The 70599-nt window shown below is 48.4% G+C and overlaps 3 protein-coding genes, 10 non-coding genes and 1 pseudogene across 13 annotated transcripts in view; all 14 read right to left on the bottom strand.

Moving 5' to 3' along the window:
- Positions 1 to 8825: 8825 nt before the first annotated feature.
- Positions 8826 to 8897, bottom strand: TRNAD-GUC (transfer RNA aspartic acid (anticodon GUC)). Its single transcript has one exon. It is a non-coding gene; the product is annotated as a tRNA-Asp (tRNA).
- A 3723-nt stretch (positions 8898 to 12620) lies between these two features.
- LOC146180001 (uncharacterized) lies at positions 12621 to 13811 on the bottom strand (annotated as a pseudogene).
- Positions 13812 to 13930: 119 nt separating this feature from the next.
- TRNAD-GUC (transfer RNA aspartic acid (anticodon GUC)) lies at positions 13931 to 14002 on the bottom strand. The gene has a single exon. It is a non-coding gene; the product is annotated as a tRNA-Asp (tRNA).
- Positions 14003 to 14069: 67 nt separating this feature from the next.
- Positions 14070 to 14141, bottom strand: TRNAD-GUC (transfer RNA aspartic acid (anticodon GUC)). The gene has a single exon. It is a non-coding gene; the product is annotated as a tRNA-Asp (tRNA).
- A 246-nt stretch (positions 14142 to 14387) lies between these two features.
- On the bottom strand, positions 14388 to 15339 carry LOC146179998 (uncharacterized). The gene has a single exon (XM_084579921.1). The coding sequence runs from the start codon at positions 15337 to 15339 to the stop codon at positions 14392 to 14394; it is 948 nt and encodes a 315-aa protein (XP_084436047.1). The 3' UTR covers positions 14388 to 14391.
- A 7024-nt stretch (positions 15340 to 22363) lies between these two features.
- TRNAD-AUC (transfer RNA aspartic acid (anticodon AUC)) lies at positions 22364 to 22435 on the bottom strand. Its single transcript has one exon. It is a non-coding gene; the product is annotated as a tRNA-Asp (tRNA).
- Positions 22436 to 22502: 67 nt separating this feature from the next.
- TRNAD-GUC (transfer RNA aspartic acid (anticodon GUC)) lies at positions 22503 to 22574 on the bottom strand. Its single transcript has one exon. It is a non-coding gene; the product is annotated as a tRNA-Asp (tRNA).
- Positions 22575 to 39058: 16484 nt separating this feature from the next.
- Positions 39059 to 39130, bottom strand: TRNAD-AUC (transfer RNA aspartic acid (anticodon AUC)). Its single transcript has one exon. It is a non-coding gene; the product is annotated as a tRNA-Asp (tRNA).
- A 67-nt stretch (positions 39131 to 39197) lies between these two features.
- TRNAD-GUC (transfer RNA aspartic acid (anticodon GUC)) lies at positions 39198 to 39269 on the bottom strand. The gene has a single exon. It is a non-coding gene; the product is annotated as a tRNA-Asp (tRNA).
- A 12805-nt stretch (positions 39270 to 52074) lies between these two features.
- On the bottom strand, positions 52075 to 52146 carry TRNAD-GUC (transfer RNA aspartic acid (anticodon GUC)). Its single transcript has one exon. It is a non-coding gene; the product is annotated as a tRNA-Asp (tRNA).
- Positions 52147 to 55484: 3338 nt separating this feature from the next.
- Positions 55485 to 57024, bottom strand: LOC146179992 (uncharacterized). The gene has a single exon (XM_084579365.1). It carries the CDS (start codon positions 57022 to 57024, stop codon positions 55834 to 55836), a length of 1191 nt encoding a protein of 396 aa, XP_084435491.1. The 3' UTR covers positions 55485 to 55833.
- An 8937-nt stretch (positions 57025 to 65961) lies between these two features.
- LOC146179989 (uncharacterized) overlaps positions 65962 to 70599 on the bottom strand; it is a 6651-nt gene continuing 2013 nt past the window's right edge. Inside the window, exons 2-3 of the mRNA XM_084580307.1 lie at positions 66793 to 67704; positions 65962 to 65979 (exon numbers count right to left, since the gene is read on the bottom strand). Coding sequence (XP_084436433.1) covers positions 65962 to 65979; positions 66793 to 67704 — 930 coding nt within the window. The remainder of the gene's footprint in view (positions 65980 to 66792; positions 67705 to 70599) is intronic.
- TRNAD-GUC (transfer RNA aspartic acid (anticodon GUC)) lies at positions 68333 to 68404 on the bottom strand. Its single transcript has one exon. It is a non-coding gene; the product is annotated as a tRNA-Asp (tRNA).
- TRNAD-GUC (transfer RNA aspartic acid (anticodon GUC)) lies at positions 68885 to 68956 on the bottom strand. Its single transcript has one exon. It is a non-coding gene; the product is annotated as a tRNA-Asp (tRNA).

The following is a 70599-nucleotide window of genomic DNA, read 5'->3' as shown; positions in this document are numbered from 1 at the left end:
AACCATCAATTCATTGTTTTGTAGGATGCTTAAACACAATGTTTCAATATAAATGCCGAACAAAAGAGGGCTGAGGGGGCAACCTTGGCGCACCGAACGTCGTACGTTGATGGGGGCCCCCAGTGACTTATTGACAATTAATCTCGTAGTGCAGTTACGGTACGCCAAGGCCACTCCCTCTCGAATAACAGAGCCGACATTAACATGGTCTAATATACTGAACAGAATAGTAAGCGCCACACAATCAAAAGCTTTCTCCAAGTCCAACTGCAGTAAAGCAACACACGCATGAGTTGCATCGCAGCATTCGAGCGCACTTCTCGCTTTGTGAATGTTCTGAAAGATGGATCGCCCTTTGATACCGCACGTTTGGTGAGGGCCCACTAGTTCGCATATAACCGTTTGTAGTCTGCCAGCAAGCACCTTCATATAAATCTTGTAATCAACGTTTGTCAGAGCAATGGGCCTGTAAGACGACAACTGCCTAAGCTTATCTGGTTGGTCAGTTTTCGGAATAAGTACTGTGTGCGACGATCCGAAAGACGCAGGCAGTGCCTTCAGCTCATACGCTTCATTAAATAAGGCACACAACAAAGGAGATAGCTGTTGCTTGAACGCTTTATAAAAAGCCGCACTCAGGCCATCAGGCCCGGGTGATTTCCCAGGGGTTAAATTTTCTATTGCCTGCTGCACTTCTTTTTCGCTTATTGGCCGCTCCAGTCTTTCTTTTTGTTCGTCATCAATTTTTGGCATCGCGTCAAGAAAGGGTTCTTTAAAACGGTCCAAATTAACCTCTCGGGACGAAAATAGCTCTTTATAATACTCCCGGAAAGCCTTCGCGATTCCTTCGTTATCGGTTTCTGTGCGTCCTGCCCAATCTACCTCTGCCACGTGATTTCGCCTTGCATTTGCTTTTTCTATTCCCAACGATCTTTTTTTCGGCGTCTCATCCATGGCCAATTTTTCCGCTCTCGCACGTACCAGTGCTCCGCGATAACGGTCTTCGTCATTCAGTTGAAGTCTTTGTTTTATTTTTCTAACGTCGTCCATGTATAACCCTGGCGTGTTACACTCCAGGGCTAACAATTTATCTAGCAAAGATCTTAAATGCATTTCATTTTGTTTTTCTTGAAACCGTATGCAGCTGGCCTTTTCTATAGCTTTGATTTTAATTTGTTGCTTACACAGTTCCCATTCTTGACCCAGTTCGTGGGTGTCCTCCCGACAAATATTACCAATTTCTTCTTCTACTTGTCTGGTGAACTGCTCGTCATTCAGCAGTTTATTATTTAACTTCCACAATTCCCAATTAAAACCGCTACTTCCCTTTCTTGGTCCAATTGTACACTGAACCATGCAGTGATCTGAGTACGTTACCGCCAAAACATGACAATCCTGGCATTTTGGAGCCAGTTCTGCGGCCACATAAATTCTGTCAAGGCGGGCGTGGCTAGCACCCTGAAAATGCGTATACTGAACCCGTCGCTCGCTCGTGAGACACTCTGCAACGTCTTCCAGTGCAAACTCGTCAATCAAGTGCGAAAGTACCTCTGTGCTACGATCCCTAAATGTACGAAGGCTAGTTTTGTCACCGGACCTCAGTACACAATTGAAATCTCCCAGTAAGACAAGTTGTTTATCCGTGTTTAAATACTCTTCAACAAAATCAAACAAAGCAGCACTCTCATCAACTATCGTAGGTGCATATATACAAACAGCCCGCCACTCAGCCGAGCAAAAACTAAAATCAAGGACCACGCCCCGACCCGACGGAAAAGAAGCATGCGACTGCACTACAAGACCCGGCAACTTCTTCACAAACAGGACGCATCCAGCAGAAGTACCGACTGCATGGCTGACAACTGCGTAAAACCGCGACGTGAAACGTTGCACCATGCTCTCGGTCTCTTGTTCACCCTCGACTTTTGTCTCTTGAACTCCAAGTATATCGATGTCATTTTCATTTAAAAGGCGCAGGACTTGGCTCTGCTTCCTTTTCGCTGCTAGACCTCTCACGTTAAGGGTCGCAATCTTTAGTGACAGTTCATAAGCCATTTTCTTAGAGTGAAAAGAGGCCAAGAGCATGGTGCTTACCTCTCACGTCTAGCATGGCGCTAGACGCTTTCGTTGGCGCCAGAGCCATGAGGTTGGACTGGCAGACCTTGTGACAGGGGCGGCTTTTCGGCAGCTCTCCTGTCCGCCGAGACATTCGGTCTTGGTTTGAAGGTCGCCCTCCTCCCTATTGGCGTTTTTATCGGTGGCTCGTCGCTGCTAGCTGCCTCTGCCTGGCTTGTCTCACTTGTGCTCTCGTCGTGGGCACGCTTCGCAGGGCCTTGGACGTTGGTCGCTCGGCCGCTGCTCTTTTCAAGGGTTTCCTGTCGGCCCGCAGACTCCGGAAGTTCAGTTTTTGAGCTCTCGGCATCGCTCACACTTTCTTCCTCTGACGGTCCGTTGTTCGGTAGCGTGACTTCCTTGTCTGGCCTACTGAGTATCTCGTCACCGCCCCCCGGGGGCACTAACATGCCTGTCGTTGCTGTTAGCTTTTCAGCTTCTCCGACCCCCTTTGCGGCCTCTTCTGTCTCTGCGACATCCATTTGGTGCTCCGTCATGTCCGCCCTCGCTGTCGGTGCAGTGGCCACTGCATACGTTCGTACGCAATCTTCCTCGGAGTGGCCAAAACGCTTACATGTCGAACACTGCGGAATTTTACATTCCCGGCGCACATGACCGGTCCCGCGGCAGCGCAGGCACTGCATTGGCCGCCCAGGCACCACAACAAGGGCCAACTCCCCTGCTACTCTTATCTGGTGAGGCAGGTCTTCTATCCTCATCCCGGGCTTCAACTTCAGGAGTACGGCTCTCGTTGTGGAGCCCTTTTCGTGCACGCCCTGGACTCGCCACCGCTCACGGGTCACTTCGGTCACCTCACCGAAAGCCGCAAAAGCAGTTCGGATGTCCTCATCCGCCACGCCATGCAACATCCAGTGGAGCCGTAGCTTCACCTGTTGGTCCTCCGGGTCAATGACGATGCACCGTCGACCTTTCACTTGGAGCTCCTTGAAGGCTGCCAGCCGCTTGGTTGCTTCAGTGCTGCTCAAAGTCACCGCCCAGACATGGTTTATTTGGTAAGCCCCCAAGGCACCACGTCTGGGAGCGTACCAGTCATGGCCAGGGCGTCCCGGAAATCTTCAACCCTGAAGGGTCGCACTCGTACGTCTCCGTGCAAAAAAACTGTGTTGAAAACAACACGTCCGGTGGGCAGATGCGGCAAAATGAGCTGATATTCCTTATCATCGATTGCGTTAAGCCTGTTACCGCGGCCGGGATACTGGCCACTATACTAACGAGGAGGCGCAGGGAAGGGCTAAGTGCTGTTCTGATATGGCGCATAATGGAAGAACGAAACAAAAACTAAGATCCCCGTCGAGGAATAGAACCCCGGTCTCCCGCGTGAGAGGCGGGGATACTGGCCACTATACTAACGAGGAGGCGCAGGGAAGGGCTAAGTGCTGTTCTGATATGGCGCATAATGGAAGAAAGAAACAAAAACTAAGCTCCCCGTCGAGGAATCGAACCCTGGTCTCCCGCGTGACAGGCGGGGATACTGGCCACTATACTAACGAGGAGGCAAAGGGAAGGGCTAAGTGCTGTTCTGATATGGCGCATAATGGAAGAAAGAAACAAAAACTAAGCTCCCCGTCGAGGAATAGAACCCCGGTCTCCCGCGTGACAGGCGGGGATACTGGCCACTATTTTTTTTTCCTTATTGCCGGTCCTCGGCTTTCACAAAACAAAGACAAAAATACAATAATATGTACACAGTTATACAAGAAGCGAAATCCCCAAGAGAGGACCAGGCTTTGTCACATTAAAATTCTCTGAGTGTTGTCAAAGGCTCTAGCCTTGAGAGCCACTCAGGGACAGGATTCCGTATCTTCTGTATTTCTACAAACTTGCAGATGCTCTCTCGAAAATATATACGCGCTGGACGCGCGACGGGGTCACCCGGCCATACGAGAGCGCCATATACTGTGGAGGCCCACCAGCATGACTAAATCGAACGGGATCCCACCCTCATTTTTTGTTAGCAAGTACTAATTCCGTGTAAATGCAACGGGAGCTGTTTCTTCATGGTCCTCTGTAGCACGTCCAAAAATAAACCCCTTCCCAACAGTGCAAAAAAACATGGTCTATGGTCTCCGGTTGCTTGCAGATTAAGCAGTTTGGTCCCCACGGTAGAAACATCTCTTTTTCTTCCAAAAAAGATTTGACGGGTAAAGTTCCAGTGTGCACTTTAAAGAAAAAACTCTTGACTTCCGGCGATACATTCATTTTTTTAACCCTTTGCAACACATTACCGCCGGGGCCTCCACAGTACAAGGCCCTGTATAACGGCACCGGAAAGATAACATCGCACACATCTCTGTACACCGTTTTCCTTGTTACGCTGCTCAAATATTGCTTTGAAAACCGAGTAGTTAAGAATCTGACGCTGGTTACTATCTCTCGGAAATAACCAAAAATGCCTCCTGTCATGCATTTTGTTGCAACTACATACTCTGGCAAGGCTCGCCCTAGCCTTACTTGGCACACTGTGCGCAGGAAAGGATCTTCAACATCACGGAAAAACAAAAATCTGTTTACCAGTTGCCTCACAAATAAGTGTCCCAGCCCTAGGCCTCCGTCTTTGACCCGTCTGAACAAGTTTGTCCGCATGCACCTTTCCCAGCTAGAGGCCCATACAAAAACCGCAAAAATTCGATGTACCTTTTGTATGTTAATTCGCGAGCAGTGGAGCACTTGCATCACATACCACAGTTTTCTAATAAAAAACAGGTTACACACAGTGGCTCTTGCAAACACGGATAAATGAGTACCTTTCCACTTTTCTGCTTTTTCTTGTGTCTCTTGTGCCTGCCCCTTCCAATACTGTTCAGTATCTCTGTAAAATTCCAACGGGACTCCAAGGTACTTTACAGGGGTTGTACACCAGGTCACATTAGCGAAAGTGTGAGGAGTATCCGGCCATTCTCCGTGCCAGAACCCCACGCACTTTCCCCAGTTCACCTTGCTTCCCGTGATCAAACTAAATCTTTTAACACCATCTACCGCACTGCTAATGCTATCCTTTGTGACACAGAAAATTGCTACATCATCTGCATATGCTAGGACTTTCACTTCCGCTTCATGCAGCCGAAAACCGTGAACAGCATTATTCTGTATTATGTGCAAGCACAAAGTTTCAACATACATACAAAACAAGAGTGGACAGAGGGGGCAACCCTGACGCACCGAACGTTCCACGTTAATGGGGGCCCCCAACAATTTATTAACAATTAACTTTGTAGTGCCGTGTCGGTACGCCATGGCCACACCCTCAGTAATAATAGAACCTACATTGATATGATCTAAGATAGAAAACAAAATCACATGAGCAAACACAGTCAAACGCTTTTTCAAGATCAAGCTGGAGAATTGCCACAGGTACCCCAGTGACGTCGCTACACTCCAGCACACACCTTGCCTTATGAATATTGTAAGCAATAGACCTGTTCTTTATGCCGCAAGTTTGATGAGGGCCAACAATTTCTTTAATAACGCTCTGAAGCCTCGCCGCCAACACTTTCATAAATATTTTATAATCGACGTTCGTTAGTGAGATCGGCCTATATGCAGTAACCTGTCTGAGTTTTATAGGATCATCTGTTTTAGGGATGAAGACGGTATGGGCTGACCCGTAAGACGGGGGCAACTCCTTACGATCATAGGAATCATTAAACAGCAAAGTCAAAAGTGGGGTTAATTCCGTTTTCAACGCTTTGTAAAAAGCTGCACTTAACCCATCTGGGCCAGGACACTTTCCCGGGTTCATTTTCTTTATTGCTCGTTCAACTTCTTTTTCACTAATTCGCCTCTCCAAGCTTTCCTTTCGGGATTCATCGAGCCTAGGCATAGCGCCGAGAAACTCGCCTTTAAATCTGTGCACGTCAACTTCATATTGTGCGAACAACGCCTGATAGTAATCAAAGAAAGCATGATGGATGCGATCGCTATCGGTCACTACCCCACCCGCTCCTTCGATCTCCTGAATTTCGTTGCGTCGAGCATGCGCTTTTTCCATTCCTAAAGCCCGCTTAGTGGGCGTCTCCCCTGCAACCAATTCTTCCGCTCTCGCCCTCACTATCGCCCCTCGATATCGGTCTTCCTCGATAAGTTCAAGCTTTTGCTTTGTTTTCTTAATATCTTCCTCACCTATGCCGGGCGTTTTACATTCCTGCGCCAACAATTTTTCAAGTATATCTCTCAGCTGTTTTTCCTGTAATCTTTCCTGGTGCTTTAGCAAAGTAGACCGCTCAATGGCCTTCATCTTAAATTCTTCTTTGGCTATAGTACCCACTGGAGCCCGATTTCGTTTCGACACTCATTTACTATTTTGGTAATTTTTTCCGTCGCATACTCAGTGAAAATTTGGTCTTTTAGCAGTTTACAATTTAATTTCCACAGCTCCCATGAAAATCCACTGGCTCGCTTCCTTTTCCCTAGAGTGCATATCACTGCACAGGGATCTGAAAAGGCCACTGGTAAAACTCGGTATTTTTGACACTTTGGTATTAAGTCCAGTGACATGTAAATCCTGTCGAGGCGAGCATGACTAATACCTTGAAAGTGGGTGTATTGCACACTACGTTCACCGTCTAAACACTCCGCCACATCATCTAATGCATATTCATCTATCAGTCGTGACAATAAGTCTGTACTTCTGTCCCTGAAGGCTCGGGTGCTGCTTTTATCGCGAGCCGCCAGAACACAATTGAAATCGTCCATGAGCACTATCTGTTTCTCACTAGTGCAGTAATATTTCAGGCTCTCAAAAAAGGAACACCTATCCTCCAATTCATTAGGTGCATAAACACAGATAACCCGCCATTCTATATTCTCAATACCGAAATCACAAATCACGTATCGCCCTGTCTCTCCGGAAGCATAAGTCTGCACGTTAAGTCCAGGCAACTTTTTTACAAGAAGGACGCACCCGGCAGAAGTTTCGACTGCATGGCTCACAACAGCATAATAATTCGACGTGAAGCGCTGCACCATGCTCCCGGTCTCTTCCTCTCCATCGACTTTGGTCTCTTGAACGGCTAGCACATCGATGTCTCTGTCCGTTATAAGGCGCAACACCTGGCTCTGCTTTTTCTTCGTTGCTAACCCTCTAACATTAAGCGACCCGAATGTCAGAGCAGGGGTTGGATCTATTTTAAAATAGAGTGAAGAGACCGAGAGCATTTGCGCTCACCTTTCGCGTCTAGCACCCGGCTAGACTCCTTTATTTCCGCCGCAGCCCTCCGGTGCGGCTGCATGGTCTTGCAGCGGCGGTGGCTTATCGCTGGCCCGCTTGTCCCCCAGAAAGTTCGGCTTCGGTCTGAGAGAGGACCGCCGGGACTGGACCGTTTTCGTAGGCGGCTCCTCAACGCTTGACGCTTTTGTTTTGTCCTCTCCATCACTAGTCTGGGCGTGAGGCCGTTTGGCCGAGACATTGCCCGCACGAACATTGCACTGTTGCTGTTGCTCCTCGCTGCTCGTCGTGGCCATCATCACGGGTTCCGTAGCTGCCAAAAAGCTATCTTCCTTCTCCTCAGTATCAGCCAAGTCCGCTGTCGAATCTTTTTCTTCAGGTTGCCTCTCTGCCTCACTTGACACGTTTGTGTTTCTGCTAGAAGTCCCAGAAGAAACAGTCGCCGCTTCCTGCTTGCCTACTTCCTCGACTCCTTTCGCCGCTTCCTCCGCCTCTGATACGTCCATCTGGTGTTCAGCTATCTCCTCCCTCGATGCGAGCCCCGTGGCCACCGCATATGTACGGACACACTCACTGTCGACGTGGCCGTAACGCCTGCATTTCGAACACCGGGACACCTTGCATTCACGTCTAACGTGACCGCTACCACGGCAGCGCAGGCACTGCATAGGCCGCCCAGGCACCACAACGAGGGCCAACTCACCGGCGACTCGCAGCTGGTGAGGTAGGTCATCGGTCTTAATACCGGGTTTCAGTTTCAGGAGAACTGTTCTCGTTGTTGACCCCTTCTCTTTGACGCCCTGGACGCGCCACCGCTCCCGGGTCACCTCGGTTACGTTACCGAAAGCAGCAAAGGCCGTCCGGATGTCGTTTTCGGCCACACCGTGCAACATCCAGTGCAGCCGCAGCTTCACCTGTTGGTCCTCTGGGTCGATGATGATGCAGCGACGTCCCTTTACTTCTACTTGTTTCAACGCCGCCAGCTTCTTCGTTGCTTCAGCGCTGCTGAGCGTGACAGCCCAAACGTGGTTAATCTGGTACGCCCCCAACGCCACAACATCGGGGAGCGCACCAACGTTGGCGAGGGCATCGCGAAAATCTTCCACATTGTACGGCCTATTGCGCACGTCGCCGTGCAAAAACACGGTGTTTAAAACAACACGTCCTGTAGGCAGCGTCGGCAAAATCAACTCAGTCCTTATCATCCGTTTCAAGATTCCTGTTTCCGCGGGCGGCAAGGGCCGCTGTCGCCGCTCCGCTGGAGCTCATGATTCTGCGACCGTCCCGCTCGGTGGATACTGGCCACTATACTAACGAGGAGGCGCAGGGGAAACGGCAGCGCCGATCTGAAATGGCGCAGAATGCAAAAAAGAAATAAAAACTAAGCTCCCCGCCGGGGAATCGAACCCCGGTCTCCCGCGTGACAGGCGGGGATACTGGCCACTATACTAACGAGGAGGCGCAGGGAAAACGGCAGCGCTGATCTGAAATGGCGCAGAATGCAAAAAAAAAAGAAACAAAAACTAAGCTCCCCGTCGGGGAATCGAACCCCGGTCTCCCGCGTGACAGGCGGGGATACTGGCCACTATACTAACGAGGAGGCGCAGGGAAAACGGCAGCGCTGATCTGAAATGGCGCAGAATGCAAAAAAGAGAAAAACTAAGCTCCCCGTCGGGGAATCGAACCCCGGTCTTCCGCGTGACAGGCGGGGATACTGGCTTTTTTTTTTCTTTATTGCCATGAATTTTTTTTTTTATTACCGACTTGGCAACTACAAAGAACGATGAAAAGTCGCATGGAATTAAAAACACAAGTCACTTTCTTACAGGTTTCTTGTGATAAAATGGATTAGGTGACATGAGCTTGTCCAAGACTGGCAGCCAATCCGGGGGTTCAGATTGCCCTCCGAAAACATCACGCGTGTATATTACACTTTCAACAAAGTATTGATGGGCTGGGTGTACGACAACATGCTCATGGCGAACATCCATCCGCGTTCTCCATATGCTGTGCATACACAAGACCATCAATAAATCACTGGGCACTTCTCCTGGCTGGGCGCATGGAAGGTAGCGTATGCCAAACGGCGTTATTGGTAAGTCCTTTTTAATAGTGCGCTGTAGCACGTCCCACAAAAAAACCGCATCGTGACAATCAAGGAAAATATGCTCTATGGTTTCCAGCTTTTTGCAAGTTAAACAGTCAGCAGACGAAGGCACGAAAAGGCCTTTGCTTTCCAGCCATGGCTTCACCGGAAGAGTGCCGGTATGCAATTGAAAAAAGAACGATTTAGCGGACGATCTGATGGGCATTCTTTTCACTCTTTTCAACACGTCCCGTCCCGCTCCGGATCCAAAGCATATACAGCGCGATAAAGAGGCACAGGTAAAAAGGTTTCCAATAAATCTTTATACAGCCGTTTTCGCATAACAGTACACATATACTCATTTGAAAATCTCGCCTTCACTATTTGGAAGGACGCGACAACTTCGCGAAGAAAAGCACTTAGAGCCATTGTCCCTGTAGACATAGTCGAAACTACATATTCCGGCAGTGAATCACGCAATCGCACTTGGATTACCGTTCTAAGAAAAACATCGCTTTGTTCGCGCAAAAAAAAAAGAACCTGGTTAAAATCTGCTTTAAGTATAAATGTGACAAGCCCAGTCCACCGTTATGCACCGTATGAAACAGGTTGCATCGACTGGTACGCTCCCATGTTGAAGCCCACACAAACGTGGCAAATACCCTATGCAGTTTTTGAACAGAGATTCTTGACATAGATAACACTTGCAGCATGTAAAAAATTTTTGCAACTAGGAACATATTGCAAACGGTAGCTCTTGCGAACATAGAAAAGTTATGTCCTCCCCATTTGTTTGTTTGGGTTTTCACTTGCTGAACTTCACCGGCCCAACATTCCTTGCTTTCACGGTAATGCTTTAGTGGCACACCAAGGTAATTGCCTGGTGTTATTGTCCATTGCATACTGGAGAACAGTTGAGGCGAGTATTGCCAGTTTCCGTGCCAAAATCCTAAACACTTTGCCCAACTAATTTCACTTCCACTTGCAGTGCTAAAAGCAGTGCCTTCTTTTACAACTTCTTGCACGCTCTCATGGTCAGTACAAAAAACCGCAATATCGTCCGCGTATGCCAAAACCCGAACTTCACTTTGAAAAAATCTATAACCGCGTATGTTAGGCCTTGTAAGAAATCTTAGACAGAAAGGCTCCAGATAAAGCGCAAACAAAAGGGGAGACAGAGGACAGCCCTGCCTTACTGACGACTGAACAGGTATACGATCAGTTAAATGCTTATTCACGACCAGTCTCGCTGAACAGCACTCGTAAACCATTTTCACGCCCTTTGTAATCACGGAACCAGCATTGACATACTCTAAAACAGAGAACAAAATTTCATGTACCACTTTAACAAATGCTTTGTGGAGGTCTAATTGCATCATGGCTACGTGGTCATGCATCGCGTCACAACATTCGAGTACACTCCTTGCTGCGTGTGTGTTAGTAAAAATGGTCCTTCCTTTTATACCGCATGTCTGATGTGGGCCTACAAGAGAAGTAATTACACGTTGGAGTCGTCGCCCTAATACTTTCATGTAAATTTTATAGTCAACATTCGTTAGACTTATAGGACGGTAAGACGCTACAGACTGAAGCTTAACATGGTCATCTGTTTTCGGGATTAATACAATGTGTGACATTCCAAAAGACGGAGGAGGTACGTTCTTTTCGTAGCATTCACTAATAACGCTTTCCAGTAAAACAGCCATTTCAGTTGGAAAGGCCTTGTATATGGCAGCAACAAGACCATCTGGTTAGCGGCCTCAATTTCCTAGGAAGTAATACTTGCTTCAAGTGTCTGCGCCACTTCGTCTTCTACTCTTGGCATCAGCGACAGAGTCTTTTCTGAAGCGTTCAATGTCCGGTGTTTTCAGGCTAAACAATTCGCTGTAAAATTCTACAAACGCCCGTTCAATCGTTTTTTTTTCCCAGGTAACTACGTTCTGATAGCAGATCTCTTTTATCTCTTTTGACACTGCGTACCTTTTTTCGTCACTAAGTGCCCTTTTCGTGGGCGTCTCTCCGAGCCACAATTTTTCGCTGCGTGCCCTTATCACCGCACCGCGATACTTCTCTTCGTCTATCACCTCAAGTTTGGTTTTTATCTTTTTTATATCTTGGGCGAACATGCCAGGCTTAACGCTCTCCATGCTAAGCATGTATTCAAGCGTGCTTCGAAGTTCTTTTTCTTGTTCTCTTTCTTTACGTCGAAGAGTGCATGCTCGGTCAATAGCAGCTATCTTTATATCGCACTTAAACTGCTCCCATGCTTGTATAAAATTAGAGTCATTTGCCACATATGCGTAATATATTCTTTCACTTTAGTGGTAAACTCTTCATCCAGCAGCAGCTTTTCATTAAATTTCCATAGCTCCCAATTGAGCTTTGTCGCCTTACATTTCATGCCTAGAGTAATCATTACGAGGGAGTGGTCACTAAAGCTCATGGGAAGTGTTTCATATTCCGAGCACAAGGGCACACAATCAATGGGAACATATATTCGGTCCAACCTTGCATGACAGCTACCTTGAAAGTGCGTGAACTTTGCTTGGCCTTCATGCGTCATTATACAGCCAGCATCTTCAAGCTCTGCCTCAATAACAATGTCAATAAGTAACTCTGCACTCTTGTCACGAAGGACACGGTCTGTTGTTCTATCTTCCGGTCTACAGACACAGTTGAAGTCTCCAAGCAGGAGAACACGCCTCTCATGTATTAGGAAGGATTTCGTATAGTGAAAAAACTCTTCGCGCTCAGACGTTCTGGTAGGCGCATAAACGCAGATCAATCTCCAGTCAAATCCAGAAAAACTGAAATCACATATCAAAAGCCGACCACTCTGACACGAGAACACAGACGGTACGCACTCTATGCAATTTCGAATGAAAATGACACATCCCCCGATCTTCCAACCGCATGACAAACGCAAACACTATATCTAGAACGATATGTTTCAGCCATTTTATCTGTTTGTTGTTCGCTTTCCATTTTGCTCTCTTGAACTGCTAGCACATCAACTTCATTTTCCAGCAAGTTAGTGGATAAATTGGTCGCCATCTCAAGAAATTATAAATCGCGAAACATATATCACTCACATCTCTTTGCAGAAAAACAGCATTGCGGTTGATCTGTTGCACGGAATGACCATTCTTCCTTTTTGGCGAGTCCGTCCGTCGTTCCAAGCGCTGCTCCCGATCATGGACCGGGCTTGTAACGTCTCGGCCGGAAAGGGTACCCCCGCTATGGCGGAGGCACAGGTGACACAGTTCTCCGGTCTGGGGGCACGTTTGGCCTTGGCTTGAAGGACGCCCGGCGAAGGGGGGCCGCCTTCAGTGGAGGCTGTCCGTTTTCCGCTCCTCCTTGGGTTGATTCCTCGTTAACACTGTCTTCGTGCATCCGCTTCACAGGCAAGGTAGAAGCAGCTGGCATCTCAGCTTCAGTGTCCCCCTGTTCCTTACTGTGTTGCGTAGCCGAAGCTGGGCTTGCAGCACTGGCATTGCCGTCTTCTTTCGTGGGTATCTCGGTCCCAGCAACATTCGGCAATTGAACAATCACATCTGACTCACAGTGTCCTTTAAGGGCAGGGGTCTTCTCAGAGGATTCTTCTTTCAGCTCTGCATCCTCAGTGGTTCCACTGCTAGTTTCCTCGGCGTCCACTGCGTTCATCAAGTGCTCGCCTGCCACTTCACTCGGCACGGGGCCTGCAACGTTGGGATACGTGCGCACACACTGGGACTCGTCATGGCCCTAGCGACGACACAGCCCGCAGCGCGGCACACGACACTCCCGACGTATATGTCCTTTCCCGCGGCACCGGAGGCAAAGCGGGGCTCTGCCTGGGACGTGGACGAGTGCGACGTCCTCGGCAACCCGAAGCTGATGCGGGAGGTCCTCGATGGTAACGCTCACTTTTAGCTTCAGCGTGACCGTTCGAGTCGTTGAAGCCTTGTAGAGCCACCCTTGCACTTTCCACTTGTCTCTTGATATTTCCGTAACTTTTCCATAAGCCGCCAACGCCGCTCGCACATCATCGTAATGCACGCCGTGAAGCAGCCAGAAAAGTTTCAACCTGATCCCTTGGTTACAGGGGTCAATGACCACGCATCGGTGTTCCTTAACTTCAAAAGCTTGAGCTTGCAACATCTTCGCTTTTGCCTCTTCACCTTTAAACGTTACCGCCCACACGTGATTCATTTGATATGCCCCGAGGGCAACCACTTCCGGCAGCAGTGACAGACGAGCGAGGGAGTGTCGAAAGTGCTCCACCCGGTACGGCCTGGCTTTTACATCGCCGTGCAAAAAAACAGTATGCAAAACACTCGAACCTGTAGGCAGATGCGGTAGAACCAGTTCATATTCCTTGGCAGGCCTTTCCGTGCTCCTGATATCACGGCCCAGCTGGGCCGCTGAATCCGCTCCTTGGGAGCCCATGATGATCACGTCCGTCACGCTCGGTGGCCGGAAGTGGAATCCATACTAACGAGGAGGCGCAGGGAAAACGGCAGCGCTGATCTGAAATTGCGCAGAATGCAAAAGAAACAAATACCAACCTCCCCGTCGGGGAATTGAACCCCGGTCTCCCGCGTGACAGGCGGGGATGCTGGCCACTATACTAACGAGGAGGCGCAGGGAAGACGGCAAGTGCTGTTCTGAAATGGTGCAGAAGGAAAAAAAGAAACAAAAACTACACTCCCCGTCGGGGAATCGAACCCCGGTCTCCCGCGTGACAGGCGGGGATACTGGCCACTATACTAACGAGGAGGCGCAGGTAAAAGGGCAGCGCAGATCTGAAATGGCGCAGAATGCAAAAAAGAAACAAAAACTAAGCTCCCCGTCGGGGAATCGAACCCCGGTCTCCCGCGTGACAGGCGGGGATACTGGCCACTATACTTTTTTTTCTGCTTTATTGCCGGTCCTCGGCTTTCACAAAACAAAGACAAAAAAAAAAACAAAATATGTACACAGTTATACAAGAAGCCAAATCCCCAAGACAGGACCAGGCTTTGTCACATTAAAATTCTCTGAGTGTTGTCAAAGGCTCTAGCCTTGAGAGCCACTCAGGGACAGGATTCCGTATCTTTTGTATTTCTACAAACTTGCAGATGCTCTCTCGAAAATATATACGCGCTGGACGCGCTTCGGGGTCACAGTAGTACCCGGCCATACGAGAGCGCCATATACTGTGGAGGCCCACCAGCATGACTAAATCGAACGGGATCCCACCCTCATTTTTTGTTGGCAAGTACCTAATTCCGTGTGAATGCAACGGGAGCTGTTTCTTCATGGTCCTCTGTAGCACGTCCCAAAAATAAACCCCTTCCCAACAGTGCAAAAAAACATGGTCTATGGTCTCCGGTTGCTTGCAGATTAAGCAGTTTGGTCCCCACGGTAGAAACATCTCTTTTTCTTCCAAAAAAGATTTGACGGGTAAAGTTCCAGTGTGCACTTTAAAGAAAAAACTCTTGACTTCCGGCGATACATTCATTTTTTTAACCCTTTGCAACACATTACCGCCGGGGCCTCCACAGTACAAGGCCCTGTACAACGGCACCGGAAAGATAACATCGCACACATCTCTGTACAACGTTTTCCTTGTTACGCTGCTCAAATATTCCTTTGAAAACCGAGTAGTTAAGAATCTGACGCTGGTTACTATCTCTCGGATATAACCAAAAATGCCTCCTGTCATGCATTTTGTTGCAACTACATACTCTGGCAAGGCTCGCCCTAGCCTTACTTGGCACACTGTGCGCAGGAAAGGATCTTCAACATCACGGAAAAACAAAAATCTGTTTACCAGTTGCCTCACAAATAAGTGTCCCAGCCCTAGGCCTCCGTCTTTGTCCCGTCTGAACAAGTTTGTCCGCATGCACCTTTCCCAGCTAGAGGCCCATACAAAAACCACTAAAATTCGATGTACCTTTTGTATGTTAATTCGCGAGCAGTGGAGCACTTGCATCACATACCACAGTTTACTAATAAAATACAGGTTACACACAGTGGCTCTTGCAAACACGGATAAATGAGTACCTTTCCACTTTTCTGCTTTTTCTTGTGTCTCTTGTGCCTGCCCCTTCCAATACTGTTCAGTATCTCTGTAAAATTCCAACGGGACTCCAAGGTACGTTACAGGGGTTGTACACCAGGTCACATAAGCGAAAGTGTGAGGAGTATCCGGCCATTCTCCGTGCCAGAACCCCACGCCCTTTCCCCAGTTCACCTTGCTTCCCGTGACCAAACTAAATCTTTTAACACCTTCTACCGCACTGCTAATGCTATCCTTTGTGACACAGAAAATTGCTACATCATCTGCATATGCTAGGACTTTCACTTCCGCTTCATGCAGCCGAAAACCATGAACAGCATTATTCTGTATTATGTGCAAGCACAAAGTTTCAACATACATACAAAACAAGAGCGGACTGAGGGGGCAACCCTGACGCACCGAACGTTCCACGTTAATGGGGGCCCCCAACGATTTATTAACAATTAACTTTGTAGTGCCGTGTCGGTACGCCATGGCCACACCCTCAGTAATAATAGAACCTACATTGATATGATCTAAGATAGAAAACAAAATCTCATGAGCAACACAGTCAAACGCTTTTTCAAGATCTAGCTGGAGAATTGCCACAGGTACCCCAGTGACGTCGCTACACTCCAGCACACACCTTGCTTTATGAATATTGTAAGCAATAGACCTGTTATTTATGCACATGTTTGATGAGGGCCAACAATTTCTTTAATAACGCTCTGAAGCCTCGCCGCCAACACTTTCATGAATATTTTATAATCGACGTTCGTTAGTGAGATCGGCCTATATGCAGTAACCTGTCTGAGTTTTATAGAATCATCTGTTTTAGGAATGAGTACGGTATGGGCCGCACCGTAAGACGGGGGCAACTCCTTACGATCATAGGCATCATTAAACAGCAAAGTCAAAAGTGGGGTTAATTCCGTTTTAAACGCTTTGTAAAAAGCTGCACTTAACCCATCTGGACCAGGAGACTTTCCCGGGTTCAAGTTCTCTATTGCTCGTTCAACTTCTTTTTCACTAATTCGCCTCTCCAAGCTTTCCTTTCGGGATTCATCGAGCCTAGGCATAGCGCCGAGAAACTCGCCTTTAAATCTGTGAACGTCAACTTCATGTTGTGCGAACAACGCCTGATAGTAATCAAAGAAAGCATGATGGATGCGATCGCTATCGGTCACTACCCCACCCGCTCCTTCGATCTCCTGAATTTCGTTGCGTCGAGCGTGCGCTTTTTCCATTCCTAAAGCCCGCTTAGTGGGCGTCTCCCCTGCAACCAATTCTTCCGCTCTCGCCCTCACTATCGCCCCTCGATATCGGTCTTCCTCGATAAGTTCAAGCTTTAGCTTTGTTTTCTTAATATCTTCATTATCTATGCCGGGCGTTTTACATTCCTGCGCCAAAAATTTTTCAAGTATATCTCTCAGCTGTTTTTCCTGTAATCTTTCCTGGTGCTTTAGCAAAGTAGACCGCTCAATGGCCTTCATCTTAAATTCTTCTTTGGCTAGTACCCACTAGAGCCCGATTTCATTTTGACACTCATTTACTATTTTGGTGATTTTTTTCCGTCGCATACTAAGTGAAAATTTGGTCTTTTAGCAGTTTACAATTTAATTTCCACAGCTCCCATGAAAATCCACTGGCTCGCTTCCTTTTGCCTAGAGTGCATATCACTGCACAGTGATCTGAAAAGGCCACTGGTAAAACTCGGTATTTTTGACACTTTGGTATTAAGTCCAGTGACATGTAAATCCTGTCGAGGCGAGCATGACTAATACCTTGAAAGTGGGTGTATTGCACACTACGTTCACCGTCTAAACACTCCGCCACATCATCTAATGCATATTCATCTATCAGTCGTGACAATAAGTCTGTACTTCTGTCCCTGAAGGCTCGGGTGCTGCTTTTATCGCGAGCCGCTAGAACACAATTGAAATCGCCCATGAGCACTATCTGTTTCTCACTAGTGCAGTAATATTTCAGGCTCTCAAAAAAGGAACACCTATCCTCTAATTCATTAGGTGCATAAACACAGATAACCCGCCATTCTATATTCTCAAAACCGAAATCACAAATCACGTATCGCCCTGTCTCTCCGGAAGCATAAGTCTGCACGTTAAGTCCAGGCAACTTTTTTACAAGAAGGACGCACCCGGCAGAAGTTTCGACTGCATGGCTCACAACAGCATAATACTTCGACGTGAAGCGCTGCACCATGCTCCCGGTCTCTTCCTCTCCATCGACTTTGGTCTCTTGAACGGCTAGCACATCGATGTCTCTGTCCGTTATAAGGCGCAACACCTGGCTCTGCTTTTTCTTCGTTGCTAACCCTCTAACATTAAGCGACCCGAATGTCAGAGCAGGGGTTGGATCCATTTTAAAATAGAGTGAAGAGACCGAGAGCATTTGCGCTCACCTTTCGCGTCTAGCACCCGGCTAGACTCCTTTGTTTCCGCCGCAGCCCTCCGGTGCGGCTGCATGGTCTTGCAGTGGCGGTGGCTTATCGCTGGCCCGCTTGTCCCCCAGAAAGTTCGGCTTCGGTCTGAGACAGGACCGCCGGGACTGGACCGTTTTCGTAGGCTGCTCCTCAACGCTTGACGCTGTTGTTTTGTCCTCTCCACCCCCAGTCTGGGCGTGAGGCCGTTTGGCCGAGACATTGCCCGCACGAACATTGCACTGTTGCTGTTGCTCCTCGCTGCTCGTCGTGGTCATCATCACGGGTTCCGTAGCTGCCAAAAAGCTATCTTCCTTCTCCCTAGTATCAGCCCAGTCCGCTGCCGAGTCTTTTTCTTCAGATTGCCTCTCTGCCTCACTTGACACGTTTGTGTTTCTGCTAGAAGTCCCAGAAGAGACAGTCGCCGCTTCCGGCTTGCCTACTTCCTCGACTCCTTTCGCCGCTTCCTCCGCCTCTGATACGTCCATCTGGTGCTCAGCTATCTCCTCCCTCGATGCGAGCCCCGTGGCCACCGCATATGTACGGACACACTCACTGTCTACGTGGCCGTAACGCCTGCATTTCGAACACCGGGGCACCTTGTATTCACGTCTAACGTGACCGCTACCACGGCAGCGCAGGCACTGCATAGGCCGCCCAGGCACCACAACGAGGGCCAACTCACCGGCGACTCGCAGCTGGTGAGGTAGATCATCGGTCTTAATACCGGGTTTCAGTTTCAGGAGAACTGTGTTGTGTTGTGTTGGGTTTAGTGGCGCATAAGCAACTTAGGCTATCATGCGCCAATTTCATGGTTAAGAGTGTTGTATTTATGTAATTTAATCTTACATTCTGTTTAGGACGTTTGCTTCTATTAAAAACCTGAAAACACAGGGCAAATCAACAAGCGCATTTTCACCTAAAAGCAAAGCTGGATGAAGAGGAATGTGTTGTTTGTAAAACTGTGTAAAATGTTTTTTCCTCAGTTGTTCAAGTTGTCTGCATGAGATTAAAATGTGGATGACTGTTAGCTCGTGTCCGCATGAATCACACAGGGGCTTATCCTGTTTAGTTAAAATGAAACTATGTGTTAAATTTGTGTGTCCTATGCGAAGACGGCATAGAGCCACTTCTTTGGAACGTTCAAGATGGGTGCTCGATTTCCACTCTTCTATTACAGGCTTTATGAGGTGTAGCTTGTTATTTGTTTCAGTGTTCCAAGTGGACTGCCATTTTTGTATCAGTCTACTCTGTACCAATTTCATGCAGTCTTGAGATGGTATCTGCACTTGTTTTATTTTCTTGTCTCGAGCTTTGGCAGCGCACATATCTGCTTTTTCATTACCTCGGATTCCTACATGACTGGGTACCCAGCAAATTTTTATGCTTCGTCCTTCATCTGTAAGTGTTGCTATGCTGTGTATGATGTTTCCAAGTTTGGTATAACTGCATTTCTTGTGTGAAGGGCTGTGACTACACTTAGGGAATCTGTGTAAATAATACTTCTCCTGAGGTTTTCTTTCATTATTTTCTCTATGGCAACAGAGACAGCATAGCATTCAGCAGTAAAGATGGACGCGCACTGTGGAAGTCTCATTATTTCCTCCCATTCGCCTTGAACAACTGCGCTTCCGACATAATGATCTGTTTTCGAGCCATCCGTGTAAAAGTCTGTGAAGTTACTGTATTTTTCTTTCAGCTGAAGGAATTCTTGTATGAAGTGCTCTTGTGGGGTTATTGTTTTTTGGAACTGTGTAAGAGAGAGGTCGCAAACTTCAGGGACCAGGTACCAAGGAGGCAGAGGGTTAGGTCTTTTGGCAATGCTAGGTAAACAATCCGGTAGCTCAACCTCTTGACACATTTGCTCAAATCTTAGGAGCAGTGGTCTCACTGCATTGGGTTTGTTGGTGAATAGTGTTCTAGAAGGGCATTTAGTTACTAGAGAATAGCAGATATGCTTTGGCAGAGATCTGATTTTAAATATATAGGCACATGTAAGTGAAGTTCTTCTGATTTCAAGAGGAGGTTGATTTGTTTCCACAAGCAGACTGGATATAGGAGAAGTTCGGTATGCTCCACATGAGAGTCGAAGTCCTGTGTTATGTACCGGGTCTAGTTTTTTTAAATATGATGGTCTAGCTGACCCATACACTATGCAGCCATAGTCTAAGGTGGAGCGTACGACAGATCTGTAAATGTGTTTAAGGCATGTCCTGTCAGCGCCCCAGTGTTTACGGGAAAGAACTTTTAGTATGTTTAGAGATTTGGAAGCCTTTTTCTTCAGGACATTTATATGAGGAAGAAAGGTGAGTTTTTTGTCAAAAGTTACGCCTAGAAATTTGTGTTCGTTTTTCACCGGTAATTTCGTTTTGTTCAGGTGTAGTGTAGGATCTGTTTGTAAGCCTCGTTTGAGAGAGAATAGGAGAGCCACTGTTTTTTGAGGAGAAAACTGAAATCCGTTTGTGTCTGCCCATGCTGCTAGTTTATTTATGGTCAACTGCACCTGTCTCTCACATGTAGATACGTTAGAGGATGTGTATGCAATCTGTAGATCGTCAACATAAGCTGAATACATTACGGATTTCGGGATAACTGTGCTTATGGAATTCATTTTTACTATAAAGAGAGTTGTGCTTAAGACGCATCCCTGTGGTACGCCATTCTCCTGTACAAAGTTCTTTGAAAAAGTTGAGCCCAAACGCACACGGAATGAGCGATTTGACAAGAAGTCCTTTAGACAGTTTAACATCCTACCACGTATGCCTAAATATGCTAGGTCACGGAGGATGCCAAACCTCCATGTAGTATCATACGCCTTTTCCATATCAAAGAAGACGGCAAGGCAGTGCTGTTTGTGAATAAATGCTTCACGAACAGTGTTTTCAAGGCGGACTAGATGGTCCGTGGTAGAACATGCTGTTTTGAACCCACATTGGTGTATGTCTAGAAGTTCTTGGGAATGAAGGACAAAGGCTAATCTGGTATTAAGAACACTTTCAAAAGACTTTGCTAGGCAACTTGTGAGAGCTATGGGTCTATAACTGCTGGGGGCCGTTGGTGGCTTTCCTGGTTTCAGGAAAGGCACAATAATAGCTTTTTTCCAGGCCTCAGGAATACTCCCGGATACCCATACTTTGTTGAAAAATTTCAGAAGTGCTTCTAATGCAGGTGTAGAAAGATGTGCTAGCATCTGATAGTGAATTTGATCTGGGCCAGGTGCAGTCTTCTTGCCGGCAGATAGAACAGTGTTTATTTCTTGTAGTGTTATTAACTTGTTATATGTTTCATTAGTACTTCCACTTGTTGGCAGTTTTTGTTTTTCGGCCTTGTTTTTGTATGTTATAAAAGATTTTGGGTAGTGTAGTGAGCTTGAAATTGCAGAAAAATGATCGCCTAGAATATCTGCCTGTTCCTGTAAGTTTGTTTGGGTGCCAGGAGATGTTAGAAAGGGGACTGTGTACGGGGAGAAGTTGCCATCCAGTTTGTGAACAAGCTCCCACATTTTTTTTGATGTGATTGAGCTATTTATTGATGATATGTATTTTTGCCAAGAAGCCTTCTCAGCGTTTCGGCGGATGTACCGTGCCCTAGCTTTCGCCTGTTTGAATTGTACGAGGTTTTCGTTTGTAGGGTACCTGCGAAAGGTTCCCCAAGCTTTGTTTTGTTTCTTCTTTGCATCTCTGCACTCCTGAGAATACCAGACTTTGCGATTTTTCAGTACCACTCCTGAAGACTGTGGTATAGCTACAAGTGCTGCGTCAATGATGCAGGCCGTAAATTTTTCATTTATCTCGTCAACACTGAGTTTTTCGGAAAAAACCTTTTCCAGGCTGGCTTCAGACTGGAATAGAGCCCAGTTCGCAAGGTGCAGCAGTTTCAGGAGAACTGTTCTTGTTGTTGACCCCTTCTCTTTGACGCCTTGGACGCGCCACCGCTCCCGGGTCACCTCGGTTACGTTACCGAAAGCAGCAAAGGCCGTCCGGATGTCGTCGTCGGCCACACCGTGCAACATCCAGTGCAGCCGCAGCTTCACCTGTTGGTCCTCTGGGTCGATGATGATGCAGCGACGTCCCTTTACTTCTACTTGTTTCAACGCAGCCAGCTTCTTCGTTGCTTCAGCGCTGCTGAGCGCGACAGCCCAAACGTGGTTAATCTGGTACGCCCCCAACGCCACAACATCGGGGAGCGCACCAACGTTGGCGAGGGCATCGCGAAAATCTTCCACTTTGTACGGCCTATTGCGCACGTCGCCGTGCAAAAACACGGTGTTTAAAACAACACGTCCTGTAGGCAGCGTCGGCAAAATCAACTCATAGTCCTTATCATCCGTATCAAGATTCCTGTTTCCGCGGCCGGCAAGGGTCGCTGTCGCCCCTCCGCTGGAGCTCATGATTCTGCGACCGTCCCGCTCGGTGGCCAGTAGAATCATACTGGCCACTATACTAACGAGGAGGCGCAGGGAAAACGGCAGCGCTGATCTGAAATGGCGCAGAATGCAAAAAAGAAACAAAAACTAAGCTCCCCGTCGGGGAATCGAACCCCGGTCTCCCGCGTGATAGGCGGGGATACTGGCCACTATATTAACGAGGAGGCGCAGAGGAAACGGCAGCGCTGATCTGAAATGGCGCAGAATGCAAAGAAAGAAACAAAAACTAAGCTCCCCGTCGGGGAATCGAACCCCGGTCTCCCGCGTGACAGGCGGGGATACTGGCCACTATGCTAACGAGGAGGCGCAGGGAGAACGGCAGCGCTGATCTGAAATGGCGCAGAATGCAAAAAAGAAACAAAACCTAATCTCCCCGTCGGGGAATCGAACCCCAGTCTCCCGCGTGACAGGCGGGGATACTGGCCACTATACTAACGAGGAGGCGCAGGGAAAACGGCAGCGCTGATCCGGTCTCCCGCGTGACAGGCGGGGATACTGGCCACTATACTAACGAGGAGGCGCAGGGAAAACTGCAGCGCTGATCTGAAATGGCGCAGAATGCAAAAAAGAAACAAAAACTAAGCTCCCCGTCGGGGAATCGCACCCCGGTCTCCCGCGTGATAGGCGGGGATACTGGCCACTATATTTTTTTTTCTTTATTGCGATGAAACACAGAACAAAAATATACATGATAAAACACGTCAACTACACTTGAGCTAACGCGTACGCGGCTAAAATCTTTTCAGGTTCACCAACTCATCAAATAGACATTGCCATTGTGGTTTTATCCTGCTGCATCCTGAAAGTTTCGCGTATATACACCGCACTTTCAATGAAGTTTTCACGCGCAGATCGTGTATTTATATCTGCGTGACGCACCTGCATTCGTGTTTTCCACAAACTATGGAAGCCAAGAAGCATAAATAAATCATAAGGTGCATCATCGTTCTGAGCTGGTAGGAATCTGATACCGTACGGAGTTAGGGGAAGTTCCTTTTTAATTGTTCTTTGGAGGACGTCCCATAGAAAGACAGCATCCCAACACTGTAAGAAGACGTGTTCAATTGTCTCCGGTTTTTTGCACAACAGGCAATTTGTTGTCCATGGGACGAAGATACCTTTTTCATTCAGCCAGGTTTTAACAGGGAGCGTATTAGAGTGAACTTTGAAAAGGAACGTTTCAGCAGATGGCCTCACGGGCATCTTCTTGACTCTTTTCAAAACGTCCTGCCCTGGGCCTCCACAGTGTAATGCCCGGTAAAAAGGCACCGGCAGCATCACGTCAATGAGATGTTTATACAGTTTTTTTCTAGGAACATTGTAAAGGTAATCAAAAGAAAACCGCACTTCTAGCAACTTGCACGAAAAAACAACCTCGCACAGGTAGCCAGTCACAGTACCAGGCATGTTTTCACATGACACAATCCATTCAGGGAGCAGCCTCTGTAATCGCACTTGCATCACAGTTCTTAGAAAGGTATCTTTTTGATCACGGAGGAATATAAATCGCGAAACCACCTGACGCAAGAACAGATGTGCAAGGCCAAGCCCGCCCCTTTTAACAGAAATAAACAAATTCGTCCGGGCGGTTTTTTCTCATGTGGATGCCCAAATAAAAACAGCAAAAACGGGGTGCATTTTCTGAATTGAGTTTCGTGAGATACACAACATATTTATGAGGTACCACAGCCTCGAAATAAAAAAAAAACATTGCAAATAGAAGCGCGCGAAAACATTGACAGTTGCCTTCCTTGCCACGCATCCGCTTTTTCTTTCACTCTGGATGTTTCTTCCACCCAGTGCACGTTGGGATCTTGATAACATTCTAAAGGCACTCCTAGATATCGTGTTGGGAGTGCAGAACATCGCAGCTTACAGAAGAAATCAGGTGTCACGTCCCATTCACCGTGCCAAAACCCAGAGCTTTTCTCCCAATTGATCTTACATCCAGTTTGATCACAAAATGTTTGGACGACACCCGTGGCTTCACAGATGCTCTTTCTAGTTGCACAAAACACTGCTATGTCATCAGCATATGCTAGCATTTTCACGTGTGCTGATTGCAGCTTAAACCCTAAAATGCGATCGCTAGCAAAGTGGCTCTAAATACAGTGCAAACAGCAGGGGTGAGAGCGGGCAGCCCTGCCTTACCGATGAACGTACTGCGATGCTGTCAGTCAGTTCACCATTCACTATAATACGGGTCGTGCAGTTCGCATACGCCATTTTAACACCCTCCACTATGACGTCACCAAGGTTAGAATGCTCCAAAACGGAAAACAGAATTTCGTGAGAAACCCGGTCAAAGGCTTTCGCCAAAACTAACTGCATCATGGCTATCTGAAAACGAGTGCATCAACACATTCTAGTACGGTTCTTGCGACACATATATTCGTGGCAATGGATCGACCCTTGATGCCGCACGTTTGATGAGACCCAACCAATTTCTTTATTACGCTTTGCAGTCGTTTTGCTAAAACCTTCATGTACACCTTGTAGTCGACATTGGTGAGGCTAATCGGTCGATATGACCCCACCAACAGTCGTTTCTCCGGATCATCTGTCTTAGGTATTAGAACAATGTGCGATGTAGAGAAAGACAATGGGACAGTATTACGTTCATGAGCTTCAGTGATTACACAGAGCAAAAACTGAGCCGCATACTGCTGAAAAGTTTTAAAGAAGGCAGCGCTTAGACCATCCGGCCCAGGGGCCTTCCCAGTTGTCAGGTCATCTATTGCAGATACTATCTCCTGCAACGTTATCGGTGTTTCTAGGCGCGCTTTACTTTCGTCATCCAGTGCAGGCATCCGTCTTAGAAAATCTCTTTGAAAGCCGCCTACAGTCTGAGGCTTAGCGCTAAGCAGTTCTTCGAAGTGCTCTGCTACCGCACGCTGAATATGTTTAGCATCTTCTGTGATATGGCCGGCATACCTAATACTCCTTATTTCTTTCTGGCAGGCGTATCTTTTCTCGTCTGCTAGCGCTCGTTTTGTCGGCACTTCTCCTGCCCAAAGTTTTTCAGCCCTTGCACGTATGACAGCCGCTGTGTATCTTTCGCTGTCGATTGTTTCCAACTCACTTTTTATCTCTCGTATTTTACTGGCGAAATGCCCTGGCACAGAACTTTCCATGCTCAAAAAAAAAACTGGAGTTGTTCATTCAGTTCTTTTTCTTTATCTTTCTCTTTATGCCGCACCTTACTGCTCTTTTCTATGGATTTCAATTTGACCCACTCTTTGAACCTATCCCATTCCTCTGCAAAACTTACTGGTCGCATAGCAAGACGATTTTCAAACAAGGTCTTAACTTCCGTAAGGAACTCTTCATCGGCGAGAAGTTTGGCATTCAGTTTCCATAGGTACCAGTTAAAGCGCGATTTCTTTCCTTTGCGACCAAACACTGCACTCACGAGACAATGATCGCTGAAAGACACAGGTTTGACCTCATATGCAGTACATAGGGAAACAAGATCTACCGAGGCATACACCCTGTCCAATCGAGCATGGCTATCTCGCTGAAAGTGCGTGAACTCTGGTTGGTTTCCAGTGGAGAACACACTACCAACGTCCTCAAGGCCGTATTCATGCACAAGTGCATTCAACTGCTCGGAGCTTCTGTCTCTTCGAGGTTTACACTTAGCCGCTCGGTCCACAGCTGCGCACAAACAGTTGTAGTCACCAAGTACAAGCAAGATTTTGTCGACCTTCAACCACGATTCAATAGACTCAAAAAACAATTCACGTTCGCGTTCTGAATTGGGAACATACAAACACAACACACGCCAGCATAAATTACAGTAGGTAAAATCTGTAACCAAAAGCCGACCACTTGGACAGGCAAAAACGAACTCTACGCTTACTCCCAGCGTGTTACGTATAAATAAAAGGCATCCACCCGATACACCAACAGAATGGCATACACACACGTAAAAGTTTGCTTGAAAAGAAGCCACCATACGGTCAGTGCTTTCTTGGCTCTCAATCTTTGACTCTTGCACAGCTGCTACATCTATATCATTATCTAAAAGGAGGCGACTGAGCTGGCATTGTCGCCTTCTCGCTCCCAGCCCTCTGACATTCAAAGTAGCTACGTGTAACGGCGAATTAAGCTTGAGAGTCATGTATTAGCGAGAGACGCCCGTACCCGCATGGTGCCTACCTTCATGATTGCGTGGCCTCCGCTTCTGAAGAACAGTGGCATATGTGTGCATGTATTGTCCTCCCAGCAGAACGTCGGGCTGCATACAAACGAAGTCCAAGCACCGTCTGTCATTTTTGCTCACACACACCCCGCTTGGTTGCAGAATGTTCCTGACGCTGGTCGGTAGGGAGCCGACCCACAAATCGCTCAGGACACCACAAAACCTACGGAGGCGGTTTCCCCGCCTGCCGCGTGTCAGCCGAGAAGTTCGGCTTCGGTCTTAACGTTGCTCTTCGGATGCCCGAAGTTTTCGGCGGCGGCTCACCACTAACACCGCCTGGCAGCTGAGTCCCCTCGACGCTTTCTTCGTGTGGACGTTTCGCGGCAATAAAGGCTGCTGTCTCCGGCCCAACCTCCATGGCATCAGTACAGGAAGGCTCAGTGCTGAGATGCTGCTCAGCGTCAGAAAAATTGATTACATCTTCTGATGCTTCCTTTGACGCGCCTTCATGGTCCTTTGACGGATCTTGCAAGGCTTGCAGAGTTTCACTCTCTTGACTGGGCACCGTCACCTTATGCTTTGTTAAAACAGTCATGGAAGGCGCGTCCTGTTTTGTTGACTGACCTCTTATGTCAGCAGCCTCCTCCGCATCCACCTCGTCCATTATCAACTCCGACGAGTCTTCGCTGGTCCCAGGTCCGGCAATGCTAGCGTAGGTACGAGCACACTGGCTGTCTTCATGCCCGAACCGTCGACAGGTTCCGCAGCGAGGAACCCGGCACTCTTTGCGTATGTGACCCGTACTCCGGCAGCGTAGGCACAGCGGGGGTCTGCCTGGCACAATAACGATCGCCAGCTCACCGCTAACATTCAGCTGATGCGGCAGGTCGTCGAGCTTCATGCCAGCTTTCAGCTTCAGCGTGACGAGTCTAGTAGTTGAGCCCTTTTCTAACATACATTTAACTCGCCAGCGCTCCCGTGTAACTTTGGATACCTTTCCGTACGGCGCAAAGGCAGCACGAACATCCTCGTCTGGCACGTTGTGTAGCAGCCAGTGAAGTTTCAGCCGCACATCCTGGTTCGCCGGGTCAATTACCAAGCGGCGACCGTTTTTCACACACAACTCGCCTACACTAACAAGCTTGGTCACCGCTTCAGAATCCTTGAGAGTGACAGCCCAGACGTGGCTCATCCGATATGCCCCCATCGCAACAACATCGGGGATCAGCGAATGCTGTGCCAAAGCGTCGCGGAAACCTTCCACCCGGTACGGGCGGGCCCTGATATCGGCGTGCAAAAAAACCGTATTCAAAACAAACCGACCTGTTGGCAGTGCAGGCAAAACAACCTGGTAAGTATTGTCCTGTTCCGCAGTCCTGTTACCGCGGCCTGACATGGCCGCTGAAGCCGCTCCTGAGGAGCCCTGCATCCTGCGTCCGTTCACTGGCGTGGCCGGAAGCAGAATCGCCACTATACTAACGAGGAGGCGCAGAGAAGACTGCAAGCGCTGTTCTGAAATGGCGCAGAAGGAAAAAAAGAAACAAAAACTAAGCTCCCCGTCGGGGAATCGAACTCCGGTCTCCCGCCTGACAGGCGGGGATACTGGCCACTATACTTTTTTTTTTCTTTATTGCCTGGCTTTGACACAAATACACCGCACTGGATCCAGATGCACGGCCAGCCCGCGTGTATTTCCGTGAAACTGTGCAGCGATGGCTCGACGTGCTTAAATTGCAACCATGTGCTCCTGAGTGGCTGTCAAAGCTGGAACCTTTGACGGTGCTCAAGGAATTTTAACATGACAATGCATGCCCCTCAGTGGGTGTTAGGCAACGCAAGCTACCTTTATGTACATATATTATTCCTTTTTTCCTGTTGTTTTGAGTTTCGCCACTATACTAACGAGGAGGCGCAGGCAAGAGGCTAAGTGCTGTTCTGATATGGCACATAATGGAAGAAAGAAACAAAAACTAAGCTCCCCGTCTGGGAATCGAACCCCGGTCTCCCGCGTGACAGGCGGGGATACTGGCCACTATACTGACGAGGAGGTGCAGGGAAGAGGCTAAGTGCTGTTCTGATATGGCGCATAATGGAAGAAAGAAACAAAACCTTAGCTCCCCGTCGGGGAATCGAACCCCGGTCTCCCGCGTGACAGGCGGGGATACTGGCCACTATACTAACGTGGATTTTTTTTCTTTATTACCTACTTGGCAACTACAAAGAACGATGAAATGTCGCATGGAATTAAAAACACAAGTCACTTTCTTACAGGTTTCTTGTGGTAGAATGGATTAGGTGACATGAGCTTGTCCAAGACTGGCAGCCAATCTGGGGGTTCAGATTGCCCTCCGAAAACATCACGCGTGTACATTACACTTTCAACAAAGTATTGATGGGCTGGGTGTACGACAACATGCTCATGGCGAACATCCATGCGCGTTCTCCATATGCTGTGCATACACAAGACCATTAATAAATCCCTGGGCACTTCTCCTGGCTGGGCGCATGGAAGGTAGCGTATGCCAAACGGCGTTATTGGTAAGTCCTTTTTAATAGTACGCTGTAGCACGTCCCACAAAAAAACCGCATCGTGACAATCAAGGAAAATATGCTCTATGGTTTCCAGCTTTTTGCAAATTAAACAGTCAGCAGACCAAGGCACGAAAAGGCCTTTGCTTTCCAGCCATGGCTTCACCGGAAGGGTGCCGGTATGCAATTGAAAAAAGAAAGATTTAGCGGACGATCTGATGGGCATTCTTTTCACTCTCTTCAACACGTCCCGCTCCGGACCCAAAGCATATACAGCGCGATAAAGAGGCACAGGTAAAAAGGTTTCCAATAAATCTTTGTACAGCCGTTTTCGCGTAACAGTACACATATACTCATTTGAAAATCTCGCCTTCACTATTTGGAAGGACGCGACAACTTCGCGAAGAAAAGCACTTAGAGCCATTGTCCCTGTAGACATAGTCGAAACTACATATTCCGGCAGTGAATCACGCAATCGCACTTGGATTACCGTTCTAAGAAAAACATCGCTTTGTTCGCGCAAAAAAAAGAACCTTGTTACAATCTGCTTTAAGTATAAATGTGACAAGCCTAGTCCACCGTTATGCACCGTATGAAAAAGATTGCATCGACTGGTACGCTCCCATGTTGAAGCCCACACAAACGTGGCAAATACTCTATGCAGTTTTTGAACAGAGATTCTTGACATAGATAACACTTGCAGCATGTAAAAAATTTTTGCAACTAGGAACATATTGCAAACGGTAGCTCTTGCGAACATAGAAAAGTTATGTCCTCCCATTTGTTTGTTAGGGTTTTCACTTGCTCAACTTCACCGGCCCAACATTCCTTGCTTTCACGGTAATGCTTTAGTGGCACACCAAGGTAATTGCCTGGCGTTGTTGTCCATTGCATACTGGAGAATAATGCAGGCGCGTATTGCCAGTTTCCGTGCCAAAATCCTAAACACTTTGCCCAACTAATTTCAATTCCACTTGCAGTGCAAAAAGCAGTGGCTTCTTTTACAACTTCTTGCACGCTCTCATGGTCAGTACAAAAAACCGCAATATCGTCCGCGTATGCCAAAACCCGAACTTCACTTTGAAAAAATCTATAACCGCGTATGTTTGGCCTTGTAAGCAATCTTAGTCAGAAAGGCTCCAGATAAAGCGCAAACAAAAGGGGAGACAGAGGACAGCCCTGCCTTACTGACGACTGAACAGGTATACGATCAGTTGACTGCTTATTCACGACCAGTCTCGCTGAACAGCACTCGTAAACCATTTTCACGCCCTTTGTAATCACGGAACCAGCATTGACATACTCTAAAACAGAGAACAAAATTTCATGTACCACTTTATCAAATGCTTTGTGGAGGTCTAATTGCGTCATGGCTACGTGGTCATGCATCGCGTCACAACATTCGAGTACACTCCTTGCTGTGTGTATGTTAGTAAAAATGGTCCTTCCTTTTATACCGCATGTCTGATGTGGGCCTACAAGAGAAGTAATTACACGTTGGAGTCGTCGCCCTAATACTTTCATGTAAATTTTATAGTCAACATTCGTTAGACTTATAGGACGGTAAGACGCTACAGACTGAAGCTTAACATGGTCATCTGTTTTCGGGATTAGTACAATGTGTCACATTCGAAAAGACGGAGGAGGTACCTTCTTTTCGTAGCATTCACTAATAACTCTTTCCAGTAAAACAGCCATTTCAGTTGGAAAGGCCTTGTATATGGCAGCAACAAGACCATCTGGTCCAGGTGACTTATTGGAATTTAATTCCCCGATAGCGGCCTCAATTTCCTCGCAAGTAATACTTGCTTCAAGTGTCTGCGCCACTTCGTCTTCTGCTCTTGGCATCAGCGACACAGTCTTTTCTGAAGCGTTCAATGTCCGGTGTTTTCAGGCTAAACAATTCGCTGTAAAATTCTACAAACGCCCGTTCAATTGTTTTTTTTCCCAGGTAACTACGTTCTGATAGCAGATCTCTTTTATCTCTTTTGACACTGCGTACCTTTTTTCGTCACTAAGTGCCCTTTTCGTGGGCGTCTCTCCGAGCCACAATTTTTCGCTGCGTGCCCTTATCACCGCACCGCGATACTTCTCTTCGTCCATCACCTCAAGTTTGGTTTTTATCTTTTTAAACTCTTGGGCGAACAAGCCAGGCTTAACGGTCTCCATGCTAAGCATGTATTAAAGTGTGCTACGAATTTCTTTTTCTTGTTCTCTTTCTTTACGTCGGAGAGTGCATGCTCGGTCAATAGCAGCTATCTTTATCTTGCACTTAAAGTGCTCCCATGCTTGTATAAAATTAGAGTCATTTTGTAACATATGCTTAATATATTGTCACGTCTCGGTAGAACACCAAGGAGAACCTAGCGATAGATGGTTTGAATGGTCGACCAGAACAAGTCTTGCGTTCAAGGTTCTTTCACTTCCAGGCTCGCGCTTGTCGTCTCAGATGTCATCTTTTGCGTCGTATTCTATATGCGTCATTTGCCCCCCTCCTCAGGAAGCATCGTCTCGATGAGGTCAGTCCGAGTTGTACGGCTTCATACGCACAACGTGGACGACGTCTGCTTGTTGCTGGCGTCGCTTTGATGTCGACACCTTGTCTGGCACCACCTCATAAGTGACGTCGGTTAAACGTCGCTGGACAACATAGGGCCCGAAGTATCGCCGCAATAATTTTTCGGAGAGTCCACGGCGGCGAATAGGAGTCCAGAGCCACACTTTGTCGCCAGGTTCGTACATGACATGTCGGTGTCTCTGATTGTAGCGTCGTGCATCATGCTCTTGCTGATTTTTGATTCGCACACGCGCTAGTTGTCGAGCTTCCTCTGCACGTTGAGCGAATTCCTCGGCGTCCTGATCGAGATCATCGGTGTCAGCATTTGGGAGCAACATTGCATCCAGCATAGTTGTTACTGGTTGCCCGTGAAGGAGGCTGAATGGTGTCATACGAGTGGTGTCTTGGCGTGCCGTATTGTAGGCGAACGTGACGTAGGGAAGAATTTCGTCCCAATTCTTGTGGTTCACGTCGACGTACATGCAAAGCATGTCTGCGATGGTCTTATTGAGACGTTCGGTCAACCCATTGGTTTGGGGGTGATAGGCTGTAGTTTTACGATGACTGGTGCCACTGAGGCGGAGAACGGTCTCCAAAAGTTCGGCCGTAAATGCAGTTCCTCGGTCTGTTATAATGAGTGCCGGGGCGCCATGCCTCAGGACAATGTTCTCAATGAAGAACCGAGCTGCTTCAGTGGCGGTACCCCTTGGCAGAGCCTTGGTCTCCGCGTAGCGGGTTAGATAATCTGTGGCGACAATTATCCATTTATTCCCGGCTGTGGACGTCGGAAATGGTCCCAGGAGGTCCATGCCGATTTGTTTAAAAGGTGTCTTTGGCACTTGAAGAGGGTGGAGTAGGCCAGCTGGTTCTACAGGAGGTGATTTACGGCGCTGGCAGTCTATGCACGTACGTACATAGTGTTTCACTGTCGCCGGCAGTTTTGGCCAGTAGTATCCATGCTGCACTCTAGCCAAAGTGCGGGTGTAGCCTAGGTGACCGGCGGTTGGCTCGTCGTGACACGCTTGCAAAACTTCACTGCGGAGAGCTGATGGGACGACGAGTAAATGACTGTTTCCCCCTGGGCGGAAGTTCTTCTTGTAAAGTACGTTGTTGCGAATAAAGAACGAAGGCATTACTCGGGCGAAAGCCTTGGGCACAACCGTAGTTCGCTTTTCCAAGAAATCAATAAGAGAGAGCAATTGCTGGTCCTCTCGCTGCTGTTGGGAAAGCGTTGCGTCATCTATGACACCTAAAAACGCAGTGCCTTCATCGGTCATAGTGGAAGGTTCGACCGGCGCTCGGGAAAGGCAATCAGCATCCGTGTGCTTCCTTCCAGATTTGTAAATAATGGCCATGTCAAATTCTTGTAATCGCAGGCTCCAACGCGCGAGTCTCCCTGAAGGGTCCTTTAGGTTCGTCAGCCAACAGAGAGAGTGATGGTCGCTAACGACTTCAAAGGGGCGAGCGTACAAATAAGGGCGGAACTTCATAACCGCCCATACCACTGCAAGGCATTCTTTTTCGGTTGTCGAGTAGTTCGCTTCCGCTTTAGATAGGGTCCTGCTGGCGTAAGCAATTACTTTTTCCACACCATCCTGGCGCTGCACCAGCACAGCACCTAAGCCCTCGTTGCTGGCATCCGTATGAAGCAGTGTAGGGGCGTCGTCATCAAAGTGTGCCAGAACAGGTGGTGTCTGTAAACGTCTCCGCAGCTCATTAAAAGCTTGTTGCTGTTCTTCACCCCAGCTAAAGACAGCGTTGTCACGCGTCAACGAAGTTAATGGCCAGGCAATTCGTGAGAAGCCAGCAATAAACCGACGGTAATAGGCGCAAAGACCCAGGAAGCGCCGTAATGTCTTTTTGTCCGTAGGTGTTGGGAACTTGGCGACTGCGGATAGCTTCTCAGGATCAGGCCGCACACCTTCTTGGCTAACGACGTGGCCTAAGAACTGCAGCTCCTCGTAATCGAAGTGGCACTTCTCGGGCTTTAGGGTGAGGCCTGCAGATCGTATGGCCTGAAACACAGCTAGCAAACGGCGTAGATGCTCTTCAAATGTGGCCGAAAACACAATCACGTCGTCAAGATACACCAGGCATGTTTGCCACTTAAGTCCCGAGAGCACAGTGTCCATCAGCCTCTGAAATGTTGCTGGTGCAGAGCACAAACCGAACGGAAGCACCTTGAACTCATACAATCCGTCGGGAGTGACGAATGCTGTCTTCTCCCGATCCCTCTCATCTACTTCTATCTGCCAATATCCACTTTTCAAGCCCATTGATGAGAAGTAACGTGCATTTCGTAGGCGATCAAGGGAATCGTCGATGCGAGGAAGAGGGTACACGTCTTTTTTAGTCACTTGGTTGAGCTTGCGGTAGTCTATGCAAAATCGTAAGCTGCCGTCCTTCTTTTTAACAAGCACCACGGGGGAAGCCCAGGGGCTCTGTGACGGCTGGATAACGTCGTCTCTAAGCATTTCGGCCACCTGGCGCTGAATGGCTTCGCGTTCTTTCGGAGCCACACGGTAAGGATTTTGTCGAATTGGGCGAATCGAGTCATCCGTAATGATTCGATGTTTTGTCAAAGGCGTTTGGCCGACCCGTGATTCGGAAGCAAAGCAGTCTCGAAATTGATCTATGAGATCCAAAAGGCGGTCCCGTTCTGAAGAAGACAAATTTGGACTCACATCGACGATGGTTACGGGCGTCTTGCTCATGGGCTCTTCCTGTTGCGGTGAGAAGCAGTGCTGCGCATTTAGGATGCTGTCGAAAAAGGCCACAGTTGTGCCTTTCGGAATTTGCTGACGCTCGTCGCTGAAGTTTGTCAGCAGCACTTCGGTCTGTCCATCGGTCAAGTTGACTAGCCCCCGAGCTATAGAAACACCTCGGCTTAGTACCAGGGTGACTGCCCTTTCGGCGATTCCATCGCCGGTATGCGCCACGTCGCACTTCACTTGAACAAGAGAGCATGATCGCGGAGGTAATGTCACCGTCTCCTTGGCGACGCGTAAGGGCATCAGTGGTACTTCCGCATAACCAAGGTCTCCATGATTCTTGGTGAAGGCAACGACGCTATCTCGAATGCTGATTACAGCCCCATGAAGGCGCAGAAAGTCCATGCCCAAGATGAGGTCTTTGCAACAGTCAGGGAGAATAACGAAACTGCCGACAAACACCGCGTTTCCTATTGCTATCCGGGCACTTCCCTGTCGGTGCCAGTAGCTGACCCCCAGCACTTCTAATTACTGGCCCAGTCCATTCGGTTCTTACTTTACGCAGCGTGTCAGCCAGTTTCTGGCTAATAATTGAAAAATCCGCTCCGGTATCCACTAGAGCATGTACCTCCAGCCCGTCAATAGAAACGGCGAGGTCAGCACTAACAATTTCATCCAGGTTGTTCGTCTTTTTCGGCATCTGCGGCGGAAGTGCAGCAAGGTCGGCGCTGTCAGCTTCGTCGTCAGGGCTGCTCATCTGGTGCGGCATTTTCGGCGGTAATGTAGGCGGCATTTTCGGCGGTAGTGCGGCGATGTCAATGTTAATGTTAACAGCGGCGTCAGAAGCACAGGTTGTCGGCGGTTGCGGCGGTGGTGAGGGGTTTGGCATTTTTCGACTGGTTGCAACCTCCCCTCGCGAGGTTGCGGCTGTTAGTTTCCCCGGTGAGGGCTCGGGGACCGCTGTCCGCTAACGTCAGCAATGCTACGGCGCATTGGCGAAGGATAACGCTGTGGTGATGGGGAGGAGCGGCGGCGGAAGCCCCGGGACTTGTTTTCCCTGCTGACCGGAGGATCGTCCTCGATTTGGGCAGTGTCGGCATTGAAGTGTTGGCGAGAAGAAGCAGGCGGAAAGGCTTGCCCCTCTTCGCGGTAGCGGCAGTACCGATACACGTGGCCAGGTTGTCCGCAGTAGAAACAGAGTGGCCGGTTATCATAACTGCGCCACCTGTCAGTTCGGCGTGGTTGAAAGCGCCTGGAAGGCGCCCACTGAGGTCCGTGGAAGAGTCGCGTCTCCTGACGGCTCGATGAGCTCGGTGGGGCGTAGTCTGGAGGCGGGCGACGAAGGACTGCGGCATAGCTCTCATGTTGCTGCTCCTGGTAAGGTGCAGGGACGTCGGCCGTGAAGCTGACTGGTTGTGGAGCGTGGTATGGCTCCGAAATAGCTGCCGCGTTGTCGACGGGGTGAGACTGGTTACATGGTGCAGACGGTGATAAGGCATACCGAATTTCATTCCTGACGGTTTCCACAAGGGCCTGTGATGACTGAGCCTTCGTAGCCGTAATTCGCTGAAGCTCCTCAAGGACAATTTCTTTAATGAGGTCTCGAAGAGCGGTCCTATCGGTTGCATTCAGCGCCGCCGCAGTCGTCGAAGCACAGTTAACGGGTCGGTTGTACTGGAGGCACCGGTCTTGTAGGGCTCGCTCTATAGCAGTAGCGTCCTTAACGAACTCTCTCACCGTTTTAGGTGGGTTGCGTACCAAGCCGGCAAACACCTGTTCTTTTACACCATGCATGAGATGCCGTAGCTTCCTTGGCTCACTCATATCAGGGTCGGCACGGCGAAAAAGGCGAGCCATGTCTTCCGCAAACATAGCCACGCTCTCAATTGGCTTCTGGATGCGCACTTCAAGCAGGCGCAGCGCATTGTCCCGTCGGTCAATTCTCGCGAAAGTGTCGACCAGCTGGCAGCGGAAGTCATCCCATGTGGATAAGCTGGCCTCGTGGTTTTCAAGCCACGTTCTAGCATTATCCTGAAGGGCAAAATAAACATTACAAAGCTTCTGGTCTGCGTTCCACTGGTTTATCTTGGCCACTCGCTCAAACTGGTCGAGCCAGTCCTCCACATCTTCAAACGCTTCCCCGCGAAAGCACTCTGGCACCTTGGTGTTCTGTAGAGTCACCGGCGTAGGGTTGGTATGTGCCATGACTTGGGAGGTCTGAGGAACTTGGGCGTTTGAGGAGTCGTTCGGTAGGTGACTGTACTCCGGCGCTAGGCCTAGAAGGCGGCGGCTAGCACGATGGACAGGCGTGTCGACGTTTGGGATCCGCTGTGGACTGCCGGAAGGAGTCCTATGCATACCCCAGCGCGCTCCGCCAGTGTCACGTCTCGGTAGAACACCAAGGAGAAACTAGCGATAGATGGTTTGAATGGTCGACCAGAACAAGTCTTGCGTTCAAGCTTCTTTCACTTCCAGGCTCGCGCTTGTCGTCTCAGATGTCATCTTTTGCGTCGTCTTCTATATGCGTCAATATTCTTTAACTTTAGTGGTAAACTCTTCATCCAGAAGCAGTTTTTCATTAAATTTCCATAGCTCCCAATTGAACGTTGTTGCCTTACTTTTCATGCCTAGAGTAATCATTACGACGGAGTGGTCACTAAAGCTCATGGGAAGTGTTTCATATTCCGAGCACTAGGGCACACAATCAATGGGAACATATATTCGGTCCAACCTTGCATGACAGCTACCTTGAAAGTGCGTGAACTTTGCTTGGCCTTCATGCGTCATTATACAGCCAGCATCTTCAAGCTCTGCCTTAATAACAATGTCAATAAGTAACTCTGCACTCTTGTCACGAAGGACACGGTCTGTTGTTCTATCTTCCGGTCTACAGACACAGTTGAAGTCTCCAAGCCGGAGAACACGCCTCTCATGTATTAAGAAAGATTTCATATAGTGAAAGAACTCTTCGCGCTCAAACGTTCTAGTCGGGGCATAAACGCAGATCACTCTCCAGTCCAATCCAGAAAAACTGAAATCACATATCAAAAGCCGACCACTCTCACACGAGAACACAGACTGCACACACTCTATGCGATTTCGAATGAAAATGACACATCCCCCCGATCTTCCAACCGCATGACAAACGCAAACACTATATCTAGAACGATATATTTCAGCCATTTTCTCTGTTTGTTGTTCGCTTTCCATTTTGCTCTCTTGAACTGCTAGTACATCAATTTCATTTTCCAGCAGAATGCGGTTCAGCTGCAGTTGTCTCCGACGCGTTGACAGCCCCCTCACATTTAGCGTGGCTACGCGCAAGCTAGTGGTTAAACTGGTCGCCATCTCAAGAAATTATAAATCGCGAAACATATATCACTCACATCGCTTTTGCAGAAAGACAGCATTGCGGTTGATCTGTTGCATGGGATGACCATTCTTCCTTTTTGGCGAGTCCGTCCGTCGTTCCAAGCGCTCCTCCCGATCATGGACCGGGCTTGTAACGTCTCGACCGGAAAGGGCACCCCCGCTATGGCGGATGCACAGGTGACACAGTTCTCCGGTCTGGGGGCACGTTTGGCCTTGGCTTGAAGGACGCCCGGCGAAGGGGGGCCGCCTTCAGTGGAGGCTGTTCGTTTTCCGCTCCTCCTTGGGTTGATCCCTCGTTGACACTGTCTTCGTGCACACGCTTCACAGGCAAGGTAGAAGCAGCTGGCATCTCAGCTTCAGTGTCCCCCTGTTCCTCACTGTGTTGCGTAGCCGAGGCTGGGCGTGCAGCACTGGCTTTGCCGTCTTCTTTCGAGGGGGTCTCGGTCCCAGCGACATTCGAAAACGGAACTATCAACTCTGATTCACAGTGTTCTTTAGGGGCAGGGGTCTTCTCAGAGGACTGTTCGTTCTGTTCTGCCTCCTCAGCGATTCCACTGCTCGCTTCCTCGGCGTCCACTGCGTCCATCAAGTGCTCGCCTGCCACTTCACTCGGCACGGGGCCTGCAACGTTGGCATACGTGCGCACACACTGGAACTTGTCATGGCCGTAGCGACGACACAGCCCGCAGCGCGGCACACGACACTCACGCCGTAAATGACCTTTCCCGCGGCACCGGAGGCAAAGCGGGGCTCTGCCTGGGACGTGGACGAGTGCGACGTCCTCGGCGACCCGAAGCTGATGCGGCGGGTCCTCAATGGTAACGCCCACTTTTAGCTTCAGCGTGACCGTTCGTGTCGTTGAAGCCTTGTCGACACACCCTTGTACTTTCCACTTGTCTCTTGAAATTTCAGTCACTTTTGCAAAAGCTGCCAACGCCGCTCGCACATCATCGTCTTGCACGCCGTGAAGCAGCCAGAAAAGCTTCAGCCTGATGCCTTGGTTACAGGGGTCAATGACTACGCAGCGGTGTTCCTTCACTTCAATAGCTTGGGCTTCCAAAATCTTCGCTTTCGCCTCTTCACCTTTAAACGTTACCGCCCACACGTGATTCATTTGGTATGCCCCGAGGGCAACCACTTCCGGCAGCAGTGAAAGACGAGTGAGGGAGTCTCGAAAGGGCTCCACCCGGTACGGCCTGGCTTTTATGTCGCCATGCAAAAAAACAGTATGTAAAACACTCGAACCTGTAGGCAGATGCGGTAGAACCAGTTCATAATCCTTGGTAGGCCTTTCCGTGCTCCTGATACCACGGCCAAGCTGGGCCGCTAAATCCGCTCCTTGGGAGCCCATGATAATCACGTCCGTCACGCTCGGTGGCCGGAAGTGGAAACCCTATACTAACCAGGAGGCGCAGGGAAAACGGCAGCGCTGATCTGAAATGGCGCAGAATGCAAAGAAGAAACAAAAACTAAGCTCCCCGTCGGGGAATCGAACCCCGGTCTCCCGCGTGATAGGCGGAGATACTGGCCACTATACTAACGAGGAGGCGGAGGGGAAACGGCAGCGCTGATCTGAAATGGCGCAGAATGCAAAAAAAGAAACAAAAACTAAGCTCCCCGTCGGGGAATCGAACCCCGGTCTCCCGCGTGACAGGCGGGGATACTGGCCACTATACTAACGAGGAGGCGCAGGGAAAACGGCAGCGCTGATCTGAAATGGCGCAGAATGCAAAAAATAAACAAAAACTAAGCTCCCCGTCGCGGAATCGAACCCCGGTCTCCCGCGTGATAGGCGGGGATACTGGCCACTATACTAACGAGGAGGCGCAGCGGAAACGGCAGCGCTGATCTGAAATGGCGCAGAATGCAAAAAAAGAAACAAAAACTAAGCTCCCCGTCGGGGAATCGAACCCTGGTCTCCCGCGTGATAGGCGGGGATACTGGCCACTATACTAAGAGGATTTTTTTTTTATTACCGACTTGGCAACTACAAAGAACGATGAAAAGTCGCATGGAATTAAAAACACAAGTCACTTTCTTACAGGTTTCTTGTGATAAAATGGATTAGGTGACATGAGCTTGTCCAAGACTGGCAGCCAATCCGGGGGTTCAGATTGCCCTCCGAAAACATCACGCGTGTACATTACACTTTCAACAAAGTATTGATGGGCTGGGTGTACGACAACATGCTCATGCCGAACATCCATCCGCGTTCTCCATATGCTGTGCATACACAAGACCATCAATAAATCACTGGGCACTTCTCCTGGCTGGGCGCATGGAAGGTAGCGTATGCCAAACGGCGTTATTGGTAAGTCCTTTTTAATAGTGCGCTGCAGCACGTCCCACAAAAAAACCGCATCGTGACAATCAAGGAAAATATGCTCTATGGTTTCCAGCTTATTGCAAATTAAACAGTCAGCAGACCAAGGCACGAAAAGGCCTTTGCTTTCCAGCCATGGCTTCACCGGAAGAGTGCCGGTATGCAATTGAAAAAAGAAAGATTTAGCGGACGATCTGATGGGCATTCTTTTCAGTCTCTTCAACACGTCCCGCTCCGGACCCAAAGCATATACAGCGCGATAAAGAGGCACAGGTAAAAAGGTTTCCAATAAATCTTTGTACAGCCGTTTTCGCGTAACAGTACACATATACTCATTTGAAAATCTCGCCTTCACTATTTGGAAGGACGCGACAACTTCGCGAAGAAAAGCACTTAGAGCCATTGGCCCTGTAGACATAGTCGAAACTACATATTCCGGCAGTGAATCACGCAATCGCACTTGGATTACCGTTCTATGAAAAACATCGCTTTGTTCGCGCAAAAAAAAGAACCTGGTTACAATCTGCTTTAAGTATAAATGTGACAAGCCCAGACCACCGTTATGCACCGTATGAAAAAGATTGCATCGACTGGTACGCTCCCATGTTGAAGCCCACACAAACGTGGCAAATACCCTATGCAGTTTTTGAACAGAGATTCTTGACATAGATAACACTTGCAGCATGTAAAAAATTTTTGCAACTAGGAACATATTGCAAACGGTAGCTCTTGCGAACATAGAAAAGTTATGTCCTCCCCATTTGTTTGTTTGGGTTTTCACTTGCTCAACTTCACCGGCCCAACATTCCTTGCTTTCACGGTAGTGCTTTAGTGGCACACCAAGGTAATTGCCTGGCGTTATTGTCCATTGCATACTGGAGAACAGTTCAGGCGCGTATTGCCAGTTTCCGTGCCAAAATCCTAAACACTTTGGCCAACTAATTTCACTTCCACTTGCAGTGCAAAAGGCAGTGGCTTCTTTTACAACTTCTTGCACGCTCTCATGGTCAGTACAAAAAACCGCAATATCGTCCGCGTATGCCAAAACCCGAACTTCACTTTGAAAAAATCTATAACCGCGTATGTTTGGCCTTGTAAGCAATCTTAGACAGAAAGGCTCCAGATAAAGCGCAAACAAAAGGGGAGACAGAGGACAGCCCTGCCTTACTGACGACTGAACAGGTATACGATCAGTTAACTGCTTATTCACGACCAGTCTCGCTGAACAGCACTCGTAAACCATTTTCACGCCCTTTGTAATCACGGAACCAGCATTGACATACTCTAAAACAGAGAACAAAATTTCATGTACCACTTTATCAAATGCTTTGTGGAGGTCTAATTGCATCATGGCTACGTGGTCATGCATCGCGTCACAACATTCGAGTACACTCCTTGCTGCGTGTATGTTAGTAAAAATGGTCCTTCCTTTTATACCGCATGTCTGATGTGGGCCTACAAGAGAAGTAATTACACGTTGGAGTCGTCGCCCTAATACTTTCATGTAAATTTTATAGTCAACATTCGTTAGACTTATAGGACGGTAAGACGCTACAGACTGAAGCTTAACATGGTCATCTGTTTTCGGGATTAATACAATGTGTGACATTCCAAAAGACGGAGGAGGTAAGTTCTTTTCGTAGCATTCACTAATAACTCTTTCCAGTAAAACAGCCATTTCAGTTGGAAAGGCCTTGTATATGGCAGCACCAAGACCATCTGGTCCGGGTGACTTACTGGAATTTAATTCCCCGATAGCGGCCTCAATTTCCTCAGAAGTAATACTTGCTTCAAGTGTCTGCGCCACTTCTTCTTCTACTCTTGGCATCAGCGACAGAAAGTCTTTTCTGAAGCGTTCAATGTCCGGTGTTTTCAGGCTAAACAATTCGCTGTAAAATTCTACAAACGCCCGTTCAATCGTTTTTTTTTTCCGAGGTGACTACGTTCTGATAGCAGATTTCTTTTATCTCTTTTGACACTGCGTACCTTTTTTCGTCACTAAGTGCCCTTTTCGTGGGCGTCTCTCGGAGCCACAATTTTTCGCTGCGTGCCCTTATCACCGCACTGCGATACTTCTCTTCGTCCATCACCTCAAGTTTGGTTTTTATCTTTTTAATATCTTGGGCGAACAAGCCAGGCTTAACGCTCTCCATGCTAAGCATGTATTCAAGTGTGCTACGAAGTTCTTTTTCTTGTTCTCTTTCTTTACGTCGGAGAGTGCATGCTCGGTTAATAACAGCTATCTTTATCTCGCACTTAAACTGCTCCCATGCTTGTATAAAATTAGAGTCATTTTGTAACATATGCTTAATATATTCTTTAACTTTAGTGGTAAACTCTTCATCCAGCAGCAGTTTTTCATTAAATTTCCATAGCTCCCAATTGAACGTTGTTGCCTTACTTTTCATGCCTAGAGTAATCATTACGAGGGAGTGGTCACTAAAGCTCATGGGAAGTGTTTGATATTCCGAGCACAAGGGCACACAATCAATGGGAACATATATTCGGTCCAACCTTGCATGACAGCTACCTTGAAAGTGCGTGAACTTTGCTTGGCCTTCATGCGTCATTATACAGCCAGCATCTTCAAGCTCTGCCTCAATAACAATGTCAATAAGTAACTCTGCACTCTTGTCACGAAGGACACGGTCTGTTGTTCTATCTTCCGGTCTACAGACACAGTTGAAGTCTCCAAGCAGGAGAACACACCTCTCATGTATTAGGAAGGATTTCATATAGTGAAAGAACTCTTCGCGCTCAAACGTTCTAGTCGGGGCATAAACGCAGATCACTCTCCAGTCCAATCCAGAAAAACTGAAATCACATATCAAAAGCCGACCACTCTCACACGAGAACACAGACTGCACACACTCTATGCAATTTCGAATGAAAATGACACATCCCCCCGATCTTCCAACCGCATGACAAACGCAAACACTATATCTAGAACGATATATTCCAGCCATTTTCTGTGTTTGTTGTTCGCTTTCCATTTTGCTCTCTTGAACTGCTGGTACATCAATTTCATTTTCCAGCAGAATGCGGTTCAGCTGCAGTTGTCTCCGACGCGTTGACAGCCCCCTCACATTTAGCGTGGCTACGCGCAAGCTAGTGGTTAAATTGGTCGCCATCTCAAGAAATTATAAATCGCGAAACTTATATCACTCACATCGCTTTTGCAGAAAGACAGCATTGCGGTTGATCTGCTGCACGGGATGACCATTCTTCCTTTTTGGCGAGTCCGTCCGTCGTTCCAAGCGCTCCTCCCGATCATGGACCGGGCTTGTAACGTCTCGACCGGAAAGGGCACCCCCGCTATGGCGGAGGCACAGGTGACACAGTTCTCCGGTCTGGGGGCACGTTTGGCCTTGGCTTGAAGGACGCCCGGCGAAGGGGGGCCGCCTTCAGTGGAGACTGTTCGTTTTCCGCTCCTCCTTGGGTTGATCCCTCGTTGACACTGTCTTCGTGCACACGCTTCACAGGCAAGGTAGAAGCAGCTGGCATCTCAGCTTCAGTGTCCCCCTGTTCCTCACTGTGTTGCGTAGCCGAAGCTGGGCGTGCAGCACTGGCTTTGCCGTCTTCTTTCGAGGGTGTCTCGGTCCCAGCGACATTCGACAACGGAACTATCAACTCTGATTCACGGTGTTCTTTAGGGGCAGGGGTCTTTTCAGAGGACTGTTCGTTCTGTTCTGCCTCCTCAGCGATTCCACTGCTCGCTTCCTCGGCGTCCACTGCGTCCATCAAGTGCTCGCCTGCCACTTCACTCGGCACGGGGCCTGCAACGTTGGCATACGTGCGCACACACTGGAACTTGTCATGGCCGTAGCGACGACACAGCCCGCAGCGCGGCACACGACACTCACGCCGTAAATGACCTTTCCCGCGGCACCGGAGGCAAAGCGGGGCTCTGCCTGGGACGTGGACGAGTGCGACGTCCTCGGCGACCCGAAGCTGATGGGGCAGGTCCTCAATGGTAACGCCCACTTTTAGCTTCAGCGTGACCGTTCCTGTCGTTGAAGCCTTGTCGACACACCCTTGCACTTTCCACTTTTCTCTTGATATTTCGGTGACTTTTCCAAAAGCCGCCAACGCCGCTCGCACATCATCGTCGTGCACGCCGTGAAGCAGCCAGAAAAGTTTTAACCTGATGCCTTGGTTACAGGGGTCAATGACCACGCATCGGTGCTCCTTCACTTCGAAAGCTTCGGCTTGCAAAATCTTCGCCTTCCCCTCTTCACCTTTAAACGTTACCGCCCACACGCGATTCATTTGGTATGCCCCGAGGGCAACCACTTCCGGCAGCAGTGAAAGACGAGCGAGGGAGTCTCGAAAGTGCTCCACCCGGTACGGCCTGGCTTTTATGTCGCCATGCAAAAAAACAGTATGTAAAACACTCGAACCTGTAGGCAGATGCGGTAGAACCAGTTCATAATCCTTGGCAAGCCTTTCCATACTCCTGATACCACGGCCCAGCTGGGCCGCTGAATCCGCTCCTTGGGAGCCCATGATGAACACGTCCGTCAAGCTCGGTGGCCGGAAGTAGAATCACTATACTAACGAGGAGGCAAAGGGAAGGGCTAAGTGCTGTTCTGATATTCCGCATAATGGAAGAAAGAAACAAAAACTAAGCTCCCCGTCGAGGAATAGAACCCCGGTCTCCCGCGTGACAGGCGGGGATACTGGCCACTATACTAACGAGGAGGCAAAGGGAAGGGCTAAGTGCTGTTCTGATATGGCGCATAATGAAAGAAAGAAACAAAAACTAAGCTCCCCGTCGAGAAATAGAACCCCGGTCTCCCGCGTTTTTTTTTTTTCTTTATTGCCTGACTTTGACACAAATACAACGCACTGGAAAACAAAAACAACAGGAACAAAGGAATAATATATGTACACAAAGCTAGTTCGCGTTGCCTATCCCCCACTGAGGGGCAGGCATTGTCATTTTAAAATTCCTTGAGCACCGTCAAAGGTTCCAGCTTTGACAGCCACTCAGGAGCACATGGTTGCAATTTAAGCACGTCGAGTCATCGCTGCACACTTTCACGGAAATACATGCGGGCTGGGCGTGCATCTGGATCGCAGTGATAACCAGCCATTCGTGCGCGCCATATACTGTGGAGGCACATTAACATAACCTGGTCTAACGGCATATCATCGTGGTTATCCAATGGCAAATACCTAATGCCATGGGAATCAAGTGGCAACTGTTTTTTAATTGTCCTTTGCAGAACATCCCACAAATATACCCCCTCCCAGCAATGCAAAAACACGTGATCTATTGTCTCTGGCTGTTTGCAGATGAGACATTGGGCCCCCCACGGTAGGAAAATACCCTTTTCCTCCATAAATGATTTTACACTCAAACTACCGGTGTGTAGCATAAAGAAAAAAGTTTTAGCTCCCGTAGCAACTTGCATTTTCTTTACGCGTTTTAATACATTACTTCCTGTGCCTCCATAGTATAAAGCTCGGTACAAGGGCACCGGGAACACCACTTCACAAACATCCTTGTATAATGTTCTCCTGTTAACATTACTTAAATACTCTTTCGAAAAACGTGCGCTTAAGAATTTCACGCTCAAAACAATTTCCCTAAAGAATCCAAAAAGAGATCCCGGCATACATTGCGTATAAACTACGAAATCAGGCAACGCTCGACCAAGTCTTTGTTGACACACTGTGCGCAGGAATGGATCACTGGCATCCCTAAAAAACATAAACCGGTTGACAATCTGTCGCACAAACAAATGACCCAGACCAAGCCCTCCATGCTTCACCTGCCGGAACAAATTTGTCCGACTGCACCTCTCCCAACTCGAGGCCCAAACAAACACCGCAAAAACTCGATGCAATTTTTGTACATTTACACGGGAGCAATGCAACACTTGCATTACATACCATAACTTACTAATTAAAAACAGGTTGCAAACTGCGGCTCTTGCAAATATTGATAATTGAGCGCTTTTCCATTTCTCCGCTCTTTCACGGGTTTCTCTGACCTGCTCTAGCCAGTAAGGCTCGCTTTCCTTGTAAAATTCCAAGGGCACACCCAAGTACTTTGCAGGCGTTGTAACCCACGACACATTAGCGAAAGTGTTGGGGGTCGGCTGCCAGTCTCCGTGCCAAAATCCCAGGCACTTACCCCAGTGAACTTTACTCCCTGTGACTTTGCTAAAATGTTTTACCACCTCCACTGTCCTCTTTATACTCTCCTTATTCACACAAAAAACCGCAACGTCGTCTGCGTAAGCCAGCAATTTGACTTCTGACTCCTGCAGTCGAAAACCATCAATGTCATTGTTTTGTAGGATGCTTAAACACAATGTTTCAATATAAATGCCGAACAAAAGAGGGCTGAGGGGGCAACCTTGGCGCACCGAACGTCGTACGTTGATGGGGGCCCCCAGTGACTTATTGACAATTAATCTCGTAGTGCAGTTACGGTACGCCAAGGCCACTCCCTCTCGAATAACAGAGCCGACATTAACATGGTCTAATATACTGAACAGAATAGCATGCGCCACACAATCAAAAGCTTTCTCCAAGTCCAACTGCAGTAAAGCAACACACGCATGAGTTGCATCGCAGCATTCGAGCACACTTCTCGCTTTGTGAATGTTCTGAAAGATGGATCGCCCTTTGATACCGCACGTTTGGTGAGGGCCCACTAGTTCGCATATAACCGTTTGTAGTCTGCCAGCAAGCACCTTCATATAAATCTTGTAATCAACGTTTGTCAGAGCAATGGGCCTGTAAGACAACAACTGCCTAAGCTTATCTGGTTGGTCAGTTTTCGGAATAAGTACTGTGTGCGACGATCCGAAAGACGCAGGCAGTGCCTTCAGCTCATACGCTTCATTAAATAAGGCACACAACAAAGGAGATAGCTGTTGCTTGAACGCTTTATAAAAAGCCGCACTCAGGCCATCAGGCCCGGGTGATTTCCCAGGGTTTAAATTTTCTATTGCCTGCTGCACTTCTTTTTCGCTTATTGGCCGCTCCAGTCTTTCTTTTTGTTCGTCATCAATTTTTGGCATCGCGTCAAGAAAGGATTCTTTAAAACTGTCCAAATTAACCTCTCGGGACGAAAATAGCTCTTCATAATACTCCCGGAAAGCTTCCGCGATTCCTTCGTTATCGGTTTCTGTGCGTCCTGCCCAATCTACCTCTGCCACGTGATTTCGCCTTGCATTTGCTTTTTCTATTCCCAACGATCTTTTTGTCGGCGTCTCATCCATGGCCAATTTTTCCGCTCTCGCACGCACCAGTGCTCCGCGATAACGGTCTTCGTCATTCAGTTGAAGTCTTTGGTTTATTTTTCTAACGTCGTCCATGTATAACCCTGGCGTGTTACACTCCAGGGCTAACAATTTATCTAGCAAAGATCTTAAATGCATTTCATTTTGTTTTTCTTGAAACCGTATGCAGCTGGCCTTTTCTATAGCTTTGATTTTAATTTGTTGCTTACACAGTTCCCATTCTTGACCCAGTTCGTGGGTGTCCTCCTGACAAATATTACCAATTTCTTCTTCTACTAGTCTGGTGAATTGCTCGTCATTCAGCAGTTTATTATTTAACTTCCACAATTCCCAATTAAAACCGCTACCTCCCTTTCTTGGTCCAATTGTACACTGAACCATGCAGTGATCTGAGTACGTTACCGCCAAAACATAATAATCCTGGCATTTTGGAGCCAGTTCTGCGGCCACATAAATTCTGTCAAGGCGGGCGTGGCTAGCACCCTGAAAATGCGTATACTGAACCCGTCGCTCGCTCGTGAGACACTCTGCAACGTCTTCCAGTGCAAACTCGTCAATCAAGCGCGAAAGCATCTCTGTGCTACGATCCCTAAATGTACGAAGGCTAGTTTTGTCACCGGAGCTCAGTACACAATTGAAATCCCCCAGAAAGACAAGTTGCTTATCCGTGTTTAAATACCCTTCAACAAAATCAAACAAAGCAGCCCTCTCATCAACTACCGTAGGTGCATATATACAAACAGCACGCCACTCAGCCGAGCAAAAACTAAAATCGAGGACCACACCCCGACCCGACGGAAAAGAAGCATGCGACTGCACTACAAGACCCGGCAAATTCACAAACAGGACGCATCCAGCAGAAGTACCGACTGCATGGCTGACAACTGCGTAAAACCGCGACGTGAAACGTTGCACCATGCTCTCGGTCTCTTGTTCACCCTCGACTTTTGTCTCTTGAACTCCAAGTATATCGATGTCATTTTCATTTAAAAGGCGCAGGACCTGGCTCTGCTTCCTTTTTGCTGCTAGACCTCTCACGTTAAGGGTCGCAACCTTTAGTGACAGTACATAAGCCATTTTCTTAGAGTGAAAAGAGGCCAAGAGCTTGGTGCTTACCCTTCACGTCTAGCATGGCGCTAGACGCTTTCGTTGACGCCAGAGCCATGAGGTTGGACTGGCAGACCTTGTGACGGGCGCGGCTTTTCGACAGCTCTCCTGTCCGTCGAGATATTCGGTCTTGGTTTGAAGGTCGCCCTCCTCCCTATTGGCGTTTTTATCGGCGGCTCGCCGTTGCTAGCTGCCTCTGCCTCATTCGTCTCACTGGCGCTCCCGTCGTGGGCACGCTTCGCAGGGCCCTGGACGTTGGTCGCTCGGCCGCTGCTCCCTTCGAGGGTCCCCCGTCTGCCCGCAGACTCCGGAAGTTCAATTTTTGAGCTCTCGGCATCGCTCACCGTTTTTTCTCCGACGGTCCGTTGCTTGGCAGTGCCACTTCCCTGTCTGGTCCACCGAGCATCTCGTCGCCACCCCCCGGGGGCACTAACATGCCTGTCGTTGCTGCCATCCTCTCATCCTCTCCGACCCCTTTTGCGGCCTCCTCCGTCTCTGCGACGTCCATTCGGTGTTCCGTCATGTCCACCCTCGCTGTTGGTGCAGTAGCCACTGCATACGTTCGTACGCAGTCTTCCTCCGAGTGGCCAAACCGCTTACACGTCGCACACCGCGGAATCTTACATTCCCGGCGCACATGACCGGTCCCGCGGCAGCGCAGGCACTGCATGGGCCGCCCAGGCACCACAACAAGGGCCAACTCCCCTGCTACTCTTATCTGGTGAGGCAGATCTTCTATCTTCATCCCAGGCTTCAACTTCAGAAGCACGGTTCTCGTTTTTGAGCCCTTTTCGTGCACTCCCTGGACTCGCCACCGCTCACGGGTCACTTCCGTCACCTCACCGAACGCCGCAAAAGCTGTTCGGATATCCTCATCCGCCACGCCGTGCAACATCCAGTGGAGCCGTAGCTTCACCTGTTGGTCCTCGGGGTCAATGACGATACACCGTCGACCTTTCACTTGAAGCTCCTTGAATGCTAGCAGCCGCTTGGTTGCTTCCGTGCTGTTCAAAGTCACCGCCCAGACATGGTTTATTTGGTAAGCCCCCAAGGCCACCACGTCTGGGAGCGTATCAATCTTGGCCAGGGCGTCCCGGAAATCTTCAACCCTGAAGGGTCGCACTCGTACGTCACCGTGCAAAAAAACTGTGTTGAAAACAACACGTCCGGTTGGCAGATGCGGCAAAATAATCTGATATTCCTTGTCGTCGTTTTCCTCAAGCCTGTTACCGCGGCCAGCCTGGGCCGCAATCGCCGCTCCGCCGGAGCTCATCATTCTGCGTCCGTACACGCCGGTGGCCGGAAGTAGAATGGCCCGGTCTCCCGCGTGACAGGCGGGGATACTGGCCACTATACTAACGAGGAGGCAAAGGGAAGGGCTAAGTGCTGTTCTGATATGGCGCATAATGGAAGAAAGAAACAAAAGCTAAGCTCCCCGTCGAGGAATCGAACCCCGGTCTCCCGCGTGACAAGCGGGGATACTGGCCACTATACTAACGAGGAGGCGCAGGGAAGGGCTAAGTGCTGTTCTCATATGGCGCATAATGGAAGAAAGAAACAAAAACTAAGCTCCCCGTCGAGGAATCGAACCCCGGTCTCCCGCGTGACAGGCGGGGATACTGGCCACTATACTAACGTTTTTTTTTGTTTTTTTTTTTTTCTTTATTGCCTGACTTTGACACAAATACAACGCACTGGAAAACAAAACAACAGGAACAAAGGAATAATATATGTACACAAAGCTAGTTCGCGTTGCCTATCCCCCACTGAGAGGCAGGCATTGTCATTTTAAAATTCCTTGAGCACCGTCAAAGGTTCCAGCTTTGACAGCCACTCAGGAGCACATGGTTGCAATTTAAGCACGTCGAGCCATCGCTGCACACTTTCACGGAAATACATGCGGGCTGGCCGTGCATCTGGATCGCAGTGATAACCAGCCATTCGTGCGCGCCATATACTGTGGAGGCACATTAACATAACCTGGTCTAACGGCATATCATCGTGGTTTTCCAATGGCAAATACCTAATGCCATGGGAATCAAGTGGCAACTGTTTTTTTATTGTCCTTTGCAGAACATCCCACAAATATACCCCCTCCCAGCAATGCAAAAACACGTGATCTATTGTCTCTGGCTGTTTGCAGATGAGACATTGGGCCCCCCACGGTAGGAAAATACCCTTTTCCTCCATAAATGATTTTACACTCAAAGTACCGGTATGTAGCATAAAGAAAAACGTTTTAGCTCCCGTAGCAACTTGCATTTTCTTTACGCGTTTTAATACATTACTTCCTGTGCCTCCATAGTATAAAGCTCGGTACAAGGGCACCGGGAACACCACTTCACAAACATCCTTGTATAATGTTCTCCTTTTAACATTACTTAAATACTCTTTCGAAAAACGTGTGCTTAAGAATTTCACGCTCACAACAATTTCCCTAATGAATCCAAAAAGAGAGCCCGGCATACATTGAGTATAAACTACGAAATCAGGCAACGCTCGACCAAGTCTTTGTTGACACACTGTGCGCAGGAATGGATCACTGGCATCCCTAAAAAACATAAACCGGTTTACAATCTGTCGCACAAACAAATGACCCAGACCAAGCCCCCCATGCTTCACCTGCCGGAACAAATTTGTCCGACTGCACCTCTCCCAACTCGAGGCCCAAACAAACACCGCAAAAACTCGATGCAATTTTTGCACATTTACACGGGAGCAATGCAACACTTGCATTACATACCATAACTTACTAATTAAAAAAAGGTTGCGAACTGCGGCTCTTGCAAATATTGATAATTGAGCGCTTTTCCATTTCTCCGCTTTTTCACGGGTTTCTCTGACCTGCTCTAGCCAGTATGGCTCGCTTTCCTCGTAAAATTCCAAGGGCACACCCAAGTACTTTGCAGGCGTTGTAACCCACGACACATTAGCGTAAGTGTCGGGGGTCAGCTGCCATTCTCCGTGCCAAAATCCCAGGCACTTACCCCAGTTAACTTTACTCCCTGTGACTTTGCTAAAATGTTTTACCACATCCACTGTCCTCTTTATACTCTCCTTATTCACACAAAAAACCGCAACGTCGTCTGCGTAAGCCAGCAATTTGACTTCTGACTCCTGCAGTCGAAAACCATCAATGTCATTATTTTGTAGGATGCTTAAACACAATGTTTCAATATAAATGCCGAACAAAAGAGGGCTGAGGGGGCAACCTTGGCGCACCGAACGTCGTACGTTGATGGGGGCCCCCAGTGACTTATTGACAATTAATCTCGTAGTGCAGTTACGGTACGCCAAGGCCACTCCCTCTCGAATAACAGAGCCGACATTAACATGGTCTAATATACTGAACAGAATAGTATGCGCCACACAATCAAAAGCTTTCTCCAAGTCCAACTGCAGTAAAGCAACACACGCATGAGTTGCATCGCAGCATTCGGGCCACTATACTAACGAGGAGGCAAAGGGAAGGGCTAAGTGGTGTTCTGATATGGCGCATAATGGAAGAAAGAAACAAAAGCTAAGCTCCCCGTCGAGGAATCGAACACCGGTCTCCCGCGTGACAAGCGGGGATACTGGCCACTATACTAACGAGGAGGCAAAGGGAAGGGCTAACTGCTGTTCTGATATGGCGCATAATGGAAGAAAGAAACAAAAGCTAAGCTCCCCGTCGAGGAATCGAACCCCGGTCTCCCGCGTGACAAGCGGGGATACTGGCCACTATACTAACGAGGAGGCGCAGGGAAGGGCTAAGTGCTGTTCTGATATGGCGCATAATGGAAGAAAGAAACAAAAACTAAGCTCCCCGTCGAGGAATCGAACCCCGGTCTCCCGCGTGACAGGCGGGGATACTGGCCACTATACTAACGAGGATTTTTTTTTTTTTTTTTCTTTATTACCGACTTGGCAACTACAAAGAACGATGAAAAGTCGCATGGAATTAAAAACACAAGTCACTTTCTTACAGGTTTCTTGTGATAAAATGGATTAGGTGACATGAGCTTGTCCAAGACTGGCAGCCAATCCGGGGGTTCAGATTGCCCTCCGAAAACATCACGCGTGTACATTACACTTTCAACAAAGTATTGATGGGCTGGGTGTACGACAACATGCTCATGCCGAACATCCATCCGCGTTCTCCATATGCTGTGCATACACAAGACCATCAATAAATCACTGGGCACTTCTCCTGGCTGGGCGCATGGAAGGTAGTGTATGCCAAACGGCGTTATTGGTAAGTCCTTTTTAATAGTGCGCTGCAGCACGTCCCACAAAAAAACCGCATCGTGACAATCAAGGAAAATATGCTCTATGGTTTCCAGCTTATTGCAAATTAAACAGTCAGCAGACCAAGGCACGAAAAGGCCTTTGCTTTCCAGCCATGGCTTCACCGGAAGAGTGCCGGTATGCAATTGAAAAAAGAAAGATTTAGCGGACGATCTGATGGGCATTCTTTTCACTCTCTTCAACACGTCCCGCTCCGGACCCAAAGCATATACAGCGCGATAAAGAGGCACAGGTAAAAAGGTTTCCAATAAATCTTTGTACAGCCGTTTTCGCGTAACAGTACACATATACTCATTTGAAAATCTCGCCTTCACTATTTGGAAGGACGCGACAACTTCGCGAAGAAAAGCACTTAGAGCCATTGGCCCTGTAGACATAGTCGAAACTACATATTCCGGCAGTGAATCACGCAATCGCACTTGGATTACCGTTCTAAGAAAAACATCGCTTTGTTCGCGCAAAAAAAAGAACCTGGTTACAATCTGCTTTAAGTATAAATGTGACAAGCCCAGACCACCGTTATGCACCGTATGAAAAAGATTGCATCGACTGGTACGCTCCCATGTTGAAGCCCACACAAACGTGGCAAATACCCTATGCAGTTTTTGAACAGAGATTCTTGACATAGATAACACTTGCAGCATGTAAAAAATTTTTGCAACTAGGAACATATTGCAAACGGTAGCTCTTGCGAACATAGAAAAGTTATGTCCTCCCCATTTGTTTGTTTGGGTTTTCACTTGCTCAACTTCACCGGCCCAACATTCCTTGCTTTCACGGTAGTGCTTTAGTGGCACACCAAGGTAATTGCCTGGCGTTATTGTCCATTGCATACTGGAGAACAGTTCAGGCGCGTATTGCCAGTTTCCGTGCCAAAATCCTAAACACTTTGGCCAACTAATTTCACTTCCACTTGCAGTGCAAAAGGCAGTGGCTTCTTTTACAACTTCTTGCACGCTCTCATGGTCAGTACAAAAAACCGCAATATCGTCCGCGTATGCCAAAACCCGAACTTCACTTTGAAAAAATCTATAACCGCGTATGTTTGGCCTTGTAAGCAATCTTAGACAGAAAGGCTCCAGATAAAGCGCAAACAAAAGGGGAGACAGAGGACAGCCCTGCCTTACTGACGACTGAACAGGTATACGATCAGTTAACTGCTTATTCACGACCAGTCTCGCTGAACAGCACTCGTAAACCATTTTCACGCCCTTTGTAATCACGGAACCAGCATTGACATACTCTAAAACAGAGAACAAAATTTCATGTACCAATTTATCAAATGCTTTGTGGAGGTCTAATTGCATCATGGCTACGTGGTCATGCATCGCGTCACAACATTCGAGTACACTCCTTGCTGCGTGTATGTTAGTAAAAATGGTCCTTCCTTTTATACCGCATGTCTGATGTGGGCCTACAAGAGAAGTAATTACACTTTGGAGTCGTCGTCCTAATACTTTCATGTAAATTTTATAGTCAACATTCGTTAGACTTATAGGACGGTAAGACGCTACAGACTGAAGCTTAACATGGTCATCTGTTTTCGGGATTAGTACAATGTGTGACATTCGAAAAGACGGAGGAGGTACGTTCTTTTCGTAGCATTCACTAATAACTCTTTCCAGTAAAACAGCCATTTCAGTTGGAAAGGCCTTGTATATGGCAGCACCAAGACCATCTGGTCCGGGTGACTTATTGGAATTTAATTCCCCGATAGCGGCCTCAATTTCCTCGGAAGTAATACTTGCTTCAAGTGTCTGCGCCACTTCGTCTTCTACTCTTGGCATCAGCGAAAGAAAGTCTTTTCTGAAGCGTTCAATGTCCGGTGTTTTCAGGCTAAACAATCCGCTGTAAAATTCTACAAACGCCCGTTCAATCGTTTTTTTTTCCGAGGTAACTACGTTCTGATAGCAGATTTCTTTTATCTCTTTTGACACTGCGTACCTTTTTTCGTCACTAAGTGCCCTTTTCGTGGGCGTCTCTCCGAGCCACAATTTTTCGCTGCGTGCCCTTATCACCGCACCGCGATACTTCTCTTCGTCTATCACCTCAAGTTTGGTTTTTATCTTTTTTATATCTTGGGCGAACAAGCCAGGCTTAACGCTCTCCATGCTAAGCATGTATTCAAGTGTGCTACGAAGTTCTTTTTCTTGTTCTCTTTCTTTACGTCGGAGAGTGCATGCTCGGTCAATAGCAGCTATCTTTATCTCGCACTTAAACTGCTCCCATGCTTGTATAAAATTAGAGTCATTTTGTAACATATGCCTAATATATTCTTTAACTTTAGTGGTAAACTCTTCATCCAGCAGCAGTTTTTCATTAAATTTCCATAGCTCCCAATTGAACTTTGTTGCCTTACTTTTCGTGCCTAGAGTAATCATTACGAGGGAGTGGTCACTAAAGCTAATGGGAAGTGTTTCATATTCCGAGCACAAGGGCACACAATCAATGGGAACATATATTCGGTCCAACCTTGCATGACAGCTACCTTGAAAGTGCGTGAACTTTGCTTGGCCTTCATGCGTCATTATACAGCCAGCATCTTCAAGCTCTGCCTCTATAACAATGTCAATAAGTAACTCTGCACTCTTGTCACGAAGGACACGGTCTGTTGTTCTATCTTCCGGTCTACAGACACAGTTGAAGTCTCCAAGCAGGAGAACACGCCTCTCATGTATTAGGAAGGATTTCATATAGTGAAAAAACTCTTCCCGCTCAAACGTTCTAGTCGGCGCATAAACGCAGATCACTCTCCAGTCCAATCCAGAAAAACTGAAATCACATATCAACAGCCGCCCACTCTCACACGAGAACACAGACTGCACACACTCTATGCAATTTCGAATGAAAATGACACATCCCCCCGATCTTCCAACCGCATGACAAACGCAAACACTATATCTAGAACGATATATTTCAGCCATTTTCTCTGTTTGTTGTTCGCTTTCCATTTTGCTCTCTTGAACTGCTAGCACATCAATTTCATTTTCCAGCAGAATGCGGTTAAGCTGCAGTTGTCTCCGACGCGTTGACAGCCCCCTCACATTTAGCGTGGCTACGCGCAAGCTAGTGTTTAAATTCGTCGCCATCTCAAGAAATTATATATCGCGAAACATATATCACTCACATCGCTTTTGCAGAGAGACAGCATTGCGGTTGATCTGTTGCACGGGATGACCATTCTTCCTTTTTGGCGAGTCCGTCCGTCGTTCCAAGCGCTACTCCCGATCATGGACCGGGCTTGTACCGTCTCGACCGGAAAGGGTACCCCCGCTATGGCGGAGGCACAGGTGACACAGTTCTCCGGTCTGGGGGCACGTTTGGCCTTGGCTTGAAGGACGCCCGGCGAAGGGGGGCTGCCTTCAGTGGAGGCTGTCCGCTTTCCGCTCCTCCTTGGGTTGATTCCTCGTTGACACTGTCTTCGTGCACCCGCTTCACAGGCAAGGTAGAAGCAGCTGGCATCTCAGCTTCAGTGTCCCCCTGTTCCTCAATGTGTTGCGTAGCCGACGCTGGACTTGCTGCACTGGCATTGCCGTTTTCTTTCGTGGGTGTCTCGGTCCCAGCGACATTCGGCAACGGAACTATCAACTCTGATTCACAGTGTTCTTTAGGGGCAGGGGTCTTCTCAGAGGACTGTCCGTTCTGTTCTGCCTCCTCAGTGATTCCACTGCTCGCTTCCTCGGCGTCCACTGCGTCCATCAAGTGCTCGCCTGCCACTTCACTCGGCACGGGGCCTGCAACGTTGGCATACGTGCGCACACACTGCGACTCGTCATGGCCGTAGCGACGACACAGCCCGCAGCGCGGCACACGACACTCACGACGTATATGTCCTTTCCCGCGGCACCGGAGGCAAAGCGGGGCTCTGCCTGGGACGTGGACGAGTGCGACGTCCTCGGCGACCCGAAGCTGATGCGGCAGGTCCTCGATGGTAACGCCCACTTTGAGCTTCAGCGTGACCGTTCGTGTCGTTGAAGCCTTGTCGACACAACCTTGCACTCTCCACTTATCTCTTGAAATTTCCGTAACTTTTCCAAAAGCTGCCAACGCCGCTCGCACGTCATCGTCTTGCACGCCGTGAAGCAGCCAGAAAAGCTTCAACCTGATGCCTTGGTTACAGGGGTCAATGACCACGCAGCGGTGCTCCTTCACTTCAATAGCTTGGGCTTCCAAAATCTTCGCTTTCGCCTCTTCACCTTTGAACGTTACCGCCCTCACGTGATTCATTTGGTATGCCCCGAGGGCAACCACTTCCGGCAGCAGTGAAAGACGAGCGAGGGAGTCTCGAAAGTGCTCCACCCGGTACGGCCTGGCTTTTATGTCGCCGTGCAAAAAAACAGTATGTAAAACACTCGAACCTGTAGGCAGATGCGGTAGAACCAGTTCATAATCCTTGGTAGGCCTTTCCGTGCTCCTGATACCACGGCCCAGCTGGGCCGCCGAATCCGCTCCTTGGGAGCCCATGATACACACGTCCGTCACGCTCGGTGGCCGGAAGTAGAATCACTATACTAACGAGGAGGCGCAGGGAAAACGGCAGCACTGATCTGAAATGGCGCAGAATGCAAAAAAGAAACAAAAACTAAGCTCCCCGTCGGGGAATCGAACCCCGGTCTCCCGAGTGACAAGCGGGGATACTGGCCACTATACTAACGAGGAGGCGCAGGGAAGGGCTAAGTGCTGTTCTGATATGGCGCATAATGGAAGAAAGAAACAAAAACTAAGCTCCCCGTCGAGGAATCGAACGCCGGTCTCCCGCGTGACAGGCGGGGATACTGGCCACTATACTAACGAGGAGGCGCAGGGAAGGGCTAAGTGCTGTTCTGATATGGCGCATAATGGAAGAACGAAACAAAAACTAAGCTCCCCGTCGAGGAATAGAACCCCGGTCTCCCGCGTGACAGGCGGGGATACTGGCCACTATACTAACGAGGAGGCGCAGGGAAGGGCTAAGTGCTGTTCTGATATGGCGCATAATGGAAGAAAGAAACAAAAACTAAGCTCCCCGTCGAGGAATCGAACCCCGGTCTCCCGCGTGACAGGCGGGGATACTGGCCACTATACTTTTTTTTTTCTTTATTGCCGTGAAACAGAAAACAAAAATACACATGATAAAACATGTCAACTACACTTGAGCGAACGCGTACGCGGCTAAAATCTTTTCAGGTTCACCAACTCATCAAATAGACATTGCCAATGTGGTGGATCCTGCTGCATCCTGAAAGTTTCGCGTATATACACCGCACTTTCAATGAAGTTTTCACGCGCAGATCGTGTATTTATATCTGCGTGACGCACCTGCATTCGTGTTTTCCACAAACTATGGAGACCAAGAAGCATAATTAAATCATAAGGTGCATCATCGTTCTGCACTGGTAGGAATCTGATTCCGTACGGAGTTAGGGGAAGTTCCTTTTTAATTGTCCTTTGGAGGACGTCCCACAGAAAAACAGCATCCCAACACCGTAAGAAGACGTGTTCAATTGTCTCCGGTTTTTTGCACAACAGGCAATTTGTTGTCCATGGGACGAAGATACCTTTTTCATTCAGCCAGGTTTTAACAGGGAGCGTATTAGAGTGAAGCTTGAAAAGGAACGTTTTAGCAGATGGCCTCACGGGCATCTTCTTTACTCTTTTCAAAACATCCTGCCCTGGGCCTCCACAGTGTAATTCCCTGTAAAAAGGCACCGGCAGCATCACGTCAATGAGATCTTTATACAGTTTTTTTCTGGGAACATTGAAAAGGTAATCAAAAGAAAACCGCACTTCCAGCAACTTGCACGAAAAAACAACTTCGCGCGGGTAGCCAGTCACAGTACCAGGCATGCTTTCACATGACACAATCCATTCAGGGAGCAGCCTCTGCAATCGCACTTGCATCACAGTTCTTAGAAAGGTATCTTTTTGATCACGCAGGAATATAAATCGCGAAACCACTTGTCGCAAGAACAAATGGGCAAGGCCAAGCCCGCCCCTTTTAACAGAAATAAACAAGTTCGTCCGGGCGGTTTTTTCCCATGTGGATGCCCAAATAAAAACAGCAAAAACGCGGTGCATTTTCTGAATTGAGGTTCGTGAGACACACAACACATTCATGAGATACCACAGCCTTGAAATAAGAAAAACATTGCAAATGGAAGCGCGCGAAAACATTGAGAGTTGCCTTCCTTGCCACGCATCCGCTTTTTCTTTCGCTCTGGATGTTTCTTCCATCCAGTGCATGTTGGCATCTCGATAACAATCTAAAGGCACGCCTAGATATCGCGTTGGGAGAGCAGACCATCGCAGCTTACAGAAGAAATCAGGTGTCACGTCCCAATCACCGTGCCGAAACCCAGAGCTTTTCTCCCAATTGATCTTACATCCGGTTTGATCACAAAATGTTTGGACGACACCCGTAACTTCACAGATGCTCTTTCTAGTTGCACAAAACACTGCTATGTCATCAGCATATGCCAGCATTTTCACGTGTGCTGATTGCAGCTTGAACCCTAAAATGCGATCGCTATCAATGATAGCCAAGCAAAGTGGCTCTAAATACAGTGCAAAAAGCAGGGGTGAGAGTGGGCAGCCCTGCCTTACCGATGAACGTACTGCGATGCTGTCAGTCAGTTCACCATTTACTATAATACGGGTCGTGCAGTTCGCGTAAGCCATTTTAACACCCTCCACTATGACTTTTCCAAGGTTAGTATGCTCCAAAATGGAAAAAAGAATTTCGTGAGAAACACGGTCAAAGGCTTTCGCCAAATCTAACTGCATCATGGCTATCTGACCACCGAGTGCATCAACACATTCTAGTACGGTTCTTGCGACATGTATATTCGTGGCAATGGATCGACCCTTGATGCCGCACGTTTGATGAGACCCAACAAGTTTTTTTATTACGCTTTGCAGTCTTTTTGCTAAAACCTTAATATACACCTTGTAGTCAACATTGGTGAGGCTAATCGGTCGATATGACCCCACCAACAGTCGTTTTTCCGGATCATCTGTCTTGATATTAGCACAATGTGCGATGTAGCGAAAGACAGTGGAACACTTACGTTCATAAGCCTCAGTGATTACATCGAGCATAAACTGAGCCGCATACTGCTGAAAAGTTTTAAAGAAGGCAGCGCTTAGACCATCCGGCCCAGGGGCCTTCCCAGGTGTCAGGTCATCTATTGCAGATTCTATCTCCTGCAACGTTATCGGTGTTTCTAGGCGCGCTTTACTTTCGTCATCCAGTGCAGGCATCAGTCTCAGAAAATCTTTTTGAAAGCCGCCTACAGTCTCAAGCTTAGCGCTAAGCAGTTCTTCGAAGTGCTCTGCTACGGCACGCTGAATATCTTTAGCATCTTCAGTGATATAGCCGGCATACCTTATACTCCTTATTTCTTTCTGGCAGGCGTATCTTTTCTCGTCTGCTAGGGCTCGTTTTGTCGGCACTTCTCCAGCCCACAGTTTTTCAGCCCTTGCACGTATGACAGCCGCTGTGTATCTTTCGCTGTCGATTGTTTCCAGCTCACTTTTCAGCTCTCGTATTTTACTGGTGAAATGCCCTGGCACAGTACTTTCCATGCACAAAAAAAGAGCAAGTTGTTCATTCAGTTCTTTTTCTTTTTCTTTCTCTTTGTACCGCAGCTTACTACTCTTTTCTATTGCTTTAAATTTGACCCACTCTTTGAAGCTGTCCCATTCCACTGCAAAACTTACTGGTCGCATAGCAAGACGATTTTCAAACTCTGTCTTAACTTCAGTAAGGAACTCTTCATCGGCAAGAAGTTTTGGCATTCAGTTTCCATAGGTACCAGTTAAAGCGCGATTTCTTTCCTTTGCGACCAAACACTGCACTCACGAGACAATGATCGCTGAAAGACACAGGTTTGACCTCATATGCAGTACATAGGGAAACAAGATCTACCGAGGCATACACCCTGTCCAATCTGGCATGGCTATCTCGCTGAAAGTGCGTGAACTCTGGCTGGTTTCCAGTGGAGAACACACTACCAACATCCTCAAGGCTATACTCATGCACAAGTGCATTCAACAGCACGGAGCTTCTGTCTCTTCGAGGTTTACACTTGGCCGCTCGGTCCACAGCAGCGCACACACAGTTGTAGTCACCAAGTACAAGCAAGATTTTGTCGACCTTCAACCACAACTCAATAGACTGAAAAAACAATTCACGCTCCCGCCCTGAATTGGGAGCATACACACACACAACACGCCAGCATAAATTAGAGTAGGTAAAATCGGTAACCAAAAGCCGACCACTTGGACAGGCAAAAACGGACTCTACGCTTACTCCCAGCGTGTTACGTATAAATAAAAGGCATCCACCCGATACACCAACAGAATGGCATACACACACATAAAAGTTTGTTTGAAAAGAAGCCACCATACGGTCAGTGCTTTCTTGACTCTCAATCTTTGACTCTTGCACAGCTGCTATATCTATATCATTATCCACAAGGAGGCGACTGAGCTGGCATTGTCGCCTTCTCGCTCCCAGTCCTCTAACATTCAAAGTAGCTACGTGTAACGGCGAATTAAGCTTGAGAGTCATGTACTAGAGAGAGGCCAGTACCGGCATGGTGCCTACCTTCATGGTTGCGTGGCCTCCGCTTCTGACAAAGAGCGGCGTATGCATGCATGTAATGTCCTGCCAGCAGAATGTCGGGATGCATTCAAACGAAGTCCAAGCCCATTGTTTCATTTTTGCTAACACACGCACCACTTGGTTGTAGAAGGTTCGTGACGCTGGTCGGTAGGCAGCCGACCCACAAATCGTTCAGGTCACCACAAAAACTACGGAGGCGGTTTCCCCGCCTGCCGCGTGTCGGCCGAGAAGTTCGGCTTCGGTCTTAACGTGGCTCTTCGGATGCCAGAAGTTTTCGGCGGCGGCTCACCACAAACACCGCCTGGCAGCTGAGTCTCCTCGACGCTTTCCTCATGCGGACGTTTCGCGGCAATTAAGGCTGCTGTCTCCGGCCCAACCTCCATGGCATCAGTACAGGAAGGCTCAGTACTGAGATGATCCTCAGCGTCAGAAAATTTGGTTAAGTCTTCTGACCCTTCCTTTGACTCGCTTTCATGGTCCTGGGATGGAGCGTTCAAGACATGCCGAGGTTCATTCTTTTCATTTGAGACCGTCACCTTATCGTTGGTAAAACCGTCATGAAAGGCGCGTCCTGTTTCGTTGACTGACCTCTAATGTCAGCAGCCTCCTCCGCATCCGCCTCGTCCATAATTAACTCGGACGAGTCTTCGCTGGTCCCAGGTCCGGCAATGCTAGCGTAGGTTCGTGCACACTGGTTGTCTTCATGCCCGAACCGTCGGCAGGTTCCGCAGCGAGGAACCCGGCACTCTTTGCGGATGTGACCCGTACTCCGGCAGCGTAGGCGCAACAGAGGTCTGCCTGGCACAATGACGAGCGCGAGCTCACCGCTAACATTCAGCTGATGCGGCAGGTCGTCGAGCTTCATGCCAGCTTTCAGCTTCAGCGTGACGAGTCTAGTTGTAGAGCCCTTTTCCAGCATACCTTTAACACGCCAGCGCTCCCGGGAAACGTCTGACACCTTTCCGTACGGCGCAAATGCAGCACGAACATCTTCATCTGGCACGTTGTGAAGTAGCCAGTGAAGTTTGAGTCGCACGTCCTGGTTCGCCGGGTCAATCACCAAGCAGCGACCGTTTTTCACAGACAGCTCACCTACACTGACAATCTTGTTGACGGCTTCAGTATCCTTGAGAGTAACGGCCCAGACGTGGCTCATCCGATACGCCCCCATAGCGATAACATCGGGGATTAGCGAGTGTTGTGCTAAAGCGTCCCGGAAATCTTCCACCCGGTACGGGCGGGCCCTGATATCGGCGTGCAAAAAAAAACGGTATTCAAAACAAACCGACCTGTTGGAAGTGCAGGCAAAACGACCTGGTAAGTGTTTTCCTTTTCAGCAGTCCTGTTACCGCGGCCTGACATGGCCGCTGAAGCCGCTCCTGAGGAGCCCTGCATCCTGCGTCCGTTCACTGGCGTGGCCGGAAGCAGAATCCACTGGCCACTATACTAACGAGGAGGCGCAGGGAAGGGCTAAGTGCTGTTCTGATATGGCGCATAATGGAAGAAAGAAACAAAAACTAAGCTCCCCGTCGAGGAATCGAACACCGGTCTCCCGCGTGACAAGCGGAGATACTGGCCACTATACTAACGAGGAGGCGCTGGGAAGGGCTAAGTGCTGTTCTGATATGGCGCATAATGAAAGAAAGAAACAAAAACTAAGCTCCCCGTCGAGGAATCGAACGCCGGTCTCCCGCGTGACAGGCGGGGATACTGACCACTATTTTTTTTTTCTTTATTGCCTGACTTTGACACAAATACAACGCACTGGAAAACAAAACAACAGGAACAAAGGAATAATATATGTACACAAAGCTAGTTCGCGTTGCCTATCCCCCACTGAGAGGCAGGCATTGTCATTTTAAAATTCCTTGAGCACCGTCAAAGGTTCCAGCTTTGACAGCCACTCAGGAGCACATGGTTGCAATTTAAGCACGTCGAGCCATCGCTGCACACTTTCACGGAAATACATGCGGGCTGGCCGTGCATCTGGATCGCAGTGATAACCAGCCATTCGTGCGCGCCATATACTGTGGAGGCACATTAACATAACCTGGTCTAACGGCATATCATCGTGGTTTTCCAATGGCAAATACCTAATGCCATGGGAATCAAGTGGCAACTGTTTTTTAATTGTCCTTTGCAGAACATCCCACAAATATACCCCCTCCCAGCAATGCAAAAACACGTGATCTATTGTCTCTGGCTGTTTGCAGATGAGACATTGGGCCCCCCACGGTAGGAAAATACCCTTTTCCTCCATAAATGATTTTACACTCAAAGTACCGGTATGTAGCATAAAGAAAAAAGTTTTAGCTCCCGTAGCAACTTGCATTTTCTTTACGCGTTTTAATACATTACTTCCTGTGCCTCCATGGTATAAAGCTCGGTACAAGGGCACCGGGAACACCACTTCACAAACATCCTTGTATAATGTTCTCCTGTTAACATTACTTAAATACTCTTTCGAAAAACGCGCGCTTAAGAATTTCACGCTCAAAACAATTTCCCTAAAGAATCCAAAAAGAGATCCCGGCATACATTGCGTATAAACTACGAAATCAGGCAACGCTCGACCAAGTCTTTGTTGACACACTGTGCGCAGGAATGGATCACTGGCATCCCTATAAAACATAAACCGGTTGACAATCTGTCGCACAAACAAATGACCCAGACCAAGCCCCCCATGCTTCACCTGCCGGAACAAATTTGTCCGACTGCACCTCTCCCAACTCGAGGCCCAAACAAACACCGCAAAAATTCGATTCAATTTTTGCACATTTACACGGGAGCAATGCAACACTTGCATTACATACCATAACTTACTAATTAAAAACAGGTTACAAACTGCGGCTCTTGCAAATATTGATAATTGAGCGCTTTTCCATTTCTCCGCTTTTTCACGGGTTTCTCTGACCTGCTCTAGCCAGTATGGCTCGCTTTCCTTGTAAAATTCCAAGGGCACACCCAAGTACTTTGCAGGCGTTGTAACCCACGACACATTAGCGAAAGTGTCGGGGTCAGCTGCCATTCTCCGTGCCAAAATCCCAGGCACTTACCCCAGTTAACTTTACTCCCTGTGACTTTGCTAAAATGTTTTACCACATCCACTGTCCTCTTTATACTCTCCTTATTCACACAAAAAACCGCAACGTCGTCTGCGTAAGCCAGCAATTTGACTTCTGACTCCTGCAGTCGAAAACCATCAATGTCATTGTTTTGTAGGATGCTTAAACACAATGTTTCAATATAAATGCCGAACAAAATAGGGCTGAGGGGGCAACCTTGGCGCACCGAACGTCGTACGTTGATGGGGGCCCCCAGTGACTTATTGACAATTAATCTCGTAGTGCAGTTACGGTACGCCAAGGCCACTCCCTCTCGAATAACAGAGCCGACATTAACATGGTCTAATATACTGAACAGAATAGTATGCGCCACACAATCAAAAGCTTTCTCCAAGTCCAACTGCAGTAAAGCAACACACGCATGAGTTGCATCGCAGCATTCGAGCGCACTTCTCGCTTTGTGAATGTTCTGAAAGATGGATCGCCCTTTGATACCGCACGTTTGGTGAGGGCCCACTAGTTCGCATATAACCGTTTGTAGTCTGCCAGCAAGCACCTTCATATAAATCTTGTAATCAATGTTTGTCAGAGCAATGGGCCTGTAAGACGACAACTGCCTAAGCTTATCTGGTTGGTCAGTTTTCGGAATAAGTACTGTGTGTGACGATCAGAAAGACGCAGGCAGTGCCTTCAGCTCATACGCTTCATTAAATAAGGCACACAACAAAGGAGATAGCTGTTGCTTGAACGCTTTATAAAAAGCCGCACTCAGGCCATCAGGCCCGGGTGATTTCCCAGGGGTTAAATTTTTTATTGCCTGCTGCACTTCTTTTTCGCTTATTGGCCGCTCCAGTCTTTCTTTTTGTTCGTCATCAATTTTTGGCATCGCGTCAAGAAAGGATTCTTTAAAACGGTCCAAATTAACCTCTCGGGACGAAAATAGCTCTTCATAATACTCCCGGAAAGCCTTCGCGATTCCTTCGTTATCGGTTTCTGTGCGTCCTGCCCAATCTACCTCTGCCACGTGATTTCGCCTTGCATTTGCTTTTTCTATTCCCAACGATCTTTTTTTCGGCGTCTCATCCATGGCCAATTTTTCCGCTCTCGCACGTACCAGTGCTCCGCGATAACGGTCTTCGTCATTCAGTTGAAGTCTTTGTTTTATTTTTCTAACGTCGTCCATGTATAACCCTGGCGTGTTACACTCCAGGGCTAACAATTTATCTAGCAAAGATCTTAAATGCATTTCATTTTGTTTTTCTTGAAACCGTATGCAGCTGGCCTTTTCTATAGCTTTGATTTTAATTTGTTGCTTACACAGTTCCCATTCTTGACCCAGTTCGTGGGTGTCCTCCCGACAAATATTACCAATTTCTTCTTCTACTAGTCTGGTGAAGTGCTCGTCATTCAGCAGTTTATTATTTAACTTCCACAATTCCCATTTAAAACCGCTACTTCCCTTTCTTGGTCCAATTGTACACTGAACCATGCAGTGATCTGAGTACGTTACCGCCAAAACATGATAATCCTGGCATTTTGGAGCCAGTTCTGCGGCCACATAAATTCTGTCAAGGCGGGCGTGGCTAGCACCCTGAAAATGCGTATACTGAACCCGTCGCTCGCTCGTGAGACACTCTGCAACGTCTTCCAGTGCAAACTCGTCAATCAAGTGCGAAAGTACCTCTGTGCTACGATCCCTAAATGTACGAAGGCTAGTTTTGTCACCGGACCTCAGTAGACAATTGAAATCTCCCAGTAAGACAAGTTGCTTATCCGTGTTTAAATACTCTTCAACAAAATCAAACAAAGCAGCCCTCTCATCAACTATCGTAGGTGCATATATACAAACAGCCCGCCACTCAGCCGAGCAAAAACTAAAATCAAGGACCACGCCCCGACCCGACGGAAAAGAAGCATGCGACTGCACTACAAGACCCGGCAACTTCTTCACAAACAGGACGCATCCAGCAGAAGTACCGACTGCATGGCTGACAACTGCGTAAAACCGCGACGTGAAACGTTGCACCATGCTCTCGGTCTCTTGTTCACCCTCGACTTTTGTCTCTTGAACTCCAAGTATATCGATGTCATTTTCATTTAAAAGGCGCAGGACTTGGCTCTGCTTCCTTTTCGCTGCTAGACCTCTCACGTTAAGGGTTGCAATCTTTAGTGACAGTTCATAAGCCATTTTCTTAGAGTGAAAAGAGGCCAAGAGCATGGTGCTTACCTCACACGTCTAGCATGGCGCTAGACGCTTTCGTTGGCGCCAGAGCCATGAGGTTGGACTGGCAGACCTTGTGACAGGGGCGGCTTTTCGGCAGCTCTCCTGTCCGCCGAGACATTCGGTCTTGGTTTGAAGGTCGCCCTCCTACCTATTGGCGTTTTTATCGGTGGCTCGTCGCTGCTAGCTGCCTCTGCCTGGCTTGTCTCACTTGTGCTCTCGTCGTGGGCACGCTTCGCAGGGCCTTGGACGTTGGTCGCTCGGCCGCTGCTCTTTTCAAGGGTTTCCTGTCGGCCCGCAGACTCCGGAAGTTCAGTTTTTGAGCTCTCGGCATCGCTCACACTTTCTTCCTCTGACGGTCCGTTGTTCGGTAGCGTGACTTCTTTGTCTGGCCTACTGAGTATCTCGTCACCGCCCCCCGGGGGCACTAACATGCCTGTCGTTGCTGTTAGCTTTTCAGCTTCTCCGACCCCCTTTGCGGCCTCTTCTGTCTCTGCGACATCCATTTGGTGCTCCGTCATGTCCGCCCTCGCTGTCGGTGCAGTGGCCACTGCATACGTTCGTACGCAATCTTCCTCGGAGTGGCCAAAACGCTTACATGTCGAACACTGCGGAATTTTACATTCCCGGCGCACATGACCGGTCCCGCGGCAGCGCAGGCACTGCATTGGCCGCCCAGGCACAACAACAAGGGCCAACTCCCCTGCTACTCTTATCTGGTGAGGCAGGTCTTCTATCCTCATCCCGGGCTTCAACTTCAGGAGTACGGCTCTCGTTGTGGAGCCCTTTTCGTGCACGCCCTGGACTCGCCACCGCTCACGGGTCACTTCGGTCACCTCACCGAAAGCCGCAAAAGCAGTTCGGATGTCCTCATCCGCCACGCCATGCAACATCCAGTGGAGCCGTAGCTTCACCTGTTGGTCCTCCGGGTCAATGACGATGCACCGTCGACCTTTCACTTGGAGCTCCTTGAAGGCTGCCAGCCGCTTGGTTGCTTCAGTGCTGCTCAAAGTCACCGCCCAGACATGGTTTATTTGGTAAGCCCCCAAGGCCACCACGTCTGGGAGCGTACCAGTCATGGCCAGGGCGTCCCGGAAATCTTCAACCCTGAAGGGTCGCACTCGTACGTCTCCGTGCAAAAAAACTGTGTTGAAAACAACACGTCCGGTGGGCAGATGCGGCAAAATGAGCTGATATTCCTTATCATCGATTGCGTTAAGCCTGTTACCGCGGCCGGGATACTGGCCACTATACTAACGAGGAGGCGCAGGGAAGGGCTAAGTGCTGTTCTGATATGGCGCATAATGGAAGAACGAAACAAAAACTAAGCTCCCCGTCGAGGAATAGAACCCCGGTCTCCCGCGTGACAGGCGGGGATACTGGCCACTATACTAACGAGGAGGCGCAGGGAAGGGCTAAGTGCTGTTCTGATATGGCGCATAATGGAAGAAAGAAACAAAAACTAAGCTCCCCGTCGAGGAATCCAACCCCGGTCTCCCGCGTGACAGGCGGGGATACTGGCCACTATACTAACGAGGAGGCAAAGGGAAGTGCTAAGTGCTGTTCTGATATGGCGCATAATGGAAGAAAGAAACAAAAACTAAGCTCCCCGTCGAGGAATAGAACCCCGGTCTCCCGCGTGACAGGCGGGGATACTGGCCACTATACTAACGAGGAGGCAAAGGGAAGGGCTAAGTGCTGTTCTGATATGGCGCATAATGGAAGAAAGAAACAAAAGCTAAGCTCCCCGTCGAGGAATCGAACCCCGGTCTCCCGCGTGACAAGCGGGGATACTGGCCACTATACTAACGCGGAGGCGCAGGGAAGGGCTAAGTGCTGTTCTGATATGGCGCATAATGGAAGAAAGAAACAAAAACTAAGCTCCCCGTCGAGGAATCGAACCCCGGTCTCCCGCGTGACAGGCGGGGATACTGGCCACTATACTAACGAGGAGGCGAAGGGAAGGGCTAAGTGCTGTTCTGATATGGCGCATAATGGAAGAAAGAAACAAAAGCTAAGTTCCCCGTCGAGGAATCGAACACCGGTCTCCCGCGTGACAAGCAGGGATACTGGCCACTATACTAACGAGGAGGCGCAGGGAAGGGCTAAGTGCTGTTCTGATATGGCGCATAATAGAAGAACGAAACAAAAACTAAGCTCCCCGTCGAGGAATCGAACGCCGGTCTCCCGCGTGACAGGCGGGGATACTGGCCACTATACTAACGAGGAGGCGCAGGGAAGGGCTAAGTGCTGTTCTGATATGGCGCATAATGGAAGAACGAAACAAAAACTAAGCTGCCCGTCGAGGAATAGAACCCCGGTCTCCCGCGTGACAGGCGGGGATACTGGCCACTATACTAACGAGGAGGCGCAGGGAAGGGCTAAGTGCTGTTCTGATATGGCGCATAATGGAAGAAAGAAACAAAAACTAAGCTCCCCGTCGAGGAATCGAACCCCGGTCTCCCGCGTGACAGGCGGGGATACTGGCCACTATACTAACGAGGAGGCGCAGGGAAGGGCTAAGTGCTGTTCTGATATGGCGCATAATGGAAGAAAGAAACAAAAACTAAGCTCCCCGTCGAGGAATAGAACCCCGGTCTCCCGCGCGACAGGCGGGGACACTGGCCACTATACTTTTTTTTTTCTTTATTGTCGTGAAACAGAAAACAAAAATACACATGATAAAACACGTCAACTACACTTGAGCTAACGCGTACGCGTCTAAAATCTTTTCAGGTTCACCAACTCATCAAATAGACATTGCCAATGTGGTGGATCCTGCTGCATCCTGAAAGTTTCGCGTATATACACCGCACTTTCAATGAAGTTTTCACGCGCAGATCGTGTATTTATATCTGCGTGACGCACCTGCATTCGTGTTTTCCACAAACTATGGAGACCAAGAAGCATAAATAAATCATAAGGTGCATCATCGTTCTGCACTGGTAGGAATCTGATTCCGTACGGAGTTAGGGGAAGTTCCTTTTTAATTGTCCTTTGGAGGACGTCCCACAGAAAAACAGCATCCCAACACTGTAAGAAGACGTGTTCAATTGTCTCCGGTTTTTTGCACAACAGGCAATTTGTTGTCCATGGGACGAAGATACCTTTTTCATTCAGCCAGGTTTTAACAGGGAGCGTATTAGAGTGAAGTTTGAAAAGGAACGTTTTAGCAGATGGCCTCACGGGCATCTTCTTTACTCTTTTCAAAACATCCTGCCCTGGGCCTCCACAGTGTAATTCCCTGTAAAAAGGCACCGGCAGCATCACGTCAATGAGATCTTTATACAGTTTTTTTCTGGGAACATTGAAAAGGTAATCAAAAGAAAACCGCACTTCCAGCAACTTGCACGAACAACCTCGCGCAGGTAGCCAGTCACAGTACCAGGCATGCTTTCACATGACACAATCCATTCAGGGAGCAGCCTCTGCAATCGCACTTGCATCACAGTTCTTAGAAAGGTATCTTTTTGATCACGCAGGAATATAAATCGCGAAACCACTTGTCGCAAGAACAAATGGGCAAGGCCAAGCCCGCCCCTTTTAACAGAAATAAACAAGTTCGTCCGGGCGGTTTTTTCCCATGTGGATGCCCAAATAAAAACAGCAAAAACGCGGTGCATTTTCTGAATTGAGGTTCGTGAGACACACAACACATTCATGAGGTACCACAGCCTTGAAATAAGAAAAACATTGCAAATGGAAGCGCGCGAAAACATTGAGAGTTGCCTTCCTTGCCCCGCATCCGCTTTTTCTTTCGCTCTGGATGTTTCCTCCATCCAGTGCATGTTGGCATCTCGATAACAATCTAAAGGCACGCCTAGATATCGCGTTGGGAGAGCAGACCATCGCAGCTTACAGAAGAAATCAGGTGTCACGTCCCAATCACCGTGCCAAAACCCAGACCTTTTCTCCCAATTGATCTTACATCCGGTTTGATCACAAAATGTTTGGACGACACCCGTAACTTCACAGATGCTCTTTCTAGTTGCACAAAACACTGCTATGTCATCAGCATATGCCAGCATTTTCACGTGTGCTGATTGCAGCTTGAACCCTAAAATGCGATCGCTATCAATGATAGCCAAGCAAAGTGGCTCTAAATACAGTGCAAAAAGCAGGGGTGAGAGTGGGCAGCCCTGCCTTAC

Source organism: Amblyomma maculatum, chromosome 9 (genome assembly GCF_055883805.1).
Source record: "Amblyomma maculatum isolate TAMU_Amacu chromosome 9, ASM5588380v1, whole genome shotgun sequence".
Classification (NCBI taxonomy): Eukaryota; Metazoa; Arthropoda; class Arachnida; order Ixodida; family Ixodidae; genus Amblyomma; species Amblyomma maculatum.
This window is presented reverse-complemented; position numbering and strand designations above follow the sequence as displayed.

What these genes read in the sequence shown, in the direction of transcription:
- LOC146179998 (XM_084579921.1), bottom strand. Translation starts at nt 15,339, where the DNA reads ATGCAAGTGCTCCACTGCTCGCGAATTAACATACAAAAGGTACATCGA.
- LOC146179992 (XM_084579365.1), bottom strand. Translation starts at nt 57,024, where the DNA reads ATGGGCTCCCAAGGAGCGGATTCGGCGGCCCAGCTGGGCCGTGGTATC.